This window comes from Leucoraja erinacea, chromosome 2 (genome assembly GCF_028641065.1).
Source record: "Leucoraja erinacea ecotype New England chromosome 2, Leri_hhj_1, whole genome shotgun sequence".
In the NCBI taxonomy this organism is placed as follows: domain Eukaryota; kingdom Metazoa; phylum Chordata; class Chondrichthyes; order Rajiformes; family Rajidae; genus Leucoraja; species Leucoraja erinaceus.
In genome coordinates this window covers 97,429,142-97,480,146 of record NC_073378.1, presented here as the reverse complement: position 1 = coordinate 97,480,146, position 51,005 = coordinate 97,429,142, and the positions used below count along the sequence as shown (strand labels likewise).

General features: G+C 45.8%; 3 protein-coding genes across 3 annotated transcripts; 2 read left to right on the top strand and 1 right to left on the bottom strand.

Moving 5' to 3' along the window:
* Nucleotides 1–9,848: 9,848 nt before the first annotated feature.
* On the bottom strand, nt 9,849–13,424 carry sostdc1a (sclerostin domain containing 1a). The gene is made up of 2 exons (XM_055661819.1): nt 13,054–13,424; nt 9,849–11,661 (listed from the first exon to the last, which is right to left on the bottom strand). The coding sequence occupies exons 1-2, from the start codon at nt 13,271–13,273 to the stop codon at nt 11,213–11,215; spliced, it is 669 nt and encodes a 222-aa protein (XP_055517794.1). The 5' UTR covers nt 13,274–13,424; the 3' UTR covers nt 9,849–11,212.
* A 6,682-nt stretch (nt 13,425–20,106) lies between these two features.
* Nucleotides 20,107–21,425, top strand: LOC129705935 (putative uncharacterized protein DDB_G0290521; the record flags this gene model as incomplete). Its single annotated transcript, XM_055649864.1, has 2 exons — nt 20,107–20,169; nt 21,318–21,425. Coding segments are annotated over 2 exons (171 nt in total), but the record flags the coding sequence as incomplete, so codon positions are not given.
* A 1,083-nt stretch (nt 21,426–22,508) lies between these two features.
* Nucleotides 22,509–50,801, top strand: LOC129712977 (leucine-rich repeat-containing protein 72). The gene is made up of 11 exons (XM_055661807.1): nt 22,509–22,540; nt 24,846–24,919; nt 25,332–25,401; nt 29,268–29,349; nt 30,977–31,090; nt 33,693–33,782; nt 33,870–34,016; nt 40,694–40,723; nt 46,078–46,105; nt 48,902–48,931; nt 50,016–50,801. Exons 1-11 carry the CDS (start codon nt 22,517–22,519, stop codon nt 50,167–50,169), a joined length of 843 nt encoding a protein of 280 aa, XP_055517782.1. The 5' UTR covers nt 22,509–22,516; the 3' UTR covers nt 50,170–50,801.
* The last annotated feature ends 204 nt before the right edge of the window (nt 50,802–51,005 follow it).

Sequence of the window (51,005 nt, the reverse complement as noted above, 5' to 3'; positions counted from 1 at the left end):
GGTCCCACTCCAGTTTAGGTGCAACCCGTTCCTTTTGTACAGGTCAGCCCTGCCCCAGAAGAGATCCCAATGATCCAGAAATCCGAATCCTTGCCCCATGCACCAACTCCTCAGCCATACATTAATATCCTCTATCTCGTATTCTCACCTTCACTAGCACGAGGTACTGGAAGCAATCCTGAGATCACTACCCAGCAGGTCCTGCTTTTCAGTCTTCTGCCCAATTCCATAAAATCTTGTTTCAAAACCTCCTTCATTGAGGATAAATGGGGATACTGTGGATAGGGTGAGCTGCTTTAAATATCTGGGAGTCCACATCTCTGAGGATATGACATAGACATCACACGCCGCAGCACTCGTGAGTAAGGCAAGGCAGCGCCTTTACCACCTCAGGCAATTGAGGAAATTCATAGTGTCTCCTAGGATCCTCCAGTGCTTCTACTCAGCGGCTGCGGAAAGCATCTTGTCCGGAAATATTACCATCTAGTTTGGGAATTGCTCTGCCCAGGACAAGAAGGCTCTGCAGAGAGTTGTGCGTTCGGCCGAACGCACAATGGGAACTACACTCGCCCCCCCTGCAGGAACTATACATCAGGACGTGCAACTTCAGAGCCAATAAAATCATGGGAGACCCCTTCCACCCCTGCAACAGACTGTTCCAGCTGCTACGGTCAGGCAAATGCCTCCGTTGCCATGCTGTGAGAACGGAGAGGTTGAGAAGGAGTTTCTTCCCAGAGGCCATTCGGACTGTAAACTCCTATCTCACCAGGGACTAACTTTACTGAACCTTTTTCTGTTTTATTCTTTTTCCTTCCGCCCACAATATTTAATATGTAAAAGAATATGTGATTCCGTTTGTAGTTTGTTTGATTGTTTGTTTGTTTGTCTTCTTGCACAAAGTCCGCGAGCATTGCCACTTTTCATTTCACTGCACATCTCGTATGTGTATGTGACGAATAAACTTGACTTGACTCTTCCGACCTATATCTGCAAATTTGAAATTGCCTTCCTGATTCTTTGGTTCAAATTGCATCAGTGAAAGGTGAATGTCAGATATCCAACCACCAATGCCTGTGGCAAACCACTTGACACCTTTTGTCAATCTAATTATCTGCCTTGAACACCCACTTCATGTTTTATGGGCAGATATCTTTGCCCTGAGCTATTTGTTCCCATCTTTCCTGTTTTGTACTTGCTACTGGCTCAAGTGCGAACAACATTACACAAAATCCACTTGAAGGTCCAAATATATCACACCCAATATAATGTTTGTTCATTATTTCAAAGATTTCAACAAGGTTGCCTAACTATGATATTCTCCTTTGAATTCTACCAACATTTTTTTTGATTAAATCTTTATTTCTATTTGTTTTTAGCACAAGAACAGGCCCTTCGGCCTACATGTCTGTTCCGAACATAATTCCAAGCAATCACTTATCTACCTGACCTTAACCTACAGTATATCCCTCCATTCCTTAAATATGCATTTGTTTATCCAAATGTATTTTAAATGCCACTATTGGATCCGCTTCAACTACCAGCCGCGGAGCACGTTCCAGACTCTCAGCACCCTCTGTGCAAAAACATGCCCCAAGCATCTCCATTTTACTTCGGAGTCACGTGATTGACTACGTGAAGAACCCGCCAGGACGCATGCGTGTCATATCGCTTCACGCATTGCGAAATGACAGACGGGGTGGAACGACGTTCCCCCGCAGCGGTAAATTTGAAACCGCGACCGACAGGTAAGTGAATTACTCTGCGGTCATTTTTTGTTTCCCGCGCTGTTTTTTACAGGGGTAAACTGGACAAAAATAGAGTCCACAAGGGCTGCATCTAAAACTGGCTGGGGAGGACCGCGGAGTTGCTGGCAGTCAGCAGCAGCTGAAGGCACCAGCATCACCATGAGTGGGATCAGCTGTGCCCGACTTAGCACCCGCGCCGGCCACATCAACACCACGGCCGGGCGGGAAGGCTACACAGATCAGAAACGGCCAGCGGGGGGAGCATTCCCCTGCAGCGGCAAGTATTTAAAACCAAGACCGACAGGTAAGGGAATTACTGCGGTCGTGTTTGTTTCCCGTGTCTGTTTCTTACAGGGGGAAAATATGGACAAGAGTCCACAAGGGCTGCATTGGCTGGGGAAACCGCAGAGTTGCGGGCAGCCAGCAGCAGCTAAAGGCACCAGCATCACCGTGAGTGGGATCAGCTGTGCCCAACTTGGCACCCGTACCGGCCAGATCAACACCACGGCCGGGCGGGAAGACTACACAGACAGAGCCGTTGACTCTGACAAGTCAAAACGGCAGGCGGGGGGGGAGTGTTCCCCTGCAGTGGCAAGTTTTTTAAAACCAAGACTGACAGGTAAGGGAATTACTGCGGTCATGCTTTGTTTCCCGTGCTGTTTTTCACAGGGGGAAACTATGGACAGGAGTCCACAAGGGCTGCACTGGCTGGGAAGAACTACGGAGTTGCGGACATCCAGCAGCGGCTGACGGCACTAGATCACCGTTAGTGGGATCAGCTGTGCCCGACTTGGCTAACAAGCCGAACTGCAAAGAAATGCCGCGGGGACCAGCGTTACTGGGGTCAAATGGAGCGGCTTATGGAGCACATGCTCCACTGTGACAGACTCTGGGAGATGGAGTCTAGTCACAATGGGTATATAATACACCCATGGCAGCACCTTATCAGGGCTGCACAGTGCATCTCCCTCAACAGAGGGGAGTACTGGGAGCCAATTCTGGGCTGGCTCTGAAGAGGGGTTTTGCTGAAGGAAGAAATCAGTGTGCAGGGGGTGCAAGAACAAGGAAACCTCCTGGAAAAGGAGTCCAAGTTTGTACATCTAAAAACAACTACAGGAACATGGCTGTAATAGACACTACTGCCAAATATTTGGCACCTCCTTTCTGCCTCATCAGTCGGGTATTACGCAAAATACAACTAAACATGGCTCTCCGTTCCAAAATAACCAGATTGTTGGTTCATCCAGTAACGGGCGGGAAAATCATCCCTACCATAATAGAACAAATGTGTTCGTCAGCAGAATCTTAAGTAACCATTTCCGGACCTGGGACTAACAAACCGAACAATGAAAATATACAGCAGCTCACAAGCAGTCCACAAAGAAACTATATCGGGTCCACATCAGGAAGTGGGAAATATTGTTCTAGGAACAACATCACTACTGTACGACGAACATAACGTCTGTCCTGGAATTCCTGGCAGGCCTCCATTATGATGAGTAGCTCAGTTACAGTGCCATTAACTGCGCCAGAAGTGCCCTTTCAGCATATCTATGGCGAGGATCAGAGCGTCATTCTGTTGGGATTCACCCCCTGGTAACCAAACTAATGGGGATTTTTTTAATATCAATCCCCCAAGAACCAGGTACTCTCAAATATGGGATGTGAGTATTGTCCTAACGTTGCTAAGGAACTGGTCTCCAGCAACAGCTCTGTCCCTGCAAAAACTGACGCATAAAACAGTCATGCGGATGGCTTTGGTCACAGCACAAAGGGTACAGTCTTTACATAAGTTAAGACTGGACAATATGACTTCTTCAACAAGAAATATAACTTTTCATGTTCACGAATTAGTCAAACAGAACAGACCGGGACCATCAGGCCTCAAAATAGAATTTAGGGCTTACCCTATAGATGATCGTCTCTGTATAATAAGACATTTATTGTTATACTAAACCAAGTACAGACCCGTTGGGTCTGTTCCCCCAATGTGTGGTTGTGGGGGGCGGGAAGGCGGCATGCAGCGTCACGCACTAACTACCCACCCCTCCCCACCCCCCGCACTCACGCTAATGGAGGGGAGGAGGGGGTCTTTACATAAGTTAGGCTGGACAATATGACTTCTTCAACAAGAGAGAGAGAGAGAGAGAGGAGGGAGAGAGGGGGGGGGAGAGAATAGACATTTATTGGGGGGCAGACCCGTTGGGGTCTGTTCCGCCAATGGGTGGGCAGGGGGAGGGGGGGGCAGAGCGTCACACACACTAACTACCCCCCCGCAGCTAATGGAGGGGAGAGGGGGAGGAGAGAGAGGAGGGAGGAGGGAGAGGAGGGGGAGGGAGGGGGGCAGGGGGAGGGAGAGGAGGGGAGGGGGGGAGGGAGAGGGGGGGGAGGGGGGGAGAGAGAGAGGGTGGGAAGGAGGGAGAGGGAGGGGGGGGAGAGGGAGGGAGGGGGGGGTAGGGGAGGGGGGGGGGGGGGGGGAGAGGAGAGAGAGTGCCTTTTTACTTCAACTTCAACAAACCCAAACAACTATTTGCAGGCAGTGCTTTTTTACCTCTAACCATATTTTCATTTTAAAAACCAAATTAAGGGTACTCACAGTGCTGTAGACATTTGTCAGTGTCATTCAAAGCTTTGATTGAGGCACACCACTTGCAGAGACTGATTGAGGCACACCACTTGCAGAGACTGATTGAGGCACACCACTTCCTGGTTTTATAGTCGCTCCCCCTCCCTCCAGCAGGGGCAGCAGAGAGAATTGGGAATGTTGTAAAACATTAATATCTCTGTCAATTTTCATCGACGGGAAAAATCCTCGGGACGCACGCGGCGGAGGGGGGCTCTGAGCGAGGTGGTCAAAAATGACGGCCGTAGGTGGCGGCGTACTCTCGGAAACCGCAGCACAGAAAGCCAAAACCGGTCAAGAACAGAATTTTAGTAATATAGATATAGAGAACACCAAAAACATCAGAGGCTATGAGATGGCACTACTAATCAGCCACAAGCAACCCCACAAAAAAGTGTCGGTTCAAACTATTTCCAGATGGCTGAAACAGGTTTTAACAACAGCTGGAGTGGATACTAACATATTCAAATCTCATTCACCAGGGCTGCAGCTACATCGGCAGCTATGGAGTTGGACGTACCGATGGACCAAATCCTGGAGACAGCAGGATGGTCAAGGGAAAAAACGTTCCAACAATTCTACCATAAACCAGTGGTTAAACCTGGAACTTTTGCAGAATCAATTTTAAGTTCTGTAATATGATTTCACCCCATGAAATAGGGGCTATAATTTGTTGTTAATAACTTTATCATGGATTTCAATGTCAGATTCATGTTTAAACATGTTAACACAATTCCTCCCTTAGTCAATTAAGGCAGATGTGATGCATGGACTCGTTTCCACGGCATGAAATCACAGAGCTTTGAAATCTTCACGTAGTCACTCACGTGACTCCGAAGTAAAATAGTAAGATTAAACGAGAACTTACCAGTTCGAGGTTTGATCGTTATTTTATGAGGAGTAACGTTGAGGGATTATGTGCCCTCCGCTCCCACCCTTGATCATACAGTTCAACTGGTATCCTCTTCTCTAATCTTACTATGTTCAGTCATTACTGTTATCTGTGATTTCACACCGCTGCTTTGAAGAATGACACGCATGCGTCCTGGCGAGTTCTTCACGTAATCCCTCAACGTTACTCCTCATAAAATAACGATCAAACCTCGAACTGGTAAGTTCTCGTTTAATCTTACTATTAAGCTTTGCCATTCTCACCTTAGAGCTATGCCATCTGGTATTTGATTTTTCTATCCTGGAAAAAATGATTCTGACTCTCTACCCTATCCATGCCTCTCATAATTGTATATACTTTTATCAGATGCCGGGGATCGGCTGTGAAGAGCTCCAACGGCGGGCCTGTGGACCTTAACATCGTGGAGCCCATGGTCCCTGGTTAGAGACCGATTCAGGAGCTCCAAGCCGCAGAGAGTTTCAACCGTCCCAAAGAGAGAGTTCCGATCACCCCCACGTGAGGTCTTTGGTTCGCCGGCTGCGGGAGCTTTGATGGCCCCGACCGCGGGAGAATAAAGAGGGTTAAGATTGGACTTTATTACCTTCCATCACAGTGAGGAATGTGGGGAGCCATTGTGGTGGATGTTTATGTTAACTTTTATTTTATGTGGCTGTGTGTCTTGTTGCTTTTCACTTAGTATGGCTGTATGGTAACTCAAATTTCACCGTACCTTAATTGGTACATATGACAATATATTGACCTTGAAACCTTGAGATCACCCCGATGCCTCCAGTATTCCAGAGAATGCAAACACAAATCTGTCCAACCTCTCCTCTCTCCTTGCAGCTAATACCCCTTAACCAGGCATCATGCTAGTGAGCCTCCTCTGCATCCTTGCCAGAGCATCGACATTGTTCCTGCAATGCAGCAACTGGATCTGCACACTAGTAAAAAATGTAGCCAAACCAAAGTCCTATACGTCATTTATAGGACTATAAATTCAAGTCATTTTCTTCCATTCGATCTTTGGGTAAGGATTTTGTAATTTGTTCTACTAGTGACATTAAGCTACTTGTTCTACAGTTCCGTGAATTCTAAGAGATCTTTACATAAATAAATCACATCAGTTACATACCAAACCTCTGCCGTTGTTTGCATTTCAGTTATATTTTTATTGTTGCCTCCTCTGCCTAGTCTTCAAACACATTTAATATGTGCAGATAAAGACACAAAGTGCTGGAGTAACTCAGCAGGTCAAGCAGCATCTCTGGAAAACATGGATAGGCGACATTTTGGGTTGAGACCCTTCTTCCGAAGAGTGGGGAAAAAGCTGGAAGTGGGAAGCGCAGGATAAGGGAGGGTGCATGAAGTGTAGATCCAGATGAGGGGGGTTGTGATAGGCAGATGGTTGGACATAGAGCAGAGATGAAAACACAAAAGATCAGTATGAAATTGGAACCGGAGTTAAAATAGTTAGCAGCCAGGAGATCTAGTAGGCCTTAGAGGGCCAAGCACAAGTGTTTAGCGAAGCCACTTGGTTTCACCAGTGTAAAGGATGCCACATTGGGAAAACCGGATGCCGTATATGAGGTTAGAGGGGATGCATGTGAACCTCTGTTTCACCTGGAAGGATTGCTGGGGTTCCCTGGATGGTCTTCCAAAAAGTCAGAGCTGGTCTTCACTTGGGAATGGACCTCTCAGTTCAGCTGCGGTTTTCAGTTGAGGAACATTCAGATTTACTTCTGTGGCGCGCAGTCTTCTACACACTTATTGAGGAAGTCTGGGGCAGCAGTGGTATACTCGTATAGATGTGCTGCGTTGTTTAATCCTCTATCCAGAGACTAAAATAAGAAAATGCTCTATACGCCCGGCAGGTCAGGCAGTATCTGTAGAAAGAGAAGCTGTTCATGTTTCAACTTCAAAACGCCATCAGACCATAGAAAGAGAGAATATGTTAGTTTTGAGTCGTATAAACTTGGGGGAGGTGGTTGTGTAGGACAAAGTGAATGTCAGTGAAGGAGTGAGATCAGATGACCAAGTTGTTGACTAAGTAGAAGTTAATGTATGATTGCTTCTATATGTATAATGTGTTGCTTGTAGTAAGCTGTGGGCCTTTAAATAAAGAAAAACTGAGCCCAAATATTGACAGGTAGGAATACCAGTTCAAAAACATAAATAGTTACTTAAAGTTGGAAAATTCATTATTCTACAGGTTTTCTTTGCTAACTTCCACTGGAACCTTTGGTCTTCCATCTGGGACCTTGTCAAAAGCCTTACTGGAGTCTATGTGGATTACATTGATTACATTAATACCAATATACTTGATTACATCTTTGAAAAAATAGCCTGACAAGAATATCCTCCCAACAGAGCTATGCTGATATATTTTTTTAAATTATCCTTTTCGTTTCACGAACCCTGTCCCTCAGATTTGCTTCTGATGACTGATAAAAGCTTATGGAGACTAAGGTTTCTCCGCTTTAATTGTTTCAATAGATTGATGAATGATGTAGTTATGCAGTTGTTTAAATATGTATTATTAACAACCTTTCTTTTCCTTTTAGGGTGTAAGATGCACTAATGTGCAGTTGATATAATTTCATGGGATTATCGAGCCAGACATCATTATCCTTAAATACTCATGAGAGTTAGGCATGGAAAAAAAAAGAACAATTACTTTTCAGTAAAGTTGATTAAATATAGCTGAAACAGCAATATGGGAGATCAAAGATCAAATGAATGTAACTTTAATACTTTTAATTTGCAAAATTTTTAATCGCAGTACAATTATCTCAAATTATAAATTATAGCAAACCATATGATGTTGGAATGTGTTCCTTGAAATTCCAATGCAATAGAATGATGCATTTTAACTGTAGCTGTAACACTATATTCTGCACTCTGTTTATTTTCTCTTTTGCACTGCTGATATACTCATATGTGGTATGATTTGCCTGAATATCACGCAAAGCATTGTTCATTGTATCTCAATACACTGAGCCAATAACAATGCCTAGATAAGCACCAATGACTGACTTGATTGTTGGCCCACTGCATATAACTTCCATAAAACATTTGCATGACAATACAAATTTGGCAATTTCACAGCTTAAAGTGCAAATCAAGCCTAAGAAGGCCCCGATCCTTCTGCATCTCAAGGTGGCATGTGGAACTGTAAGGGGACAGGCAGTGCAGTAGCAGGAGGGTGGTGATGAAGCAACACACAAGGGGAAAACAGAGGAGAAAGAACAGTGTGTGGAGCAGTAGGGGGGCAGTGTGTGGGGCAGTGAGGGATGCAATGAGGAGCACCGAGTTTGCAATGAAGGGGCAATAGCAAGTGGATCAGTGAAGGGACAGTGAAGAGAACAGGAGGGGTGCAGCAAGAGGGCATAAAATTGTGCAACGAGATGGCATTGAGTAAAATAATATCTGGTCAGTGAAGCAATACATGATATAATAATTGAGTAGTATAGAGCAGCGATGGAATAATGAATGGAACAATGAGCAGCCAGAGATATAGACAGAGTAATGGAGGATCTGCAAGTGAAGAATGAACTGGCAATGAGAGCAGGGACAAACAGACAGTAAATGCAGCAGCGAGTATGCAGTGATTGGAGTGAGGAGGCAGTTATGTGATAGTGAGTGCACTTGCAAGAGGCAGTGAATGTAGCAGGAAGAAGATGGTGAGTGAACCATTGAATAGTCATTGAGTGCAGCTGTGGAGGGCCTAGTGTGTGCATCAATAAAATGACAGTGATTGGAGAAATGGTGGAAGAGCAACAGAGTGGAATAGTAATTGTCAGAAAGGGAAAAGGGAGCTGGCAGTACATGCCGATGCAGTGGGACGGTAAGATGGCAGTGTTTGCAGCTGTATGCAAGCAGTGAATGGAGCAACAAATGGAGCAATGAGGGGGTAGTGAGTAAAACAGCAAGGAGATGATGAATAAAACCTTACAGGATCAATGGCTGAGATAGCAAGTTCAACAGTGAATGGGCAGCAATTAGTGCAGTGAGTTGGTCAGTGAGTGGAGAAGGTAGAGAGAATGTAATAATGAGGACAAAATAAGTGAAGCAGCCAGTGAGCTGTAAGACGGCAGCTGGGAGGCAGGCAGTGGTGCATGGAAGGGCAAGCAAGGTGAGCAGCAAAAGGGCACGGAGTAGAATTGCGATGAGGCAGGCTTTGGAGCAATGAGAGAATAGTGAGGGCAGCAGTAAGGAGGCAGTCAGTGGAGCAATGAGAAGGCAATGAGGGCAGCAGTAAGGAGGTAGTCAGTGGATGTGCAAGGAGAAGATGATTGGCAGTGATTGAAATTGTGAGAACTCTTATCTGCTTTTGAATAAAATTATATATGTCACGTAGACTTAAAATGAAAAATGGTTTCCCATGTTTAACCCTGGGTAACAGGAATGTGGCTGGCTTGCAAAGAAAAAAAATATGCAGAACTGTTGTCCTGCTCTTAAACCTCTGGACTTTAATATATTTTGGATAAGATGATATATAAAGTTCAACCTCGCTCCACACCTCTCAGATATCTGAATACTTTGAGCACTGGCAAATACAAAAATAAATAAATTCACGGATAAAAAGTACAGAGAATCTGTGACTTTATTGATTCATTTTCTACATGTTCCTGTGAGAAAGCATACATCATTAAAAGACAAAACAAAACATCTGTTTAAATCAGAAAAGTGTTCTGTGGAAGGTACAACCCTTTCCATATAATTGATTGATTAAGTAAAGCTAATTTTTGAGTTTATCATACTCTGGTAAACCTTGCAACAAGATACCTAAATTAAAACTTGAAAAAACATATAGAAAGAATGCCAATACCTGTACAAAATTTAGACTCCATTATCTGCACATGTATTCTAATCTGCTACTTTTAATATTAAGATGCATGATAAAACCATAAAAATGTATGCTTAATAATTCTTCGGAACTAAAAGCAACTGTTTATTAAATAATTACATTGTAAGACCATAAATAGATGACAATGCTTGTTTAACCGTTGAAGTATCTGTGGTTTAATTTGATTTAATATGATACTCCACATATTATTCTTGACCATTAAATAAACATCTGCATGTCATTGCCTCAAAAGTTGAAATATCATTAGGGCTTAAGTGGTTATGTGTAAATGAACCTTGTTTCTAAACATAGATTAGAAATGGGCAAAATTTCTGCTGGGAAGTTGAATTGTCATCACTGAGCAGGTACGTTAACTTTAAGCCCTTATACTACCTCTTGTTCTGCATTGAAAATGAAATCACTCATGTACATTCTGAAAACATAAAAGATTTGAGAATAACATACTGAATATATGTGGAGTCCTGGGAAAGTTAAACTTTCATCCACCGATATCCCTCCAGATCAGTTTAATTGTGCAATTAATTTACAGATGAAATGTAAATCCTTATGATTCCTATCTTGGTTTATTTAATGAAAGGATTTAATAATCCTTGCAGAAGTTTGAATCATATAGCTTAATTAGTTTTCACTGTTTTACTATGTTTTTATTTTATTAATCATCCAAGAGTGCTGCCATTATCTTTTTTTAAGTGAAAGGTGCTGAGTAAGGAATGCGGTTGAAACTATTAATGTGTCCAGGATCCTGAGTATACATGTTTTTGGTATTGGTTTATCATTGTCACGTGTATCGAGATACAGTGAAACTTTGTTTTGCGTGCTGTCCAAGCAAATCATACCATACATGAGTACATCAGCTAGTGCAAAAGAGAAAATAAACAAGAGCGCAGAATAAAGTGTTACAGCTTACAGCTACAATTTTCATTCAGGAGTCTGGGTGGATAATACTTATCTGCTGGACTATTAACTAATCCTTCCTTAATTAATCATGCCTAAAAATATGGAATAAACGTGTTTGATAATATGCAGAACATCAATATGGACAGTTCATTCTTACATAAAACAGTTCATATGGTGCATAAACATCACTGTCTATCTTCCATTTCAGGCCAATTTCTTCTACGTTTGGTCTCCTCTTGGTGAATCTTACGGGATCTTTTTTTGCCTCTGGATCTTCTCTTGCTTGCTGGTAATGCCTCCTCGAAGTTGGCAATGCTTGACACATTGTGTTGTCGTGTGTACCTCTTGCACTTGCAAGAAGTGACTACTGTAATTTTGTAGGTTCGTGTCCCTCCATTCTGGCATTGGAGCTGAATTCTCTCAGTACGAGTCTTGTCAGTCACACAACGCCACTCTTGTGTGTTACGTCTACTCCAGTATTTCCTGCCATAACCTGCAATCCAATTAGGAAGCACTGGCACTGGTAAGCACTCTCCTGCACACACCAGCTCCTTCACTGGATTGATACTTGTGCACAGACCATCAGAAATGTATTTGGTTGATCTGAGCTCCCGACAACCAACTTGAGACCGATCTAAATTACAAAGAGAACAAGTGATTTGTTTTTACATACAAATTATTTTCAAACCTCAAAAAATTGTTAATTGTAAACTTTTTACTTGTGAATGTTATCAGTCTTATAAAATTCTGCTTTGCTTGAGAATTCTTACTGTTTATTGTTTTAATCTATTTTCACAAAGTGAATTATATTGTGTTAAAGGTTATTTCATCTTTTCTATCCACAACATCATCAAAAACATTTATTTTTCATATTTACTGTGTCAAATCAATAAAAATAATCTGTTCTACTGAACATGTGTCTTTTTAGGAGTACAAGAAACCTATTTTTGAGACATTGCTTCCAGTATCTAAGACTGGCATACAACAATATCTGTGCAGTGTTTTTTAAAAATTACCCAAACATGTCAATGCCAAACATTTTGACATGACATTTATTTTGTTTTATACTTTTCAAGCTCCGTTCACTTTTAGGTCATCGTAGCCGCAGGGAAAAAAAAATCCAAGAGCAGGTATTCATGTTCCATGTCTTTTGGTTGTTCTTGGCTTTTTTTTGTCTTTAAGTGACAACTTTAATTGAATATAGTCTACCGTAAAATAAATTCACATCATTGGAAAATTAGCTAATTTAGTTTAGAAAGCTATAGCTATAAATCAAAGCAATTGTCTCTAGTGATTTGTTGTATATTGACACACAAATCTAAATTGGCTCACCACTTTCAATTTGGAATAAAGTCACTGAAATTCTGCCAGTTGAGGCAGTGCCATATATGGCCTGACGGTCTCTTTGAAGGCAATGCAAAGATAGGTCGATTACAAATTTAGCCAACATGATAGTGCATGTAATTCCAGTAACTGTAATTGAAAACTTGCTGAACATTCAAATGCTACTTGAAACCTTCAAGCCTTTAGTCGAGCAAGAGTGAACGTCTGCTTCTTAAAATCCTGCCAGAAATGCAACCTCACTGAAAGTAACTCAATGAAAAATAATTTTAGACCCACAGACAACTCAATACTTTGTATATTTTAAAATAATTTTCAGTACAACTTCCTGGAATTTCCAGCACATTCAGGAAGTTTGGATAACAGTTTGCACATAGCTTTGATACTCTTTTTCTTAGTTTTCATTTAAGTTAGTCATCCTCTTATTTTGTTTTTTTTTATATAATTGAAAAAAAAATTATCTGCAATCTGCATTTTTAGTAAAAAAAAAGACTTTCATCTATGCAGATGATACCTTTGTATGTTTTTCTATTAACTATATAAATCATGCAATTGTGCATCTTGTGCTTAAACCTAAAGTACTAACTTAGGAGAAAATCAAATCCTGCATCATCTGAGGCACTACAATCATGGAAAAAATAACTTTTAAAAACAAAGAATATTATTTAAAATATATAAAAGGTACCTTTATGATCCAGATCTGAAGGGTTAGGTTGCCTTCCTCCATTCCTTGCCTGGTTTAATGTTAAATTACTTGGACTTTCATGCAATGCTACCTTGAGATTGTGGAACACTTCTGTGGCATCATTTTTGGTTTGTTCTGCTGCCTTGTCAAAAGCAAGGCAACATTTGAAAAAGATGCATGCTATCACAAAGAAAGTGCAATCAAAAGGCTGTGAAATCATGGCTCCAGAACTCTCAGGCTGAAGACCTGGTTGTAATGTTGCAGGTTTTAATGTGGAGTTACTGTGCCTTGCTTTTTATAAAGCTCCTTGGCATTCAATCAAGTGGAAACAGTGAAGCTTGAGAAAGGAAACATACAGACATATCCTGATAACCAATAGCAGGCCAGATCACACACGTAGAAGTGTGGAATATGCAAATTATGTCTGTTTCAAATTTCACACATCTCATATTTCACATTGTGAAATATTTTTTTTGTAACGCCCCTTAAAGAGACAGAATCCTTGCGATGTATGACATTTTAAATTTTCCAAATATATGCACGATATGCACATAACATGTTTAACAAATCCTACTATATGGCTTGTTCAATGAAGTACATTTTACTCAGGAAATGTTCTTATAATTGGAACATGTTTAATATTTAAATAATGTGTTGACATAACTATTATATCAAATGAAAATAAATGTTGGAATCCTTTCAGTCACAGTAATTACTTTCTTTTAATCCTATTTGTATATTTACATTCTCACACAATAAGATATTTAACTCTACAACATAATATTATACAGTGTGAAAAACTTCACAATACTGGATATTCAATTTAAACTTAATTTAATATGCTCAGTTGCAAGTTTTAACTCAATTGACAATAACAGCCTTTAACATTTATATTGTCTAATCACTGCCTTTCTTAATGTATGTCCCAATTATGTATGGATCCTCACACCTCTTAGAATAAACATTAAATATCTATTCCTTATTCATCTTTTGAATATTACTTCAATATAGTACCAATTGAAATATATTTAAAAATCCAAATATGGACTTACACTGTGACAATGTAAATGCACTGTGTAATATTGAACCAAGGAAATTGAGTAGAATTCCTTGAATGTGTTAAGATGTTTTGGTGGCATTATTGTTGTTGGACAGTGATCAGAGAGGGGGAATATCATACTCATTATTGCATGGAAACAGGTCCTTCAGCCCAACTTGTCCGTGCAAACTTGTTAGCTGTATACAGCTGGAAGTTAGTAGTGAACATTGGTTTAAAGAAGATTGGGCAAAAATAACCACCTCATTTTGCCCAAATGAAGAAGGTAATGTGTGATGAAATATGAGAACACTGCCACCTTCTGTGGACCTATGGCAGGAAAAAAGCCCATCAAATGCAGGAAAGGGAAATGGTCATTCTTGGTATCATAAGGAGCTAATTGAAGTAGCTTAAGTCTGTTGTCTGTGATGATAGCATCCTTGAAGAAGCCTAAAATGGAGCTGTCACACCCTCATTCAATTTTACCTTTGGTGACTACAATTTTCAAAATTAAATTACTATTTCATGGTTACTAAATTTAACTGTTGTGATAAGGTCATTGATATTTAAAGGAGAGCTGTCAATTGCTACATCTTTTTTCCTGGTATGTTAGTTCATTTTCAGGATCCTCTCAGAGCAGGGATTCTCCCAGACCTTGCAGAATTAGGTTTTTCTCTTGGACCTTGGTGTGTTTTACGAGTGTATGTATTATATCGTTGCTGGTTGTGGGATCTTATGAAAATAAAAAATTGCATTTATATAGCCTTCTTTTCGAACTCTGGAAATCACCAAATGATTTGGAGCCAATGAAATACTTTGTAATCACACTAATGTAGATATTGCAGCAGGCAAATTGTGCACAGCAAGCTCCAACAAAAAGTGATGTGAACATAACTACAAATACGCTTCCTTATAGTGATGGAGGATTTGGTCACAAAAAATATAATTAAAACTACAGTCCTTCATCTGAGCAGCAGTACACATTCGAAGGTTCTTAGGGTGAAATGGTTTCATGTTACTTTTCATCAGTGCCCCATGATATATTACAAGCAAACAAATATATTTCCAGAAAATAGAAACAAAACAATCAATTAAGGAGCATAGTTTAAAGAAGAGGTATATATTAAGAAAAAACAGGAACATGCTAAAATTACTCATTTAAAATAAAACCAAACAAAATATTCCTCTTAACTAACGATGAACCAAATACCAATGTAAAACAGTGACTTGATTGTTGCGGTGTATTTATATAATGGTTAAATTATTTACTTTTTCACATGGTACTTACTGCTGTCCTCTAGAGGTAATTTTTGCTTACTGCAGCCTTCCGTTTTTTGTCCAGTTTATGTTGCTGTTCAAAGCAGCATTTCCTCCAAAAATCTGAAGTAAAATTGTTACAGTGAAGAAAACAAAGGACTTGAAAGGAAATGATGACCGTATCACTCCTTCTATCGCTGCCTGCATTCTGCATGGTGTGTTGCGGCGAGAAGAACATTTTTGTTATCTGTTTTTCGAAACAATTTTATAGTAAAAAAGAACACAAATAAACTTTGACCGTAAAGCTGTTCCTTTAACTAATTATATATAAAGTACTGGATTTGAGTATAGGAGCAGGGAGGTTCTACTGCAGTTGTACAGGGTCTTGGTGAGATCACACCTGGAGTATTGCATACAGTTTTGGTCTCCTAATCTGAGGAAAGACATTCTTGCCATAGAGGGAGTACAGAGAAGGTTCACCAGACTGATTCCTGGGATGTCAGGACTTTCATATGAAGAAAGACTGGATAGACTCGGTTTGTACTCACTAGAATTTAGAAGGTTGAGGGGGGATCTTATAGAAACTTACAAAATTCTTAAGGGGTTGGACGGGCTAGATGCAGGAAGATTGTTCCCGATGTTGGGGAAGTCCAGAACAAGGGGTCACCGTTTAAGGATAAAGGGGAAATCTTTTAGGACCGAGATGAGGAAAACTTTTTTCACACAGAGAGTGGTGAATCTCTGGAATTCTCTGCCACAGAAGGTAGTTGAGGCCAGTTCATTGGCTATATTTAAGAGGGAGTTAGATATGGCCCTTGTGGCTAAAGGGATCAGGGGGTATGGAGAGAAGGCAGGAACAGGATACTGAGTTGGATGATCAGCCATGATCATATTGAATGGCGGTGTAGGCTCGAAGGGCCGAATGGCCTACACCTGCACCTATTTTCTATGTTTATATGTTTATTATAAATCCCGAATTTATTCTTCCTTAGAATGCATTGAGAAACGGAGTTATTATCAGATGAAAATTCGTTGATCTAGAATCCTGTACTGTGTATGTAACCTGACAGCCCGCTCTCGAAACACCAAGATGTAACTATAACTTGAACGTGAAAAATTAGTAGTTACTGGAAATCTCATTTTTTTTAAAGCATTGAGCTTGTAAGGATAACTGTTTCTATTGTAATCTATTTATTGAGCGGGTTGCTTTTGTTTCTATTACAGATGATACGATTCTTGGTTATAGGAACGTGTTTAATATAATGCGGAACATCGGGACTCTGGCATGAATTGTACAAACGTGTAAATAAATCGTGATGTTTTGAATAGTTAGCTGAAAATAACAGTTAATGGAATTGATGCTACCGTTCGGGACATTTCTGTAATTTAGATGCGGAAAAACTGCAGATGTTAGAAATCCAAAACGGAAAATGCTGGAAATACTCAACAGGTCTAACCTCCAGCGTTTTCATTTTTTACTGCAATTCAAATGTCCAACGTGGCTGCAGCAGCTATCTGAACGTAATCATAGATTTGTGGGTCCAATATCGCGCACGGAGTGGACAGGAGTGGTGTCGTGAGCATTGTAATGAATGCTCAGGCTGGCTGGGCTTTGCACAAGGTGGAGCTGGCCCGACACCATCGGCCAAGGTGCAAGAAGGAACTGCAGATTCTGGTTTAAACCGAAGATAGACACAACAAGCTGGAGTAACTCAGCGGGACAGGCAGCATCTCTGGAAAGAAGGAATGGGTGACGTTTCGGTTCGAGACATTTCTTCAGACCCTATCTGTCTACGTCCAGGACTCGCCCAGCCCAGCCCAGCCGGCAGCCGGTCCAGGACTCGCCCAGCCCAGAGCCCCCAGCCCCCAGCCGGTCCAAGACTCGACTCCAGCCCAGCCCAGCCGGCCCCAGCCTCGCCCTCCAGCCCCAGCCCAGCCCCAGCCCCAGAGCCAGCCCCCAGCAAAGCCCCAGCCCCCAGCCCAGAGCCCCAGCCCCAGCCCCAGCCCCAGCCCCAGAGCCCCAGCCCCCAGCCCTCAGTCCCCAGCCCTCAGTCCCAGCCCCCAGCCCCAGAGCCCAGCAGCCCCAAGACCCCAGCCCCCAGCCAGCAGCCCCAGCCCCCAGCCCCCAGCCCCCAGCCCCCAGCCCCAGAGCCCAGCCCCCAGCCCCCAAGCCCCCAGCCCCCAGCCCCCCAGCCCCAGAGCCCCAGCCCCCAGCCCCCAGAGCCCAGTCCCCCCCCTCAGCCCCCAGCCCCAACAGTCCCCAGCCCCAGCCCCAGCCCCCAGCCCCAGCCCCCAGCCCCAGCCCCAGAGCCCCAGCCCCCAGCCAGCCCCAGCCCCAGAGCCCCCAGCCCCAGCCCCCAGCCCCAGCCCCAGCCCCAGCCCAGCCCCCAGCCCAGAGCCCCCAGCCCCCAGCCCCCAGCCCCAGCCCCAGCCCCCAGAGCCCCAGAGCCCCAGCCCTCAGCCCCCCCCAGCCCAGCCCCAGAGCCCCAGCCCCCCAGCCCAGCAGCCCCCAGCCCCAGCCAGCCAGCACCCAGCCCCAGCAGCCCCAGCCCCCAGCAGCCCCAGCCCCAGCCCCAGCCCCAGCCCCAGCCCCAGCCCCCAGCCCCCAGCCCCCCCCCAGCCCCAGCCCCCAGCCCCAGCCCCCCCCAGCCCCCAGCCCAGCCCCAGCCCCCAGCCCCAGCCCCCCCCCCCAGCCCCAGCCCCCAGCCCCCAGCCCCAGCCCCAGCCCCCCCCCCCCCCCCCAGCCCCCAGCCCCAGCCCCCAGCCCCCCAGCCCCAGCCCCCCCAGCCCCAGAGCCCCCCCAGCCCCAGCCCCAGCCCCCAGCCCCCAGCCCCAGCCCCCCCCAGCCCCAGCCCCCCAGCCAGCCCCCAGCAGCCAGCCAGCCCCCCCAGCCCCAGCCCCCAGCCCCAGCCCCAGCCCAGCAGCCCCAGCCCAGCCCAGCCCCAGCCAGCAGAGCCAGCCCCAGCCCCCAGCCCAGCCCCAAGCAGCCAGCCCAGGGAGCCCCCAGCCCCCAGCCCCAGCCCAGCCCCCAGCCCCAGCCCCCAGCCCCAGCCCCCCCAGCCCCCAGCCCCAGCCCCAGCCCCCTCAGCCCCAGCCCCCAGCCCCAGAGCCCAGCAGCCCCAGCCCCCAGCCCCCAGCCCCCCCCCAGCCCCAGCCAGCCCAGCCCCAGCCCCCCCCCCCAGCCCCCAGCCCAGCCCCAGCCAGCCCCCAGCCCAGCCCCCCGCCCCCAGCCAGCCCCCCAGCCCCCAGCCCCCAGCCCCCCAGCCCCCAGCCCAGCAGCCCCCCCCCCCCCCCCCAGCCCAGCCCCCAGCCCCAGCCCCAGCCAGCCCCCAGCCCCAGCCCCCAGCCCCCAGAGCCCCCCCAGCAGCCAGAGCCCCCAGCCCCAGCCCCAGCCCCCAGCCCCAGAGCCAGCCCCCCAGCCAGCAGAGCCCCAGAGCCCCAGCCCCCCCCAGTCCCCAGCCAGCCCCAGCCCCAGCCCCCAGTCCCCCAGCCCCAGAGCCCCCCCAGCCCCCAGCCAGCCCCAGCCCCAGCAAGCCCAGCCCAGCCCCAGCCCCAGCCAGAGCAGCCCCAGCCCCCCAGCCAGCCCCCAGCCCCAGAAGCCCCAGCAGCCCCCAGCCCAGCCCCCAGCCCCAGCCAGCCCCAGCCCAGCCCCAGCAGCAGAGCCCCAGCCAGCCCCACCAGCCCCAGAGTCCCCAGCCCCCCAGCCCCAGAGCCCCAGCCCAGCCCAGAGCCCTCAGCCCCAGCCCAGCAGCCCCAGAGCAGCCCAGCCCCAGCCCCCAGCCCCAGCCCCAGCCCCAGCCCCCAGCCCCAGCAGGTTTAACAGCCCCAGCAGAGCAGCCAGCCCCAGGCCACAAGCAGCCAGTTGCAGCCAGCAGCAGCCAGCCCCCACCCCCAGCAGCCAGAGCAATGTGAAAAACCCCAGCCCCAGCCCCCAGCCCAGCAGCAGCCCAGCCAGAGCCAGCCAGCCAGCAGCCAGCCCCAGCCCCCATAAAACAGCCAGCCCCAGCAGCAGCCCCCAGCCCCAGCCCCAGCCCCAGCCAGCCAATATTGCAGCCAGCCCAGCCCAGATGTTTTGGCCCCAGCAGCCCCAGCCCCAGCAGCCCAGCAGCAGAGCCCCAGCCCCCAGCCCCAGCCCAGCCCAGGCCCCAGCCAGCAGCCAGCAGCCCCAGCAGCAGCCCCAGCCCCAGCAGCCCCAGCCAGCCCCAGCCCCAGAGCCCAAGCCCCAGCCCCAGAGGAGCCAGAGCCCAGAGCCCACAGCCACAGCCCCAGAGCATGGCAGCCCCCAGCCAAGCCCCCAGCCCAGAGCCCCAGCAGGCAGCAGCAGAGCAGCCCAGCCCCCAGCCCTTGGTGCCCCAGCCCCCAGCCCCAGAGCCCAGGCCCCCAGCCCAGCCCCAGCCCAGCCAGCAGCCAGCCAGCCCCCAGCCCCCAGCCCCAGCAGCCAGCCCCAGCAAGCCCAACAGCCCCAGCAGCCCCAGCATGCAGAGCAGCCCCAGCCCCCCCCAGCCCCCCAAGCCCCAGCCCCAGCCCCAGAGCCCCAGCAGCCCCAGCCCCCAGCCAGCCCAGCCCCAGCCCCAGAGCCCCAGCCCAGCAGCCCCCAGCCCAGCCCCCAGCCCCAGCCCCAGCCCAGCCCAGAGCAGCCCCAGCCAGCAGCCCCAGCCCAGCCCCCCAGCCCCAGCCCCAGCAGCCAGCCCCCAGCCCCAGAGCCCCAGCAGCCCAGCCCCAGCCCCCAGCCCCCAGCAGCCAGCCCCAGCCCCAGCCCCAGCCCAGCCCCAGAGCCCCAGCAGCCCAGCAGCCCAGCCCCCAGCCCCCAGCAGCAGCCCCCAGCCCCAGCCCCCCAGCCCAGCCCCAGCCCCAGCCCCAGCCCCAGCCCCAGCCCCCAGCCCCAGCCCAGCCCCAGCCCCAGCCCCAGCCAGGCAGCCCCAGAGCCCCAGCCAGCCAGCAGCCCCAGCAGCCAGCCCAGCCAGCCAGCCCCAGCCCCAGCCCCCAGCCCCCCAGCCCCAGCAGCCCCAGCCCCAGCCAGCCCCAGCCCCAGCCCCCAGCCCCAGCCCAGCCCAGCCCCAGCAGGCAGCAGCCCAGCCAGCCCAGCAGCAGCAGCCCAGCCCCAGCCCCCCAGCCCCAGCCCCAGCCCCCAGCCCCAGCCCCAGCCCCCAGCCAGCCAGCCCCCCAGCCAGAAGCCCCCAGCCCCCAGCCCCAGCCCAGCAGCCAGCCCCAGCCCCAGAGCCCCAGCCCCCAGCCCCAGAGCCCCAGCCCCCCCCCAGCCCCAGCCCCCCAGCCCCCAGCCCCAGCCCCCAGCCCCCAGCCCCAGCCCCAGCCCCAGCCCCAGCCAGCCCAGCCCCAGCCCCAGCAGCCCCAGCCAGCAGCCCCAGCCCCAGCCCCAGCAGCCCCCAGCCCCCAGCCCCCAGCCCAGCAGCCCAGCCCCCAGCCCCAGCCCAGAGCCCCAGCCCCAGCCCCCCAGCCCCCCCAGCCAGCCAGCCAGGGCAGCAGCCCCAGCCCCAGCCAGCCAGCAGCCCCAGCCCAGCACCCAGCCCCAGCCCCCAGCAGCCAGAGCCCCAGCAGCCCCAGCCAGCAGCCCCAGCCCCAGCCCCAGCCCAGCCCCAGCCCCCCAGCCCCAGCCCCAGCCCCCAGCCCAGTGCCCAGCCAGAGCCCCAGCCAGCAGCAGCCAGCCAGCCCCCAGCCCCAGCCCAGCCCAGCAGCCCCAGCCCCAGCCCCAGCCAGAGCCCCCAGCCCCCAGCAGCCAGCCCCAGCCCCCAGCCCCCAGCCCCAGCCCCAGCCCCCAGCCAGCCCCAGCCCCAGCCCCCCCCAGCCCCCACCCCCAGCACCAGCCCCAGCCCCAGCCCCAGCCCCCAGCCCCCAGCCCCAGCCCCAGCCCCAGCCCCAGCCCCAGCCCCCAGCCCCAGCCCCAGCCCCCAGCCCCAGCCCCAGCCCCAGCCCCAGCCCCAGCCCCAGCAGCAGCCCCAGCCCCCCAGCAAGCCCCAGCCCCAGCCCCAGCCCCAGCCCCAGCCCCCAGCCCCAGCCCCCAGCCCAGCCCAGCCCCAGCCCCAGCCCCAGCCCCCAGAGCCCCAGCCCCAGCCCCAGCCCCCAGCCCCAGCCCCCAGCCCCCAGCCCCAGCAGCCCCAGCCCCAGCCCCAGCCCCCAGCCCCAGCCCAGCCCCAGCCCCAGCCCCAGCCCCAGCCCCAGCCCAGCCCCAGCCCCCCCAGCCCCCAGCCAGCCCCAGAGCCCCAGCCCCAGCCCCAGCCCCCAGCCCCCAGCCCCAGCCCCAGCCCCAGCCCCAGCCCAGCCCCCAGCCCCAGCAGCCCCAGCCCCAGCCCCAGGAGCCCCAGAGCCCCAGACCCAGCCCCAGCCCCCCAGCCAGCCAGCCCCCAGCCCCCAGCCCAGCCCCAGCCCCAGCCCAGCAGCCCCCAGCCCCAGTGCCCCCAGCCCCAGCCCCCAGCAGCCCCCCCCAGCCCCCAGCCCCAGCCCCCAGCCCCAGAGCCAGCCCCAGCCCCCAGCCCCAGCCCCAGCAGGCCCCCAGCCCCAGCCCCCCCCAGCCCCAGCCCCAGCCCCAGCCCCAGAGCCCCCCCCCAGCCCCAGCCCCAGCCCAGCCCCCAGCCCCCAGCCCCCCAGCCCCCAGCCCCAGCCCCAGCCCCCAGCCCAGCAGCCCCAGCCCCCAGCCCAGCCCCCAGCCCCCAGCCCCAGCCCCCAGCCCCCCCCAGCCCCAGCCCCCAGCCCCCAGCCCCAGTGCCCCCCCAGCAGCCCCCCAGCCCCAGCCCCAGCCCCAGCCCCAGCCCCAGCCCAGCCAGCCCCAGCCCCCCCCAGCCCCCAGCCCCAGCCCCAGAGCCCCAGCCCCAGCCCCAGCCCCCAGCCCCAGCCCCAGCCCCCCAGCCCCAGCCCCAGCCCCAGCCCCAGCCCCTAGCCCCCAGCCCCAGAGCCCCAGCCCCCAGCCCCAGCCCCAGAGCCCCAGCCCCAGCCCCAGCCCCAGCCCCAGCCCCCAGCCCTCAGCCCCAGCCCCAGCCCCAGCCCCAGCCCCAGCCCCCAGCCCCAGCCCCCAGCCCCAGCCCCAGAGCCCCAGCCCCAGCCCCAGCCCCAGTGCCCCCAGAGCTCCAGCCCCAGCCTCGCCCGCGTTCCGAACCCGAACCCGAACGCGGGCCCGGGAGGTCGCGTCACGTTGCCGGGCAACGGCTTGCAAACACGATGGCCGCGGCGCCTGTGCAAGAGGTGAGAGCAGTGGGGCAGAGGGCTGGGGGATGCGAGCCCCACTATCTCTATCCCGGGACGGGCTGGCCAAGATGTTTGCCGCTGAAGAGGTGGCCTGCCTGCACGGTGCACTGGTCTGAGGAAAGGTCTCGACCCGAAACGTCACCCATTCCTTCTTTCCAGAGTTACTCCATCACGATGTGTCTATCTTTGGAAGCCCAGCAGGCAGTAAACCATAATGTGCTGGGGTTGCTCAGCGGGTCAGACAGCATCTGTGGAGGGAAATGGATATAATATACGATGTTTCCGATCAAGACAGTTCTTCAGACTGATGGGGTAGAGGGGGGAACAAGAGGTAGGGTCGCCACTCAGGGACTATTCTGTAACTTCCCTCGTTGAATGGGAATGTTAAAATAAGAAAGTAAAATTAGACTTTCAGAGTAACCTTGCAGAGGAAATAGAAACTCACTGTAAAAACATTTAGAAATATGTGAAGAAGAAAAAGTAGTGGCAAAAAATCAAAGGCTCCTTGCAGTTAGATGTAGGAAGAAACGATAAAACAATTTTAGTACATGTATTGGTTCCGTCTTAACAAAGGAAGACACAAATAATCTCCCAGAAATATTATGGAAAGGGAGAAACTGAATCAGTTGGTTAGGGAAATTGATGCAATTGAAGACCAATTTCCAGAACCTGAAAATGCACATCCCAGAGTATTTAAGGAGGTGGCCTTATAATAGCTGTTTATTTTCCAAAGTTGATATTTATGTTGTTCTTTAGATTCTGGAACAGTTCCAACATATTGGAAAGTGGCTAATGTAACCTCATTATTCACAAAAGAAGTTTGAAAGAAATCAGACTTTTATGAAATTTTCAGTCTGACATAAATAGGAGGTAAAATGCTCGAGTCCTTTATGGAAGATACAGAAGTAGAATGCTATTAAAATAGTGACAGGATTCGACAGTCAGTATTTATATACTTGAATGGATTTTGTTTTTGAGAATATAACTAATATAATCAATGCAGTAGAGCATGTGGCTACAGTCATGGAGTTGTACAGCAACTTACTCAGCATATTTATGCTGAGTAAGTGGCCCACACTCCAGCACTTTGTGTCATTTTGTGTAAACCATCATCTGCAATTCTTTATTTCTACCTGGAAACAAGCCTTTCAGTCCAGCTAGTCCATGCCAACCAAGCTAGTCTCACTTGCCAGTGCCTGATCCATGAAAACGTTCTTGTACATGTACCTACCCAAATATCCATTAAATATCACAACTATACCTACCTCTACCACTTTCACTGGATGATCACCCTCTATGTAAATCAAAAAGTTACCCCTCGGGTCCCTTTTAAATCCTTCCCCTCTCATGTTGAACCTCTGCCTCTTATTTTAGACTTTCCTACCCTGGCGAAAGACTGGCGATTCACTTTATCTGTGCGTTCACGATTTTATAAACCTCAGGGGGGTCAACCCATGGCATCCTCTGCTCCAAGGAGAAAAGACCCAGCCTTTCCAGTGTCTCCTTCTTACTCACACATTCCAAACCTCCTTGTAACATCTTGTGAGTTAATTTTGTGCCCTTTCCAGTTTAATGACATCCTTCCTACAGGAGGGCAACCAGAACTGTATACAGTACTCCAAATATGACCTTACCAATGTCTTGTACATGATGTAACATGATGTCCCAATTCCTGCATTCAACATTGTGATTGATGACGGCAAACATGCCAAATGCCTTAATTATCACATTGATTACCTTTGTCACCTTCATGGAAATACGTATCTACCCCTAGGTCTCTCTTTGCCACAACACTCCCCAGGGCCCTACTATTTACTGTAGAAGTACAGTCCTTGACTTGTCTTATCAGAATGTAACATGTTGCATTTACCTGAATTAAGCTCCGTCTGCTGTTCCTCAGCAGATCGACTCAGTCGATCAAGAACCTGCGGTAATTTAAGAAAATCTTTTAAGATTTTATTTGGACTTTGGAGAGAAGGAATTGGTGATTTCGGGTTGAGACCCTTCTTCAGACCTTATCTGTGGGTTGAAAGGAATTGGTGACATTTCGGGCAGAAACGCTGCATCAGGACTGAGAGTGAAAGGGAAGATAGCTGTTATAGGGAGGAGAGAAGAGTGGTGAGACTGCCTTAATGGGTCTCCTACCCTTGTATCAGAAATAAATATTAACAATAATCTCTTTTCGTAGAAGTTTGATTTTAACAAAAGTAAAAGTGAAATCCTAAAGATAAGATTTATTAAGGAACAGTGCTAACAAAATATTTGGATTGAAAATTAAACGTGATTTTTATGTTTTTAACAGGTTATAGAAAATGTATTAAAACTTCACAAAATCAAAAGGAAGTGCAATGTCATTGAACTTTTTCTGGCTAAGGAGTAAGTAATATAATTCTCTGTCATCAGACATTAGTCATTAACTAATTTGACATCAGAGGACTTTCTATTTGTTTTTAATATATTAATTTTTTTATGTTATAATTGGAATTAACATTATCTTCCATATAATTTAATGACTTTAGCAAAGGGATTCAATGCAAAATTATGTTAAAAAAAGTAGAAAATTAGAACTAAAAATTAGCTTAAAAAAACTCACTGTAAGAAGAAGAATTTTATGGAGTGCCAGCATAGAACAAAATTGCCTTCTGACTTACCTTGTGGCCCTTGAAGCATATCCTTCATCTAACTTCAACAGAAAATGTTGTTGTGAAGTGTCAATGTGGATTTATGTTATATCACATTTATACACCATGATAAAATCAGACATTTTTTACATATAATTTCTGTTTAGAGGACTAACAGAAGTTCCTGATTTGTCAAGATTTAAACAGTTGCAGTACTTGTGGTTAAATCATAACAAGGTGAGTGAGAATTTTTGTAATGACCACTTATTTTAAGATATATGAAAATCTGCAAACATATTTCAGGTTATCATTTGTAAGTATTGTTTTCTTAATCATCAGCCAGACTGCTGGCTGGATCAGAGATGAGTGAAGTTAATTAACAGACAGACAGGCAGCTAAGCTTTAACCCCAACTCCAGTGCCAGTGCACTTTCTGTGCATTGATCTAGATTTGGAGTACTGCTATAACCATTGTCCTTGATAATACTGTTAAACAGATGGCAAATTCTGGAGCATCCAACACATAGTTAAACATCAAAATGCAGAATGTTGCTTTCAGTGAGCTATGGCTCCTCCACACAGTGTACTGATTTGCATCTTTCACCAGCATAATCTGCAGTTATCAGTGAGCACTTCTAACCTTTGGACACTTTTATTGATATAGAATACTCTGATAATCTTACCGCATGTTGTATGAATGAATGGCATGTAAGACCATACATAATGCTAAATAAAAAACAGATTGTTATGTATGGTAAGAAAGAAAGAACTGCAGATGCTGGTTTAAATTAAAGGTAGACACAAATTGTTGGAGGAACTCAGCGGGTCAAGCAGCATCTCTGGAGAGAAGGAATGGACGACGTTTCGGGTAGAGACCCTTCTTCAGACTACCTTCTCTCCAGAGATGCTGCCTCACACGCTGAGTTACTCCAGCGTTTTGTGTCTACCTTTGCTATGTATGGATTGTAATTCAAACAAGATTGTGAAATACAATGCATTTTAAAAGATGACTTTTATTTGGCAATTATTCTATTTGCTATTTTATGTATGGAGGGACTAACTGATAAACAAATATATATCTGAGTAATAGATTTTCTGCTCGGCCAAATACAACTCAAATAATGTTTTCCAAATTCTTTAGTCCATTTAGTGTATTCACTTGAATAGAAGTTCCAGTCTTGTCATTGAATAGAAAAATTATCTTCAGAAGGACCAGCTGCAGCAAATATCGTAAATAAAGATATTTTCTATCATGATGTAAATCAGCGAGTAACTATTAGTACAATATTTAAGCCACAATTATTTCGGAGTACCATCTAAATAAACTACGATTTCAGAGGGTAATCAGGTTGAAAGATACGAAATGGTTAAACATACAATTGTTGCATGTATACATATATTCTCCAATATGTTTCTCATTCTCAAACTAGTGAATACAGTAAACCCTCATTATTTCAGACTTAAATTAAGGATCTATCAATCTTCACTGCCAGGCTGGGTTGCCAGTGCCACCCCCGGTCTGCACTGCCTCCTAGGCCGCTTCCAGGCTAGGCTGCCAATACCACCCCCGGCCCACAGAGCTTCCCCAGCCGCTTCCGGGGTCAGACTGCCGATGCCAACCCCACCCGCACTTCCTTCACTGCCAGGCCAGCTTGCCGACATTGGCCCACTATGCCTCACTGGCTGCCTGCAGGCCAGACCTACTGCCGGCACCACCAGCTCCCACAACCTCCAGGCCGCGCTTGCCACCACTGACCCTTACCAGCACTCCGACTCGTGGGCCTCGACCAATGACTCCACCGATTGTCCCCTCTCCCCCAGATGCCTGCAGGACAAGGCCTTCAACTCACCTGGATTCCAAGCCGAGTTCTAGACTGAGAGTCTGAAGAAGGGTCTCGACCCAAAATGCCACCGATCCATGTTCAAGGGAGACAACCTAACCTGCTGAGTTGTCCTTTTGTGTATTAACCAGCATCTGCAGTTCTTTGTTTCTACTATTTATGCAATGATACTCTATTATTTGGTAATCCCTAACTCGATTATAGCCGACAGCCAGCAATAACGGATGCCATTCCCCTCCTATAGTCCCTTATAACGAGGGTTTAATGTATTTGAAAAGTATCAGCTTTCTAGCTGATCCACTATTTTGCATGAAATTAAAACTTGGTGGCAAATGAACATTTCTCCAAAATGAAAGTTAGAGTATCTTTTTCCAATTGCTTAAAAGTCACAACAGTAAGATGGTCAACTTTTCAGACCAGTTTGAAAGCACAATAACACTTTGTAGAAGATCTAGAAGGGATGTCTTTGAACTTTGTTGCTGTGGATAAAACAATAACATTAACAAATAATAGTATCATGATAATAGTTATAGACTCATAGAGCTGTACAGTATGGACCCAGACCCTGTGGCCCACCTTGTCCATATTGGGATAATTCAATTTGCCTGAATTTGGCCCAAAGCCCTCTAAACTGTTCCTATCCATATATCTATCCAAATGTATTTTGGGCAAGTAAACAGATAGGAAAAAAATTTGAGATATATGAGCCAAACGTGGGGAGTTGGGACTCGTGTAGATCAGACATTTTTGTCGGCAGGAGCAAGTTGGGCTGAAGTACCTGTTTCCATGCAGTATGACTATGACTCTAAAAGTTATGATTATATCTGCTTTCATAGCTTACTTTGGCAGCTCATTTGAGATACGGACTATCCACAGAGTGAAAAAATTGCTCCCAAGGTCCCTCTTAGATCTCTCCCCTCTCGTTTTAGATTTCTATAACTTGAAAAAAACTGTTTGGTTTCACTGCATCCATGCCCTTCACGAATTTGTGCACCCCAATAAGGTCAATTTTCAGCCTCTTATTCTCCAACTAATTAGATCTATATTATAACTGGGTAACCAGAACTCCACACAGTACCAACTGTGGTCTCTCCAAAGACTCGTATCGCAGTGTCATGATGTACAAACTTTCCCAATTAAGGCAAGTGTGCCAAGCATTATGTCAACACAATATCCACCTGACTTGCCACATTTAGAGAACCGTGCTCCTGTATTTTCAGAGCTCTTTATTCTACAACTTTGTCCAGGGCTCTTTCATTTACTGAGCAAGCCCTGCTTGGATTTTTCACACCAAGGTGCAACACCGTACACTTGTCAGAGTAAAATTCAATTTTCCATTCCTTGGCTCACCTTCCCAACTGATGTAAATCTTGTTGTGCATCTGCAAAGTAACTTGTATCTGCAATCTAACTGTTCATTTATTGTATTATTGTTTATGGTAAGTTTATTTTTATGTTGTTACATTAATATTACTGTAAAAGCAGAAGCAAGTAAAAATTTAATTGTTCCATTCCCAATGCATATAGCGTTAAACAATTGATTAATCGTCCTCGAGCACAGAAGCATTTGGAATTAATTGATTTTGGTCTCAACGTTCATCTCAGTTGAATTTAACACATGGAATAGACCTTTCTCTTAGTTTATCTTCATATGCAAAACCGACATTGGATTCTGGTAATAGAATTAGTTGGTGACAAAATTTCATAGATTTGTCCATCTTATTTATTAAAACAAACTGGGCAGCCTCCTAGCTAATAACCCACCATTGGTTGGAAGCTGGAGATACAAGAGATTGCAAATTACTGTAATCTGAGCACAATGCAAACTGCTGGAGGAACTCAGCGGTCAGGGAGCATCTGTGAATGGAGATGGACAGACAACATTTCGGGTTGAGACCCTTCTTCAGACTGAAGTAGCAGAGGGGTGATAGTCAGGAGAAAGAGGCGAGAGAAAGGGGTGGGACTAGAGGTGGCAGGTAATGCGGATCTAGGGATAGACCGGTTGATTGACGGATGAATCAGCTGTGGTATGTTTGCCTTCATCAGTCGTGGCATTGAGTGTAAGTCACAAAATCATGTTGCAGCTTGATAGGACTTCGGTAAGGCCATAGTTGGGGTTTTGTGTGCACTTCTAGTCGCCCCATTACACAAGAATATGAAGACTTTGGCGAGTGCACAGAAGAGGTTTACCAGAATTTCGCTCGTTAGTGGGTAACATATTGTGTCTTCAATTAAATCATTCTGTTACCATTTGCTTATTGTAGATTAAAACGATAAGTTCCCTGAAAATGAATTGGTGCCTCAAAGAACTATATTTACAATACAACATGCTCCTTGATTTAACAGGTACAGTATTCCTTTCATGAGTAAAATTAATTTAGAATGGTTTTATTTATTGAATTACGAACTGTTCTAAGGTTTTAATTTGTAATTTTTGTTACTCTTCATGTTTTTTTTATTGCTTTTACCAGATTTACATTTCTTTTATAAGAAGCAAAGCAATGTAGATGCTGAAAATGTAAAACAAAAGTGGACATGCTATACTTGGATGCGATCAATGGAGAGAACATACGTTGATTTAATGGACACAGGGGTTTCTACAATAGTGTTTTCAGAGCTTTTTATAATCTTTTATTACATTTATTTTTGCACATCCAACTGAATTGTTTTTGTATATTTTCATTCCTAATTATTTCCCATTTCATAAAAGCACCTCATGATAACAGAAACATTCAAATACAAATGTTTTATTTGGAACAAAGATTTACTTGTGATATAGATAAAATACATGAATACAAATGAGGATGAAGCAGTGTAAATAGAAAGCTTCTATTGCCCTCAGCTGAAAAGTCATGGATGTAACTGGTGGCAATACAGAGGATTTGAGAACAAAATATTTCACCAAGTGAGACACAAAGATACTCGATCCCATTGCCCAAAAGAGTAACGGAAGCAGACTTTCCCAATCGTGGCAATTCAAGTGATGAAGAAAGTGTATGGCACACTTGCCGTCATTGGAAAGGGCATTGAGTATAAAAGTTACCACATCACTATTCAGCTGCACAGGTCATTGGTGAGACCACATTTGGAATACTGTCATCTAGCTATCATTAAGTTGGAAAGGATGCAGAACAGGTTCACCAGCGAGTTACTGGAATTTGCAAGTTGAGTTATAGGAAGCGGCTGGATGTGCTGGGATTTGTGTTATTGGAGTGTATGAGGCTGAGGGGTGACCTTATTCAATTATACAAAATCATGGGAAAAATGAGCCCTAAGTCTTTTTTTCAGGGTGGAGGATTCTAAAACTAAAAGGCATAAGCTTAAGATGAGAGGAAAAAATTGAGAGGGGCAATAATTTCACTCAGAAGGTAATCATTTAATTGTTCTTAGCAAGTGTAATGGAGAAAGGCACAAAATTCCCCAAATACAAAAATAATGTGTCCATAATTCAACATGTGAATGGCAATTTAGTCTTTAAGTTCTGTATTTTATATTGTTCATACTAGATGTGCTGTTACCATGGTGCATGCCATCCAAATCTTTGGTTTATTGTAATATTTTCAAAAATCCAATTTTTTCACAATGCTTCCATTCCATATTTCCCATCAGAATGTCTAGGCATTTGCATCATTGTAAACAAGTGTTGACAGGTGAGTACATTTGTGTGGCTCCGACTTTCAAGTGTATTTAGTGTCATGACCAAAAGATAATTTCTCCCTCGTGATCACCAGATTGCTTGTTGAGTATCATAATAAATAGGTGTTTGTAGTCCTCCATATGGTTTATGTGCTCCAGGTTGTTAATTAACTTGTTTATGTGAATATATTTTGGATTACATTACATCAGTTTATTTATTTTTTATTTTTGTGACATCGGTTGGAAGCTGCATACCAAATCTCGTTGCACTGATGTGCAATGACAATAAAATATATTATTATTATTATTATTATTATTATTATTATTATTATGATAGGTTCTCTGAAACACTTGACATCCTTACAAATATTGCTGCTGCACAACAACAGGCTTACTAAGGTGGAAATGATCGTAGCAGAATTAAAGAAAATGACGTGGTTGCACACATTAAGTAAGCAAAGTTGTCTGTATCGACAATATGAAATACTTTATTTGTCAGGCCTAATATTATATCCTGGCAATTGGTATAGCCCACATATAGCATCATTTGTTTGTAAATAGAAAGAAAATATATACCGCAATTAGGTTTTACTTATTGCAGTAACACTCTGATAATCTGTTTCAACTATTCAGAAATACTGATGGTTCAGTGTTTGGGTCACTGGGTACAGATACATGCACTACAGGCACGTGCCGTCAGGGTAAGCAAGGTAGGCACTGCCTACCCTGACTAAAATTATAAAATGGTAATAACTAAATATAAATAATAAAGGCATGGGAGAATTATGCCTGTCTAAGAGATCGATCTCTTAGGTAGGCATAATTTTCCGTGCCTTTCATCCGCAGCGCTTGTAACCCTTGAAGGTCTGTGCAGTACACGTGCCGTCAGCGCTGCTGGAAGCCGTCAATTTCAAGCGGGGCTGAAGGCAGCTGAAATTCTGCCTTTGCAGCACTCGCCACTGCCTGCCATTCTGAAAAAGGACCCTTCACTCCTACTCTTTGCTTCATGTCTGCCAACCAATTTTCTATCCATGTCAACACCCTACCCCCAATACCATGTGCTCTAATTTTAGTCACCGCTCTCCCGTGCGGGACCTTATCAAAGGCTTTCTGAAAGTCTAGATACACTACATCCACTGGCACCCCTTCATCCATTTTACTTGTCACATCCTCAAAAAATTCCAGAAGATTAGTTGAGCATGATTTCCCTTTCATAAATCCATGTTGACTTGGACTAATCCTTTTACTGCTATCCAAATGCCCCATTATTACCTCCTTAATACTTGACTCCAGCATCTTTCCCACCACCGAAGTCAGGCTAACTGGTCTGTAATTACCCATTTTCTCTCTCGCTCCTTTCTTGAAAAGTGGGATAACGTTAGCTATCCTCCAATCCACAGGAACTGATCCTGAATCGATCGAACATTGGAAAATTATCACCAATGCATTCACTATTTCTAGAGCCACCTCCCTGAGGACCCTTACACATCAGGACCCCAATTCTTGTACTTTCCATTAAATACAATTCCTGCTTTCCTCTGCAATTCACCCGATTTACTCATGTTCCCTTGAGGCTCACCAGGGTTTACTTCCTGCATTCCCTGGAAAACTGTTTCACTCAAAGAATTATTAATATCTAAAATTAACATGAATCCAAAGTATATTGTATTTATTGGAATAAAATCTAAAAGTCTGGAAAAGCTGCTAGTTCGGCACTACCAAAATCCCAAGCATGTTGGGTTAGCAGTTTTAATGTGCAAACATCTGGATGATACTAGCAGGTTTTCATGGGTGTCTGCAATTGTTTTTTTTCTCTTTCTTAAAATAAGGCATATTTTGTTAATTATTCAATTTATATCTATGCCTAATGATGAAAGGACAAACTACTAAAACAAGGGTATTTGCAAAGTGTAAATATGATTGTTGGTGTGGTACTTTTGGATTTTAATTAGTTGTTTTATTTTGCTTTCACAAACAAATGTATTGTTCAGCCTTTCAATCTTAATCCTTGAGATTATCGAAAAGTTTATTACTCATTTTCTAAACTCCACCACATTCCTCTCGTTCATAGTGATCCCTAATCCACTGCCATCTCCATATTTTTAATGGTGACACAACAGTTAGTGCCGCTGCCTTAGCTTCAGTGACCCAGATTCTACCCTGATCTCGAATGCTATCTGTATGGTGTTTCCACATTCTTCATGGAGCCACCCATGACCAAAAGATGTACCTAGTAGTGGTAAATAACAAAATGATCAAAGAAGTTGCAGGTTCTAAGGATCCAAGAGAGGGGATGGAATTTATTTATGCACTTTTGGGAGTGAACCTAGATCCAACGGGCCGAATGGATTCCTTCCATGTTGTAATAAATAAGGTTATGGTTCACTTTTTTTCCCAATTGCCCCCAAGGCTACACTATCCATTTTTCTATCATTTTTTCCAGCTCTAGAATAGTTTAACTTGCTTCCAATTATAGCCCATTTACACTCACAAGTTAGATTATTTTTGCTTGCTTGATATTTTTAAGTTGGTATAAAAACCTTCATGAAGTTCAGTGTGTCAGATCGATTGTTTGCTTTGTTAGACCTATATTTTAGTTTTAGTTTTTTTCTACGTTTTTAGAGATAGTGTGGAAACAGGCCTTTCAGCCCACCGAGTCCACGCTGACCAACAATCACCCATACACTAGTTCTATCCTACCCATTAGGGACAATTTACAGAAGTCAATTAACCTACAAACCCACATAAGTTTGGAATGTGGGAGGAAAGTGGAGCACTTGGAGAAATTTTGGAATGTGGGAGGAAACCAGAGCACTTGGAGAAAATCCACACGGTCGCAGGGAGAATATACAAATTCTGTTCAGACAGCACCAATAGTCAGATTCGAACCTGGGTCTCTGGCACTGTAAGGCAGCAACTCTCCCGCTGCGCCTCTGTGCCGCCCAATGATTTTGACTGAAACATATTTCAGTATTTAAATATAGTCATGAATGTAAACAATTAGTTCACTTTTCATGGTTTCATTTTTTGTTGTAAATGTCAATCTCTTTTAGATATATTCAATAATCCTTTGACGCAAGATAAAGATTACCGCTTGTATGTAATCTACCATCTACCTTCAGTGAAGCTGCTTGATAGGCAATGTGAGTTACTCAAATTTTCCTCACTGATAATTCTGAATTCAGACTGTTGGAGAAGTTACAGCGGGTACTTTGACTTTACTTTTACAGATGTATATCAGAAAGAACGGGAAGCTGCTTTGGATTTCTGCAACCAAGACCGAATGCGAGTCCGTCAATCATTGGCATTTGGGCAGAGGATACAAACTCATTTACTTAAACAGAAAGTATTAAAGAGAGGTGGAAGTGCACATCCAAGTAGGAACCTACATACAATTTAATAATTGAATTGATTAGTTACATTTTAACAGTTAAGTCATCATCGGTGGTCATTCGAAACGAGTATGACTGTCCTCTCCATAGGATTGTCTACTTGTGGGTCTGCAGATGTCTGTAGAGGTCGATCCGTGATCCACACACCTTGGTGCAACGTGGGCAGTGGAGAACTGGAGGTGGTTGGTAATCGTCGAGCCCCCTTCTCTCTCTCCTTATGGTGCTGTCGCTTTGTCTCTGTGACATGGCGTAGTTCCATTTTGTGAAGTGCAGTTCCTTCCTGCACGGATTTCCTCCAGGAGCACCTGTCCAATGCAATGTGCTCCCAGTGGCCTGATGTGATGTGGAATTTCTTCAGACTGTTCTTGATGTTGTCCTTGAAGTGTTTCTTTGGCCCGCCAGGGACTCGCCGACCTTCCTTCAATTGAGAGTACAGGATTTATTTAGGGAGACGTGTGTTGGACATGCGGATGACATGGCCAGTCCATTGAAGTTGGTGCTGCATTATTGTGGTGGTGATGCTGGTCATGTTGGCTTCCTCCAAAACGCTGATGTTGGTGCGTTTGTCCTCCCAGCTGATCCTCAGAATCCTTCGTAAGGATCTTTGTTGGTATTGTTCCAAAGCTCTCAGGTGCCTGCTGTTGGTGGTCCATGACTCGGCTCCATACAACAGGGTGGAGAGGACAACGGCTCTGTAGACCAGCAGTTTTGTTTGAGCCTTCAGGTCTTGGTCTTCAAAGACTCTTTTCCTGAGTCTGGCGTAGGCTCTGCTGGCACGACTCAGGCGATGGTTGATCTCAGAGTCGATGTCAGCTTTTGAGGAAAGAATGCTGCCAAGGTAGGGGAAGTGGTCAACATTTTCAAGTGTGGTGTCGTCCACTTGTATAGTGGGCTGGGTACATGGCTGGTTGGGTGGAGGTTGATGTAGGGCCTGAGTCTTCTTCATATTTAAGGCTAGACCCAAGGCTCTGTATGCCTTGGCAAAGGCATTCAGGATGGCGTGGACGTCTCCTGCAGAGTGTGCTGCAATGGCGGAGTCGTCCGCGCACTGAAGCTCCATGATGACGGTGTTACTGACTTTGCTCTTGGCATTCAACCTATTAAGGTTGAAGAGCCCACCGTCAGTTCTGTAGAGGATTGGGATCCTCTGTAGCAACTCTTCACCAATGAGGTGAAGTATGGCAGCAATGAAGACAACAAACAGGGTGGGTGCGATGATGCATCCCTGTTTGACCTCCGTTTCCACAGTGAAGGGCTCAGACCCGCAGTTGCTGAGCACTGTGACCGACATGCCATCATGTAGAATTCTCAATATTCTGATGTACTTGTCGTGACAACAGTACCTGATAGTATGCTCCAAAGAGCCTGGCGGTCTACTGAGTCAAAACCCATTGTTAGGTCCATGAAAGCCATGTACAAAGGCTGCCTTTGTTCACGCTTTTATTCCTGGAGTTGGCGTGCTGTGAATATCATATCTGCTGTACCTCTGGATGGGCGGAAGCCACACTGTGATTCTGGGAGTACCTCCGCAGACAGTAATAGAGGTCGGTTTGTGAGGACACGAGCTAAGACTTTGCCTGTTGTTGACAGGAACGAGATGCCCCTGTAGTTTCCACATTCAGCCTTGTCCCCCTTCTTGACAAGAGTCACTATTCCTGAGTTCTGAGGGAAGTTCTTTTTCCCAGAACTTGAGGAGTAGGGCGTGGATGTGGTACAGGAACTCCAGTCCACCTTCCTTTAAGATCTCAGCTGAGATCCCATCTGAACTGGTGGCCTTGTTGTTCTTAAGACTCTTGATGGCATCTGGAACCTCTGTCATAGTGGGAGGCTCTTCCATGTCTTCTCTGATGGGACTCTGCGGGATGCGGTGGGTAATGTCTGGTTCAGTTGTGCTGTCACGGTTGAGGAGTTCCTGGAAGTGCTCTTTCCATCGGGCGTTAATGGACTCATTGCCTTCAGCAGTTCTTGTCCGTCTTTTGAGCGCAGGGCTGTTAGGGCATGGTAACTTCGACCATAGATGGCCTTAGTAGCACTGAAAATGCCTCTGGTGTCACCCGAGTCTGCCAGTCTCTGGATTTCCAGAGCCTTATCTGTCCACCAAGAGTTCTTAATCTCCCTCACCCGGCTCTGGACATCCGCCTTGGCTCTGGAGTGAGCCGCTCTTTTAGCCATGCAGGTTACATCATTTTGCCAGGCACAGAAGGCTTTCCTTTTCTTGGAGGGGCTGTTCTATCTCTGTGTCATTCTCGTCAAACCAGTCCTGGTGTTTTCTGGACTTGCACCAAGGATGTTTTTACAGGTATGAAGGATGGTGGATTTGAGCGGCTCCAGTGCCCTTCAATATCATCAGGATATTCCTGTTGGAGGCTTTTCCCAAGAGAAGCCTGAAATCGCTGCTTGCTGGCAACTTCCTCCAGGCGTTCAAGATTCAGCCTTGGCCAGATCTGCTTCGTTTGAATCCTCCTCTTCCTCTTGACTTTGATGGACATCATGGAGCGGACGAGGCGATGATCTGTCCAGCAGTCATCTGCATCCAAACATTTCCACTAGATGCAACCTGTCATTATGAAAGCTACTTTATTAGTATTAGTTGATGTTATTTTATAGTAACACCAGTCAAATATTTCCTTTTATTCATTATTGCTAGATTTGTGGTTCTTTCCAGGAAATTAAAATTAACAGTTTATTTTGTATAACTTTGTGCTACAGTTTTAAATTAACAAGCCCAAATTATAAATGTTGTGTAGAAATGACTGAATATTGTTGAGTCAAAGCACCAATGCCACCGGACACTTATTAATAATACATAACGAGATTTTACAATCCAAGAGATGTGGTAAATAGCTTTAGCTGTTCTGCATCAGTAGGAATATTAATGCTATGGGACAAATAATCAGTGAGTAACTCATGTACAGTAGCTAGAAAAGTTGAATTCCATTCAATAAAATGTATTCTCAATTGCAGCTGACCAAAGAGAGTCAGTTGTTTTGAAGATGGTATTCCCATGACCAAACAGTAGCTTCAGGACTTGGACTGAGAAACCACAGAAGAACAGCAGATAACAACAAATCAGGGTGGTGCATTACTCGTGGAGAACTTGATTTTTGTGTTTCAACAACAGCCTGATCTTGCTCTTGATAGCTGCAAAATGCTGTTAATGTAAACTCATTGAATCGCTGTATAGGTTGTTGCCATAGCATCCTCTGTGCACTTAAGGCAGAGAGCGATTAATGAACTGAGGTAGACCATGTTTTCCTTAAATGGTACAGAAGTATACACGGATCCTAGAAAGTGGATATGTCATCCTCTCAATAGACAATAGGTGCAGGGATAGGCCATTCGGCCCTTCGAGCCCGCACCATTCACTGTGATCATGGCTAGTCATCCACAATCAGTATCCCATTCCTGTCTTCTCCCCATATCCCTTGACTCCACTGTCTTTAAGAGCTCTATCCAACTCTCTCTTGGAAGCATCCAGAGAATTAGCCTCCACTGCCTTCTGAGGCAGAGAATTCCACAGATTCACAACTCTCTGGGTGGAAAGGTTTTTCCTCATCACCGTCCTAAATGGCCTACCCCTTATTCATAAACTGTGGCCCCTGGTTCTGCACTCCCCCAACATCGGGAACATGCTTCCTGCCTCTAGCGTTTCCAAACCTATAATAATCTTATATGTTTCAATAAGATTCCCTCTCATCCTTCTGAACTCCAGTATGTACATGCCCAGTCGCTCCATTCTTTCAACATATGACAGTCCCGCCATCCCAGGAATTAATCTTGTGAACCTATATTGCACTCCCTCAATAGCAAGATTCCTCAAATTTGGAGACCAAAACTGCACACAATACTACAGGTGTAGTCTCACCAGGGCCCTGTCCAACTGCAGAAGGACCTCTTTGTTCCTATACTCAGCTCTTCTTGTTATGAAGGCCAACATGCCATTAGCTTTGTTCATTACCTGCTGTACCTGCATGCTTACTTTCAGTGACTGATGTACAAGGCCACCCAGATCTCATTGTACTTCCCCTTTTCCTAACTTGACACCATTCAGATAATAATCTGCCTACCTGTTCTTGCCACCAAAGTGGATAACCTAAAATATATCCACATTAAACTGCATCTACCATGCATTTGCCCACTCACCCAACTTGTCCAAGTCATCCTGCATCCTCATAGCATCCTCCTTACAGTTCACACTGTCACACTGCTTTGTGTCATCTGCAAATTTGCCAATGTTACTTTTAATCCCTTTATCTAGATCATTAATGTATACTAGACCTGCTCCCCCAAAGTGTGGTTGCGGGGGAGGGGGGGGGGGGGGAGGCATGCGGTGTCACACACACTAACTACCCCCCCGCAAACACGCTAACTACCCCCGAGATATTATATTAATATTATTAATTTGCTCCTTTTACCCCATAACCGCCCTATCCACTGACGCATAGCCCCCAACTCGCAGGCGCGTCTAGAGAGGGGGGGGGGGGGGGGTGGGGCAGGGGGGGTGGACAGAAGAGATGGACAGAGAGAGAATGGGGAGGGAGGAGGACAGAAGAGGGGGGGGGGGGAGAGAGAGGGAGGAGAGAGAGAGAGGGGGGGGGAGGGGAGGAAGGAGGGGGGGGAGGGTGGGTGGGGAGGGGGGAGGGAGGGAAGGGGGAGGGGGGGGGGTGAGAGAGATGGGAGGACAGAGAGGGTGGGGAGCAGAGAGGGGGGGGAGAGGGGGGGGGGAGAGAGGAGAGGGGGAGAGGGGGGGGGGAAGGAGGGGGAGGGAGGGGGAGGGGGGGGATGGGGTGGAGGGAGGGGAGGAGGGTAGGGGAGGGGGGAGGGAGGGGGAAGGGGGGATAGGGAGGGGAAGGGTGGGGAGGGCAGGGGGGTGGGTAGAGGAAATGGGGAGAGAGGGAGGGGGAGAGGGAGGGGGGGGGGGAGAGAGAGAGAGAGAGAGAGAGAGGAGAGAGGAGAGAGGGAAGGAGGGGGCGTGAGAGAGAGAGAGAGGGAGAGAGCGAAAGCGAAATGCAACCGTGCGTCACACGTTCAGAATGTTCTGGAGATGAAGCGTGCGCGTTTCATGCACGAAAGCTGTCGGCAGCTCTATGGAATTCAGGGGAGCAGCCTGCTGCGTCACACACACTAGTCACCCCCCCCCCCCCCCCCCCCCTCAGTCGGCCCGCCTCCTGCCCAGCTGATTAGTGAGTATGATGTCGGGACCAGCCCCACACAACTCCATACGCCTCCGCGGTTCGAATTGGGACCGGCCCTGCGTAGCCGTATGCCTCAAGCGACCATGTTTGGTCATGCTAGACGCATGCAATCGCATGCTGGTGGGACAGGCCCTTTATGCCCCGCGCGACATTAACTGCCGCCGCCATGTTCAAGCTGGTATCTCTGGTGACCGGCTGTGACCTCCGGTGACCTCCCGATCTGCAGAGAATCTTGAGAAGGGGGGGTTAGAGTGAGCGGGCGGGCGTGGGAGCTGCGGGAGGCGTGGCACGAGCGTACTTGGAACGGGTGGGGGGGTTAGTGGAGGAGAGCTGGGCTGCCAAATGAAGAGAGAGAGAGAAGCGGCTTGGATTGGTCGGCATGTGGGCATTGTGACATCAGCAGCTGGTAAGAGCCGTTTAGATTTTTTTTTTAAATAGTTTGTGATCAATTTTACTCAAAATCTGGGGAAATAATTGACCAAGGAGTGGATATGCGAATGTAAAAGTAGAATCGCTAGCGAAATGGTAAAAATCTCGGCGTTTTTGCGTTTGGTTTTCGCGGAATAACGAATCACTGGCAAAATCAAAGGCAAAATCAAAATGACATACACCCACACACACACAGAGTTTTAAAAGTATATAGATATGATTGTAAATAGCTGCGGTCCCAGCGCCAAGCCTTGCAGTACCCCACTAGTCACTGCCTGCCATTCTGAAAGGGACCCGTTAATCCCTAATCTTTGTTTCCTGTCTGCCAACCAATTTTCTATCCATGTCAGTACCCTACATCCCAATACCATGTGCTCTAAGTTTTCGCACTAATATATGTGGAACCTTATCAAATGCTTTCTGAAAATCCAGGTACACTACATCCACTGGCTCTCCCTTGTCCATTTTCCTAGTTTCATCCTCAAAAAATTCCAGAAGATTAGTCAAGCATGATTTGCCCTTCGTAAATCCATGCTGACTCGGAGCGATCCTGTTACTGCTAACCAAATGTGCCGCTATTTCATCTTTTATAATTGAATCCAGCATCTTCCCCACCCTTGCTTCATATAGTCAATCAGTTAATCTCATTTGTTTTCTCATTTTTCTTCTGCTGTTCGGCCATTAGGTTCAGACCCAGATCAAGACTAAAACTAGCTTTGGAATGAATTAGACTGATGGATCTCAAAACAGTTTGAATAGGTGCTAGTAGTTCTGTTCTTTTGATGGTTATTCGGACACAAATAATTTGTGGATTAATTATTTTAAAAATGTGTTTCTTTTTGTCAACAATAAAACTCTGCAAGATCTGAAAAAGATTAGTATTTTTGAGTAAAATTAAAAATTTGATTATTCAAAACTAAAATGATAGCCATTGTAAAATCAGTCTTGAAATCACTATTATTTAAATCGTAATATTTGGGTGCTACAACCTGCGTAAACTATTAATCAATCCTACCAGTCATTATCTCTCTATTTCAGGTTGGATGTCAGCAGTTCCTCGCGGGAAAGGTAAGCATATTATTATTCCCATTCTGGGGCAAATAATTGTGAAGGTCTTGCTAAAATTGCCTTCTTGAAAATGGCTTGCTGAGTCCCTCTAGTGAAAATAAGGAATATAAGGAATAATCAGCTCAGCTGATTTCAGCATCGACCACTTTTTAGGGCATTAGTTAATACAATGTCAAATCATGGCACTTTGCTACACATATTTGTGTTAGTTTTTGTTAGCACTGTGATATATTCTAAGATTCAGTTTTGTTAGTGGAGCACTCTTGATGACTGAGTGGGATATAACATTGCTAGAGCATTTTTCAGCTATCCAAAATTCCTCCCTGATCAAACAATGCAGAGTTCTGTGCAGTGTTTTTTTACCAAAAGAATGACACTTCAATCCTTTAAAAGTAACAGATATTAGTTTTAAATCTCACTAGTCGAAATTTAATTTTATATTCATGGCCCAAAATTGAAATGGATAATAATGTAATCCTGCACAATGCACACTTTCAAACTGAGCCCGTTTTAAAGTGCTTAGTTATAAAGCTAATTTGATTTTGCAATTACTTTGAACAGTGTTTATTCCCAGTGCAAATAAGAATTTTACTTCGGAGTCACGTGAGTGACTACGTGAAGAACCCCGCCAGGACGTATGCATGTCATATCGCTACACGCATTGCAACAAGTCACAGCAAGGGGGAACGACGTTCCCCTAGCGGCAAAATTTGAAAACCAGGAACAGCAGGTAAGGAGACTCTGCGTTCCAGAATTTGAAAGTCGGGAACAGCAGGTAAGAAGACTCTGCGTTCCTTCCACTCACCTTTTAGGTGGAAACATGGACCGGATCCATGAAGGCTGCGGGAAAACTGGCGGGGGAGAACCGCGGAGTCGTGGGCAACCGGCAGCAGCAGCATAAGGCACGCTAAACTCCCGTAATGGGAAAAGCTGTGCCCGACTTTCGCTCCCGACTCGCTCCCGCACCGGGCCCGGCGGGAGAGGGAAGCAAAAAAAAATGTTTCCCCGCGCTGGGTTTTTTCCACAGGAGGGGAAGCTGGACAAAGTGGTGTCCACAAATGCTGCTAGTGAAGCTGGCTGGGGAGGACCACGGAGTCGCGGGCAACCGGCAGCAGCAACCAAAGGCACGTTAATCTCCCGTAATGGGAAGAGCTGTGCCCGACTTTCGCTCCCGACTCACTCCCGCGGGAGAGGGAAGCAAAACTAATGTTCCCTGCGCTGGTTTCACAGGGGGGGGGAAGCGGACAAAATAGTGTCCACATGTGCTGCTAGGAAGCTGGCTGGGGAAGACCGCAAAGTTGCGGGAGCCAGCAGCAGCTGAAGGCACAAGCCCCGTAAGGGATCAGCTGTGCCGACTTTTGGTCCCGCGCCAGCCAGAACACCACGGCCGGGCGGGAGACTATTCAAATGGGGCTGTTGACTTTTTGACAAGTCAATAACGGCAGCAGATGGGGTGGAACGACGCTCACCCGTAGCAACGATTTTAACCTGGATCTGCAGGTAAGAGCTGCGGTCTTTTTTGCATTTCCATGCTGATTGCAGGTGCAGAAACAAAGCTAGTGGGCTAGATGGGATCAGCTGTGCCAGATGTCCTCCACACCAGCCATATCCACTCCACGGAAGGACAGTAAGGACAAAGCTGGAGAAGGAGGACCGTGGAGCAGCGGGCAACCAGCAGCAGCCAGCAGCACTCGGATCACCGATAGTGGGATCAGCTGTGCCCGATGTCGCCTCTGCACCGGCCAGATCCACATGGCCGGGCGGAAAGGCTAGACACAAAACAAACAAGGTCGTAGACTCAGAGGAGTCCGACATTGAACAACCGCGGGCGGCCAGCGCCCAAGAGCGCTGGAGCCGGAAGAAGCGGTGTATGGAGCTTTGCTCCAACGTGACAGACTCCGGGAGATGGAGTCGGGTCACTGTGGGCCCTATGATAAAACCACAGCAGTACCTCTTGAAGGGCTGCACAGTGCTTCTACCTCATCAGAGGGGAGCACTGCGGGTCAGTTCTGGGCTGACCTGGAAGAGGGGTCCGCAGAAGAAAAGACAAGTGTGCAGGGGGTGCAGGAACAAGAGAACCTACTGGAACCCACTACGGCCAACGACAGCACCCCCACGCACCCACCAGCAGAACTGGTGAAAGCTCGAAGGACCGGTACCCAAAACATGAGTCTTTTTAGGCCATGGCCCAGGCCGGCCTTCTTGGAAGATGCGGGGACCTCCAACGCCAACCAAACCAAAAATCCAGACCCCAGCGCTACAACAGCAGCGAAGAACCTACAAAAAGTAAACCTGCCACTGGTAACTATGGAGGTAGGTGGGTCTGGTTCCCTACAATATACAGTGGGCACGGAGATTGGGTGGAGATTACACTCTTTTCTGAATGCATGGAGCATGATAACAACCGATCCTTACATCTTAAGCAGTATCCAGGGATATACAACAGAGTTTATACACAAGTACAGCCCTCCAGCTCAACATATACTGAACTGAATGTTCGTGCCTTCTGATAAAGGAAAATCAAAAGCGCAAGCTGAACTGAAGTGGCTTCACATAAAAGGTGTAATTGAGAAAACTCAACACGAACCATTAGAATTCGTGCCCAATATATTTATCAAAAACAAAATAGATGATGGTCATCGCATCATCATAGATCTGACAAAATAGATACCTTTGTTACTGCTTAACAATTAATTTCCAAAGGTTACTTCAATGGCTAGCATCGATTTAAAAGATGCTTACTATTCAGTGCCTATAACGAGGTGACCACGGATGTTACTTAAAATTCAACTGGATGGGACAACTCTGACAGTATAAAGCACTGCCAAATGGGTTATCATCAGCCCAGGCTGTTCACAAAAAAATTGAAACCAGCCCTAGCGTTTCTACGGAAACGTACACACATAGTCATGGCAATTATGGGCAAAACTTTGGAATTGGCCAAACAAACTGTAACAGCCACAAAAAAAGTTATTTGGAAAACTGGGATTCATTTTTCATCCAGTTAAATCTAAACTAACGCCTTCCACTACCATGGACTACCTGGGGTTTCACCATTGACTCAGTTCACATGTCGGTGGCTCTGCCTAAGGGAAAGGCTAGAGATTTAATAGAGGCTTGCAATAACCTCACTGACATCAGCAAACCATCCACCAGATTGGTAGCTAAAGTAATTGGCATAATGATGGTTGCCTTTCCAGCCACACAATTTGGGCCTCTACATTACCAAAACATACAGAGAGCTAAATACAAGCACTCTAAATTATGCAGGTCACTTTGACAGATCTGTGAAACTACCAATCAAGCTAAAATGGAACTAAAATGGTGAATAGATAACATCTGGCCTTGTACCAATCCAAGCATTGTCAGTAACCCTTCCATGGTACTACAAACTGATGCCAGTGCACTTGGGTGCGGAGCCACCAATACCATACCACGTGGTAGCATACATTAACCACAGGGTGGAAACAAATCGACATCATGTGACAATCTGGCTATACAAATTGGCAATGGTGTATCCAGAGAGATATCCAGAGGGATATCAGCCACTTACCTACTAGGAAGACTAAATTCAGTGGCAGACACCAGGTCACGCAAATTTAATGTAAACACCAAATGGATGTTGAATAAAATAGTATTTGCTGATATCACAGCAAAATATGGAACACCAGATATCGATTTATTCGCATCCAGACTTAACCACCAGTTATCAAATTATGTTACATGGGAACCGGACCCTGGGGCAGTGACGACAGATGCATTTTCGCTGCATTGGGGTGGGGGGAGATTGTTTATTTACGCATTCCCTCCTTTCCTGCCTCATCAGTCGGGTATTAAGAAAATACAACAAGACTCTGCATCTGGTATTGGTAGTACCCGATTGGCCCACACAACCATGGTTCCCAGTGGTATCAAACATGGTATCAGACATGAACATCCCGCCTGTTCTGGAATATCTGGCAGGCCTCCACTATGATGAGGAGCTCAGTTACAGTGCCATCAACTGCGCCAGAAGTGCCCTATCGACTTACCTATGGCAGGGGACAGACCATTACACTGTTGGGACTCACCCACTGGTACAAAACCTATGAGGGGAACCAGATACTCCCAAATATGGGATGTGAGAATAATCCTGAAGATGCTCAGGAATTGGTCTCCAGCAACAATTCTGTCCCTACACAGACTGACATTAAAACAGTCATGCTAATGGTATTGGTCACGGCACAGAGGATACAGTCACTGCAAAAACTAGACTGGACAACATGACTTCCTCAACAGAAAATGTGACGTTTCATATTTATGAGATAGTAAGCAGAACAGAAAAGGGATCAGCAGGCCTCAATATACAATTAGGTCATACCCGACAGATGACCGTCTGTGTATAATAAGACATCGTCGTTATACATGGAGAAAATGAATATCCTAAGAGGCAATGAAAAGGCACATTTTGGTCAGCCACTAGCAACCACACCAAGAGTGACGGTCCAGACCATCTCAAGATGGCTGAAACAGGTGCTAATACAGGCTGGGGTGGATACTAATTTTAAAAATCTCTTTCCATGAGGGCTGCAGCTACATCGGCAGCAATACAGTTGGATGTACCAATGGACCAAATCCTCAAGTCAGCAGGATGGTCTGAAGGGGAAAACATTCCAATTATTTTATAATAAACCAGTAATGAAACCTGGAACGTTTGCAGAAACAATTTAAGTTCTGTAAATTAATTTAAACCCATAAAAAGGGGTTATAAATTTGTGTTAAAAATTTTTATGATTTCAATGTCGAATTCATGTCCAAATTATGTTAACACAATTCCTCCCACAGTCAAGGCAGACGTGATGCATGGACTCGTTTCCACGGCATGAAATCACAGAGCTTTAAAATCTTCACGTAGTCATTCACGTGACTCCGAAGTAAAATAGTAAGATTAAACGAGAACTTACCAGTTTGAAGTTTGATCTGTATTTTATGAGGAGTTACGATGAGGGATTACGTGCCCTCCGCTCCCGCCCTGATCATATACTTAACTGGCATCCCTTCTCTAATCTTACTATGTTTAGTCATTAGAGTTATCTGTGATTTCACACCGCTGCTTTGAAGAATGACACGCATGCGTCCTGGCGTGGTTCTTCACGTAATCCCTCACTGTATCTCCTCATAAAATACAGATCAAACTTCAAACTGGTAAGCTTTCGTTTAATCTTACTATTATGTGTTCAAATTTCAGGCAGTGCTTTGTTCCTTACTTTCAAAAAGAGTCTTTGTACTTTAGAGATTAAACAATGTGAAAAGAGCATGAAACCTCTTGCTCCACTAGTCTACCTAATATAAAAACTATATTTATTTTGTTTCAGGTATTCTCAAGAAAACAAAAAAGATCATGTTAGTATCCCTCTTAATTTACATTAAGAACATGCTTATAACATCAACATTCATGAAATGGTGTGAAAGCACATGTAGTTATGAAATAAGTTCAGATTCTTCTTCTCTGGTATTGGAAGACATTAAGACACTAAAGTATTGATTCGTACTAGTTCTGTACTTTATATGTTTTCTCTGTTAAAATTAATCCCAATGCAAATTATAGCCACACAAAACCTCATGGATTCTTTATTGAATGCAAGGTTTAATTACCTAAAATATGCAGCCTCTTTCTATAAGAATAGCAATGAATAGCAAATTCGCTTGGGCAGCTTACAACCCAGCGGTATGGATATTAACTTCTCGAACTTCAAGTAACCCTTACTTTCCCACTCTCTCCATCCCTCCCCCATCCTATTTCTCTGACCAATACATTTAGTTTTGGTTACCTGGTCATTTGGAGTCAAGTCTATGCCCCTGTCCCACGTAGGAAACCTGAACGGAAACCTCTGGCGACTTTGCGCCCCACCCAAGGTTTCCGTGCGGTTCCCGGGGGTTGCAGGTGGTTGCCGGAGGTTGCAGGTAGTGGAACCAGGTAGGGAGACTGACAAAAAGCTCATGGAACCTCCAGGAACCGCACGGAAACCTTGGAAAGTCTCCAGAGGTTTCCGTTCAGGTTTCCTAAGTGTGACAGGGGTTTAAGAAAATCCCAGACACATACTATCCTTAACCCAACTGATTCATTAGTCATCTATTCTGCTTAATTTGAGTTTCTTAACTAGAGTTAAAAATAACCCCAGAAAATATAGTCGGTGTAATTGGAATTTTGTCGTTTTATTATAATTAATTGCTCATCAATGAGCATTTTTAGATAATCTTCAGGAAATTTGTATTGGCAGTTTACTTACTATGTACTTTTTAAAAATCTATTCTTTCCCTCAACAGGTTTATTGTAGGTTTAGAAATATATAATTTGCAAACAATTGCATAGAATCTGCAGTACAGGCCATTCAAATAATTTGGTCCATGGCAGCGACCATGCTTCATATGAACTTTCTTCCCATTTTCACGTTATTATTCCAAAGTATCCATGGACTCAATTATACAACACAGAAACGGTCCTTCAGCCCACTATGTCCATGCTGACCTTTTCGCTCATTTACACTAATCCATTTGCCTGCCTTATGGTTGTGTCCTTTTATACCTTGCCTATAACTGTTTGACTAAATGCCTCTTATACATATAGTGATCATATTTGATTCCCTCATCTCCTCTGGCAGTGAGTTCCAGCTTTATGCTTGACCAACTTCTCCAATGCATTTATTTCTATTGCCTCAAGTGTTCCACACAATAATGTTTTCTACAGTCAAGTCATGCTGAATAATACTTTTCCTCGGAATTCCTTATTTGATTTATTTTGGATTTATGATCCCTAATTGTGTACTCAGCCACAATTTGGTTGAACTAAAAAAAAACCTTAATTGAACCAAAAGCAAAATCCAAATATTTTAAGATTTTCCAGTTATAGAAGAGGCAGCAGAGCTGAACAAATTATGGTGCTGTTCAATCAAAAATATTTTATTAGGTGCTGGAATTGCGGCTGCAAAGCTTAAAATGGAATGGCTTGAATGAGGCTGTTGGTGTTAGATAGAGGAGTCCTAAACATTGTCCATATTGTATGTTGTGACGATATACCAGCGTTTGCTGCAGATTTTAGTAACACTTTGCAGCAATTTTTCCTTCGTGTAAGGACAAAATTTCATGATGGAAATCACTGGATTTGCTACGGAGCTTTTATGATGACTAGAATAGTCCGGTTTTTGCAGTAATTGTATTAAAATTTTGCCACAATGAAGTATTTGAGATATCCATGAAATTTCATGATGACTGAGTTGATAGAACAGTTTCTTCTATTAGCTCTTGTAATATGGGTGTCTCCAGCATCCCAAGGTGTTTTCTATTTGGAAGGGTAATTTAAGGATGTTGTAGCTATTTTAAGTAGGTTGTGTTATTTCCACCTAGTTAACCAGAAATATTATGTGCCAGGCTGTAGCAATTTTATTTTTTTATGTCTATGATATCTGGATGAAGACGTTACCAATGCCATACAATGCATGTGCATTCAACGTTTACCAGAAAGGTCAGACTGCATGCACTTGTAATTCCCTTCCCACCTACATATACAAGTGGAAGAGATACAGCTGATAATTTATTTTTAGCAACTGGTTAAAGTATTTACATTTGATTTTCTGTTTGCCCTTGGCAAAGTCCTGTGTTCAGTTCCACAAAGGTCAGAGTCCTTCCATAAAAAAAACAGGTCAATGCACTTAAGTAAAGTTGAGCTTATTACCGTGTACACATATGGTCACGTACAGGTGCAATGATCAAACTAATCGTAACATCATAACATATGATATCCCAGTGAAGAACAAAAATCAGCAAAATCTAAGGAGTATTCAAAATGAAATGATAAGCATAGTAAAATCAGCCTTAGAAATCACTTTTGTTTACATTTTATATGTTTCTATTTCCCTGCCACAGAGGGCAGTGGAGGCCAAATCACTGGATGGATTTACGAGAGAGTTAGATAGAGCTCAAGGGGCTAGTGGAATCAAAGGATATGGGGAGAAAGCAGGCACGGGTTATTGATTGAGGACAATCAGCCATGATTGCAATGAATGGCGGTGCTGGCTCGAAGGGCCGAATGGCCTCCTCCTGCACCTATTTTCTATGTTTCTATGTTTCTAAATCTTAATATTTAGATGTTACAAACTAAGTAAACAATTAATCCTACTAGTAATTACCTTTCTACTTTAGGGTGAATGTCAGCAGTTCCTCATCAGAAAGGTAAACATGTTATTATTCTGGGCAAATATCAGTAATGGCCTTGAGAAATTTGCCTTCCATTTTGATGCAATTTTTCTGGGAAAATGGCTTGCTGTTGAGTCCCTCTTGTGAAAAAAAGTGAATTCACCAAGAATAGCTGAATTCAGTCTGCAGTCTGAAGATGGGTCTCGACCCGAAATGTCACCCATTCCTTCTCTCCAGAGATGCTGCCTGTCCCGCTGAGTTAGCCCAACATTTTGTATCTCCGGTTTAAGCCAGCATTTGCAGTTCTTTCCGACAACATGGAAATATGATGTCGGGCCATTACAGAAACTAGATTGAGAGAAGTGTTAGACTAGCAGCTCAATGTTCCAAGATTTAGTTGATTCTGACATGATGCAAATGAGGCAGAAAGCTTCCTTGGTGCCAGAGGAGTAGATGAGACAGAATTTGTTAGGTGTGAATCTCCATATGACATTTTCTGCACCTATTTCTGCAGCTGATCTATATCCCACTGTATCTCTGACAGTCTTCCTCACTGTCTGCAACTCCTCCAATTTTGATGTTGTCAGCAAACTTACTCAATAACCCATCTACGTTTACTTCTAGGTCATTCATATATATCACAAACAGCAGTAGTCGCAGCACAGATCTGTGCAGAACTCCACTGGTCAAGATATCAACCTCTCATCACAACCCTCCGTCTTCTATGAATAAGACCGTTCCGAATCTATATTACCGAGTTATCGTGAATCCCGTACATCTTAATCTTCTGGAGAGGCCTACCATGAGCAAACTTATAAGCCTTCATAATATCCATGTATACAACATCCAATGTCCTATCTTCATCATTCTCCTTTGTCACCTCCTCAAAAAACTCAAGTTAGTGAGACACGACCAGCCAGATACAAAGCCGTGCTGGCTGTCCCAAATTAGCCCATTCTCTTCCAAATGGGAGTAAATGCTATCTCAAAGAATTCTTCCAATAGCTTCTCTACCACTGACGTGAGGCTCACTGGCATATAATTCCCGTGTTTATGTTGAATAATATGAATTTTTTTATTTTTTTTAATAAGGGTGATGTTTATTCAGCCTTCTGTTTCAGAGATATTTCAAAGATTGATGTTGTTCAACGAGTAAAGCAAAAATCAATGATGGAGCATTCCATTTTTGACTGGAGCAAAGTGCCCAATGCACAGCAGAAACGCCAGGGAGATGAACTGACAGTAACATCTCAGATCATTACTCAATTCAGATAACCGCGAGAATTTAAAGGGAAATTCCACAGTAAAAAAAACACACTGGATGTTTTAAAATAGCTTGTGTTCCAAAGAGAATAAATGACATAACCTTGAGCACGATTATTGCTACTGTTTGACTACCATCTGAACAATTAAATGACAATTTCCCCAAATTATCTCGACAATTAATTTGTGATTTTATTATTTTCCACTCTCTTGTATTGGCACATTCTTTTGTTCAACTGACTGCAGAATTTATGTGATTTTAGTCTAACATGTTTTTGTCTTGTCCTGGGAGTCTATGTGCCTGTGATGCTGTCGTGAGCAAGAGTTTCATTGCACTCTTACCTTATACACATAATCAACTGGACCTGATATTTATTTCCTGCAAAGTTACAAATTTTGTACTCTTCTTTGAAATAGATAACTAAATCAAGCACTTTCTGGTCAGATGATACTTTCAACACAAACTTTCTTACACTGCAATAGCTTTATATTGCAGGTGCACAACCTTTTATCCGAAAGCCTTGGGACCAGACACTTGTCGGATTTCGGACATTTTCGGATTTCCGAATGGAAGATTTTTAGCGTAGATTAGGTAGGTAGAGCGGGCGGCTTGAAAAGTCTGGAGCGACTGCCTCCTCCCCGGAGACCGGGGAATCATTGTAAATCATTGCATAAATGTTAGTCAGTTAGTTTGGAGGGATTTTATGTGGTGGTGGTGGTGGGTGGGTGGGTGAAGGGGGAAACTTTAATTCTTAGTCCCCTACCTGGTCGGCGACTCCCAACATCGCGGAGCTGGGGGCTCCGTCCGGCCGCGGGCAGCGCCGGTTGTAGCTCCGACCCCGGCAACT

Bases quoted from the DNA above. Each gene is read 5' to 3' on its own strand.
- LOC129712977 (XM_055661807.1), top strand. From the start codon at position 22,517: ATGGCCGCGGCGCCTGTGCAAGAG. The intron at 24,920-25,331 runs GTAAGTAATATA...ATTTCTGTTTAG, and splicing joins GAACTTTTTCTGGCTAAGGA to AGGACTAACAGAAGTTCCTG. The intron at 40,724-46,077 runs GTAAGCATATTA...ATTTTGTTTCAG, and splicing joins AGCAGTTCCTCGCGGGAAAG to GTATTCTCAAGAAAACAAAA.
- sostdc1a (XM_055661819.1), bottom strand. From the start codon at position 13,273: ATGATTTCACAGCCTTTTGATTGCACTTTCTTTGTGATAGCATGCATC. The intron at 11,662-13,053 runs GTACCTTTTATA...TTTGTAATTTAG, and splicing joins TTCAGATCTGGATCATAAAG to ATCGGTCTCAAGTTGGTTGT.